Genomic DNA, 72089 nt, shown 5'->3' on the forward strand with positions numbered 1-72089 from the left:
ATGTTTCTTTCAGCAAACTTGTCATTCGGTGCAAACTGGGACGACAGATATAGAGGCACCCGATGAAGCTCAAAAAGGCGAACGGAAAACGGATGTGCCGGAGACATTTGCTAGTTTATTGGCAATCAATTGGGTGCACGTAGCGCTTGTGTAAGCAAAAACTTTGCAAGGCAGAGTAAAGTTGCAACCAATTTTTGAATCTTCATAGTGTGTACATCCGCTGGCATTAGTGAGGAGGAGATAAGTGAATAAGTGAATTTCATGTGCACTGGAATGTTAAGTTTGTAAATAGATTTATGTAGATTTATTGATCAAAGAATTTTTACAACACCACTTGTATGGCGTAATACGAATAAATAAAATATAAATAAATATTTAACAAGTAAAGGAAGTGCTAAATTCGTATGCAACCGAACATTTCAATTTAACCTTTGTATGGGGTATAATCCGATTTCATCCTTGTTCATACCACATAATGAAGTAACTAAATTAAATTACTTCAGAAAGTAGCTTTAGTAGTTAATGATATATATGTAAAAAATTAACGCAAATATGTGACTCCCGAGTGAGTTTACTAATGGCTTGGTTATATGATTTTAAATATTTTCGGTTATCGTCATTTTGGGGGCGTGGTGCGAAGGAACACATGTTCCAAGATATCTTAATTTTTACTCAAGTTATCTGTTGAACGGACAGTCGGTCAAACATCTCTACGCGTCACCACGATCCTTTATATATAACCACTCAATTAATTTTAGGACAAGCAACCGTATAAAAATCGTGGGAACATTTTCAGATAACTGAGTTCCAAAATGTAGGGTTTACTTTGTAAGTTTTGTTTGGAGAAGGAGGAGTTAATCTTACCTTGAGAGCGATGTTACACCTGGGAATAATTGAAAACAAATACTAATTTGCTGTTTCTCAAAACACGTATCAAAAATAAATTAAAAGGTTTTTTATGTATCATACCGAGATCACACTTATGCAGTAATGTTTAAATGTAATTCTCTACATATTACGATATTGTCATGTCCCTTACCATTTGCTTAAGGCTACGTTTATGACCGAGCGGATTCGCGTCGCGCGATGCGATGAAAATCGCTACTAGCGATCAAATACATAAATCCATATCGAAGTGTTTATCGTGCAGCGATTCAGCGAAAAGCGGTTTCAGCGAAAATGGAGCGACTGCTAGCGACGAAAATCAGCGATCAAAATTTTTGATTCAGTTGAGCGAATCGCGTTAAACACGATGGACAAATTTATTGAAAAAGTGCGAAATAAAGAATGTTTGTGGAATCTGCGTCATCCAGATTATCATAATAGAAACAAAATCAGAAAAGCTTGGGAAGAAGTTGAGAAAGAATGCGGTTTGGAAGGTAAGTAATAGTATTATTTTATTTTTATGTAATAAACAACCTATACTTAAGTGAATATAACATTTTTTTGAACAAAATATTCCTTAAAATTGTTTCGTATAGTCGTAGCAGCTTCAGAGCTTCTGTTATACTGCCTCTGCCTATTCATATTTATGGGAATAGTTTGCTGAACTTGCATTAAGGTTTGCATACAAACTCCCTCTTTATCAATTATAATATTGTGTAACAAACAAATAGTTTTAACAAATAGTTCTGCACCATAAATATCAGTTTCGATTGATTTGGTTAGTAAACGCCATTTGTTTGTAATAATACCAAAAGCACATTCAATGGATTTTCTGGATTTAGATAGCATTGTGTTGAATAGTTCAGAGTCATTGTTCAAATTTGTTTTAGAATATGGGCGCAATAAATATTTTCTGAGTGGATATGCTTCATCCCCAAGCATTACGAATGGTGCTGCAATTTCTGTGCCTGGTAGATTCCGCTCTTCTGGAATTTCATATTCTCCAGTTTCTATAAGCTTATGTAATGTTGAAGCTTCAAAAATGCCACCATCACTCTGTTTGCCATATGCTCCAACTTCAATGGCAGTAAACTTGTAGTCAGCAGAGGCAACGCCTTGTAAAACGATGGAAAAAAAGTGTTTGTAGTTGAAAAACATGCTGCCAGAATGCGGTGGCCTTTTGCAACGAATATGTTTGCCGTCGATACTTCCAATGCAATTCGGAAATCCCCATTTGGAGTAAAATTCGTCTGCTATTTTTATAAATTCTTCATTTGTTTTGCGATTCAAATGTTTGGAAACCAGAGACGTCCAAAGGGCGGCACATACTTCTCTAGTAATTTTGGCCACTGTGGCAATTCCTATGCGATAAGAAAAAGCCAAAGATCGGAATGAATTTCCCGTTGCTAAAAACCTGAAAATAAATATAAACGAAATTATTCTTTTTACATGTGTTTCAGCTGGCTCTGGTGCAAAAAAATGGAAAAACTTGAAAGACACCTATCGTAGAGAACTTCGTAAGGAAACTGTGGTTGCTTCAGGCAGCGCTGCAATGCCGCAATCAAAATGGACACATTTTAAGGATATGTGTTTTTTACAAGATACTATGGAATCGCGCTCCATGTCAGGTAACTTGATCAATGAAACAAGTTGTGATGAATTGGTGGAACTTGATGATGAAGATAAATCAGAAACTCCTGAATCCATAAAATTGATGCAGCCTACACCTAAAAAATTAAAGAAAAAACTTACAGAAAGCTCAGCGTTTTTGGAGTTGGAGGAAAAGAAGCTTAAGCTTCTAGAAAAAAGCAACGATGAGGAGGATGATGATTACCATTTTCTTATGAGTTTCAAAAAGTACATGAAAAATATGGGTGAAGAAAAAAAATTAAAATTTCGCATAAAAATGCAGGAGGTTCTGTACGACATTATGTACGGTAGAGATAATCAGGAATCGGCTACGCCAGTTTCTATTATTAGTTATGTAAGCAGCAGCCCAAATATTGAAACGCAGGATTCAAACAGCTTCATTTTTCCAAATGCGCAAAATTTTAATTAAGCTACTTAATATTAATGTGTGTAATATTATATTAAATAAATACATATGTAAGTAAGTGAACAAGTATAAATATTGAAATTGAATAAAAATTTATGGAATGGATACATAATATTGTATATTACTTACCTTATGGTCAGTGCGAGCCTTTCTACAGCATCAATTGGTGTTTTCTGATTTCTAGTATTTTTTTCTATATGTTTGGATATATTATTCAAGATATAATTAAATGTGTCAATTCTCATTCGGTAATACTCCATAAATTTCTCAGGATATTGTAGAAGGCGGCTGTGTAAATGATGGAACTCTCCATGGCTTTTGCGTTCTTTGCAAATTGGATGCACTTGGAATCTTTTCTGTTTACAAAACCTTAAAATCTGCTGACGCACTAAAAGACTACTTTCTGCAAGCAAAATTTTACGAACACGTGCACGCATGTCTTTTTTTAATGAAAAGTAAAAGAAACTACGAACGGATTTGACGTTATAAATTTTCAATCGCTTCTGATTTCGCTGTACTGTAAACACTCAATCGCTAGCGATTACGATGGCGAAACCGCTGGTAGCGATAAAGCGATTTTCATCGCATCGCGTGACGCGAATCCGCTCGGTCATAAACGTAGCCTAAGCCATGAAATTATCATTTTCAAGCATTCACTTTCCTTGAGGACGGTTCAAAGATGTTCTAATGAATCGCATTACTGCTATTTTAGTAAGTTAAGTAGATCCACCTGATACCTGAAATAAAGATAATAAAATTCCATTCATTCATGGACTTTAGCTAAAAGCAGCTGTTGTAGGTGTTCAGGTGTATGGAGAGAAGGGATAACAAATAAATGTTACGATGTTGACGAATGGGTCAGTTATATGGCTGCTTATGCTTCAAGAACATAACTATTGTGCAACCGTGCGTTATGTATACATACCAAATATTCATACTCTAGAACCGATTACGTTCATTTTATTGTACACTTTTGTCATATTGTACGTATTCAGCGTGGAAACAATGCAACGCAAAGAAATCTCAGTTTCAGCAATGTACAAGGACGCACTTGTGGGGATTAATCCAGTTTGTGCGTATGTCTCAACTTTCATTGGTGAAAGCAGCTGTACGCATCTTTTTGTTGGAACATTTTTAAGTGTTAGTAAAAAAACGAGAAATGTATGTATACCACTTTCTGCTGTGCATTTCGTATGGCAATGGCTCAATAAGTATTTGCAGACCATTTTGCAGTTTCCTTGCAAGACAATATTGTTGTAGTCGGCCGCATCCATTGTACCTACATATTTAGGTGTTTATTTGTATCTAGTCGTATTGTATTGATTCTTATTCTATTTGTTAACTGCAGTAAAAGGAATAGATAAATATGCAAATTAAAATAATATCTGTTTTTTATGTTGCTGGAGGATGCCAAATGTAATTTCATTACACTTATAACATTGATGGGTCAATTTGACCCACCTAGTATTTTGAAGCATTTTGCCGTTTATTATTACATCACTCGATCAAAAACGCCGACAAAGAAAGCTAGTTATCGGACTAATACTAACTTTATCTTCTAATATTTCTGCCAGAAATGAATCCACCAAAAAACGACAGCGATGTTTCTTCTGTCATCATACAAAAAATTCGAACAAATATTCAGCTGTTTGTAGTACGTGCCAAAAATTTGTTTGCAAGGAACACAGCAGCTTAGTTTGTGAAAATTGCCGTTAAAACATACATATCTCAACTGTTTTCTACAATTAACATACACTTAACTTGATTCAAATAAAAAAATATGAACTTTTTCAATAAAATAGTGTTATTAGTGGAGTTTTTATAAGTGGGTCAAATTGACCCAAAACACTATATGTGTAATTTTTTCCTAACATAGCAGAAGGGTTAAGATACATTAATTTTTACTCAATTTATTGCTTCTATGGACGGTGAGACAAACATCCCGAATTAAGTCGTCTCGCCATTCACATTATTTATGTATGTATTTATAACTCTATATCTATCGCAATGAGTTTTAGGTGTTACAAGCCAGTGTCAGAGCCAGTAGCGCAAATATTAATGAAGAGAGACTACCCGGGAAAAAACAATTGTAAGCAGTAGAATGAGGAATGAAAAGACAATGCATAGAAACACAGCAACAAAGTTTCCATACACCATACGGACGAAGGTAGGGCTGATGGTAATATTCCGCAGGAAGTGGGATTCTGAGGGAGTTGTGACTGCCTGGGTTACGTTCAACTTTAAAATACCATACAAAACATTCATAATGCAATTATATTCAATTTCGCATGCACTTTGTATGCTGCCAAGGTAAATTGCATGGCTCATAACAAAAGCCATAGAACGAAGACGATAGCTGACAACTAACGCTTGAAGTGGACTCCTGCCTTTCCGCCCATTCAAAGCTTGCATCCAATATCTGCAGCTTGCGCAATAATGTCTGAGCAGAGAGACGGAAAACTGTTTTATAAATAAATTCTAGACATCAATAAGTTTTTAGATTACTATGTAATTACGGATGACACAGCAGCAGTGTAATTGTATTTATAAAACATTAATACAGTGGAACTTCTCTAACTGGAATCACCATAATACACAAAAAACTTCATTTTCATTAAATATTAACAATTTTTCAAAAATGTATTTTGTAATTTTGTTTGTTGCAGTTTGCTATTTTTGGCTCTTTACGTCTGTATTCCATGCTTTTGTCACATGATTTATGCAATCCATAAGTGTTATGTCATAAGTTTTGTTCGCCTCCATACGATATAGACTCTTTTAAAATTCTGCCTCGATAGTAAAATTTAAAATTTTGTATTATTTTGTCTGGTCTAAAAGTTCGATTTATGGAAGGAAATTTGTATGAAATTTGAACTTCGAGTTATTGAAGTTCGAGTTATGGAAGCAAATTTGTATGAAATGTGATTTCTAAACGCTATCGCCAATTCAAAAGTTCGAATTATGGAGATCTTCGACTTAGAGAAGTTCGAGTTATGGAAGTTCCACTGTATATGAAATTTGTTTATGACAAATTTGTTTATATAATTTTAGAAATCCGTATATTGGTGGGTTACAGGAAGTACTGACTCTAATAGAAGGAGCACATATCCTTTTAATTTCTTTATAATATCTGAGAGATTTAAATATATTTTCAGTAAAAAATAGGTCGCATGTTTTAAGGTCCTCATCTGGGGTCTTAAAAAGTTAAAGTCCGATTTTGGCGATTTTTATACTGGCTATGTCACAATAGAAATACAGTATTTCGGCAAAGTTGTGTATCGATATATTCACCGATACTTTATTTATAGATTGCTAAGTAAACGAATCAGATGGGGTTCAAAATTGTGGTATATGGAAAGTAGTAGTGCTTGTAAACCGATTTCTCCAATTTTCAAACTATGCTATAGGAAATGCTTTGAACCAAATTTCGTTTAAATTGGTCGAGTAGTTTCTAAGATATGGTTTTTAACCAATAATTGGGCGGAGCCAGGCCCATTTCAAATCTTATATACAATTTGAATGCACCCCTTCTGTTCCATCTTTATCATGAAATTTAAGATTTCTGGTATTTATTCTTACAATCTAATATAACTATATTGTCTAAGTTTTCCATACAAAATAAGCTAATAGATTAATTTGCTGGTCAAAGAAAACAAGCCTTTAGGAAAATTTTTAGTAGTAACCATATATGTATATGTGACCTGGTCTACGAAAAGGGGGCTAACGTGCGAAAACTAGTTTTCTGGGAAATAGCTGTTAAAAATAAACAACATCTCATCTTCCATCCGAATCAACTAAAAAGTGAAAATTGATTTCTTGACACCTAAGCCCCCTTTCCGTAGACCAGGTCACATATATGTACATATTTGCCAGTACCATGACCGAGTAGAAAGCAAAGTTGTCTGAGATTTCGGTGTTTAGCCACTACAAAAGTCATTAGTGTCGCTTGCTGGAAAATTATTACATTCCATAATTTTCTGCTTGGCTGATCAAATATCCGACTTTACCCGGGAAATAGTCATCCAAGTTTACGTAAATTACGAATTATACGAGTATAACAATTGCTATAACCCTCAAAACCCTTTCAATGAGTTTAATGGACTAGATGCGCTTGTACGTTTGTGACGTAAGTAATCTTTCAGCAAAATTGTTTTTGTTTATAAAGTGAAAACAGGTGGTTCGTCGTTTTGCATTCGCAATTGGGGTAGTTATTTTGTGATTAATTTTGAATAAAGGTACTATATAAAACTGAGTAAATATATACATACACTAGCAGACCGCTCCGGCATAGCACGAGTTTAAACAAACATTTCAAAAGTTATAAGTTTTTACACACTCTCCCATATATACATATGTACTTTCCCGTTTGTTGCGTGGGTTCATATAAAAAAAAGTAAAATGAGGAAAATTCGAACATGAAACTATATTTAATTTGTAATGAGCTAAAACTTATTACGACCTTCTTCTGATTATGAAAGCGTTGGGAACGCTAGTGCGAGCTTGTATTTTTCTAATATTGTTCTTTAAGCCCCTGCAAACGCTCCATACTCCACTTCCAAGCGCGTACTATGATGGTTTTGCAAGCAGCTGCGAGCACTGGTTACTCGACTCTTTGCCTCGCGATTGCGATGCGAAGAGAATGACTTGCACGACGATTTTCAGTTTCAGATTAAGATTCTCCATCACGGAGTCTTTTTGATACCCTCACCTGCCAATATAGCCCATGTTACTCGGAGTGAATGTAGCTTTCCAATGGTGAAATAATTTGTGAAATTGGCACAGTAGTTTTTGAGTTTATTCAGTACATACAAATCTTTCCTCTTTATAATAGTAAGATAAATATGTATGTATTATCATATTATCCATTTATTCTACATTTGAGAATTGTAGTAACCATTTATTAAATAATTTTAGGCATATTCACTCATAGCAATTACACTTAAGATTACAAATACTTAATTATAACGTTTTAGGAAAGGTCTAGGATCCTGCGTTTCTTCATTTAGTGTGAGAGTAGTTTTAGGTGCATTCTTTATGAAATGGGCTTATGAATGATTACTTACGTTAACAGTTTTATAAAATCCAGAACCCTGAGAGTATATACATAGATTACCTACGCCATGTTTGCATGATGATGATTCCTTTTATTATGAAAATATTTCAGGGTGATGAAAAGATTTTTCTTCAATAAAGTAATATACACTTCATGGGAAGTTTTCTGTCATATGATTTGGATATCCGGGTAAGTAGTGCCCACCACCAATAAACTAAAAAGTGGATGTACATTTGTTATGTTTATTTAAAATCCAAGTAATACTACTATTTTTACACTTGCGGCGTTTTGTATTATTTTGAAACGCTTTAAATGTTTAATTTTTGCGGTAAGCCGGAAGTAATTTGTAAAATTACTCGCATAGCAACCATGTCTCCTCAAAGCTACAATGCATTACAGCATATAGCGTTTAACAGGGAACAGGTTATACACATACATCCTACGGTAAATGAACAGTTAAACGAGCAGTCAGTGCTTACAACAAAGACATGATAAAAACTTCAACCGCAGCTGAGCAACACTCAGCCATTCTCGATGTGTAAAACATTTACGTGATGTCACTAACAATGTCACTGCTATATAAGGATCCTAAACATATACGTAGACTAGTGTTTGTGTAAATGTTAGGAACATCATAGACCACCAAAATTATGGTGCACAGCGTGAGTAAGCATCTGTACGTTTAATGTGTGTGCAGGTATAATTTAAATGTGCTCCTGTACGTGCGAGTCAAAGGAACTTACCACCATACCATGTCAGTAACCGCTCGCGTACTTACATATCAACGTCTATACGGACATACTCTGTCCTAATACCAAGCAGGAAAATCACACAGTATATTGTGGACTAGAGACAAAAGTTTTCGCTCCACATTTAATATATTATACTGGATCTCGGATACTGATAAGCATATGTTGCGCTGGCATAATGGACTCAGGTATTGGAAATGTTTTTTATTCAGAACTCCAAGTTAAGTTTATTTTGAACTTTGGGCTCTTTGAGTAGCGTCGCTTTATTTAAAAAAAAAATTCTATGTACTGATGGTTTGAGAAAATTATTATTGTAAATTTCGAAAATTGTAAAATATATTTCTAGTCCAAATTATCTTCGTTGGGTAACTAATAGAACTTCCCTACCTTGCTGTGGTCGGATGAAAATTTGTAGTTTCTAGTTATTGCTATGTGGATTGTTAGCTATAGACGTATTTAGTATAATTGGGGAAATTGTACTCCGGGGATTTCAATTGCCCGACAGACACAACGATACTGCTTTAAATTTAAGAAAGAATTTAAAAGGCGAAAAGTCGGCATAACAAGAAATAAAAAATACATTATATATACATATATGTGTTATACAAAGTGATATAAAGTGGGATATAACTCTACAAAAGACACATTAATAAAATGGACGAAGCATTTAGCAGTGCTGGAATGTATTGGTTCAAACACAGAAAATTTCCATGTAAGCCAATTATTCTACAAAAAAAAAATTTAAGATCTAACAAGTTGTAAAAAAGGAAAGACGGTTTAAAAACAATTGGAGAAACATAGGCAAAGCTTATTTCTTAACACTTATTAAAGATGTTAAGCCATTTCTAATATGAAAGAACTCTTAGGGAATCCATAAACCATTTCTAAAGAACTTAAACTTTAATACGGGATAAAATATAGATCGCTTGTAGACTTGGTCATAACACAGAATTTGGAAGAAGCATGATACCAGTATTAAAATGTTTGCGGCAGTAAATCGGTGATTTAAAAACGTATACTATCTTTCGTATTTCCTTACTCTAAAAAGTCACTTTGGTTTACCGCCAGTTTCACAAAAAGTGGACAAAACTTCGACTAACATACAGCACAGAAAATGTCAAACGTTGCTGTTACTGTTGCTCGCATATGTTTTAAAGTGAATAGTTGGAAGGCATACGTGCCTTGACTGTTGCCTTATTCAGTGCACGTGCCCGCATAATAATGCACTATAGTAGTGAAATTGAAGATTAGCTAACACTTGGTAAGTAAAAGAAAATAAATTAACAGAAAATAAAATGGTAAGTTTAAACGATCAAGCATATGTGAACAACTTTGCGGTTTAAACCTACGTTCGCGCTTGTGTTTGGAAATAAATTTAAGCTCAGATTTTAGGAAGCTATGATATAATTAGGAAAATTCATAAAACTCGTGGGCTTTAGAATATTTGTTTATACAACATTGCTATCGTTAAACCACGTGCTAGTTGTGGAATTCCAGAAGAGAATCAATAGAGGTAATGACAATTATGATTATTATAACTACAAAAATTTGGGATATTAATCTCGACAATGGTGCTTTCCGTCGACCTTACAGACAAACCTATGCAAAAAATATATTCGATTTGATTAATCCACATATTGCTTTCAGGAGCGATAACTGAGTATCGAAGCCAATAGTACGATGGCCAATTTGAACAATACCATGGTCATTAAAGATCCATGTTTATGGCCATAAAATGGTGTTATATGAAGTAAACTGATTTATAAAATGCTTTCTTTTACAAATAATAAAGTAGAAAATAACATTTTTATAAAATAATATTACTATACCATTCCACCGCTTATTGTGCACCAGCTATATTTATGTGTTGCATAAGTCAAAGGTGTACAAAGAATGAATAACTTTTGGCAAGATGACAGGCGAAGTAATTGAAAAATAACTATCTCTTAATGCAGTGGCTCATTCAAAAACACCAAACCATAAGCCAACTAAAGCAATAACTCAAAGAGACAGCATTGAAATGCCACTAACGAAAAACACATAGTAAATTATAACCGAACTGTCACAATGGCCATTCCGAAAGCGCGCTTAATGGTAAAAGTAATATAAGTAGTTGGAGCGGTGTGCCACGCGTCGCAAAGAAGTAATACACTACACATCCGAAAATATAAAACGAAAGTATAAAATGTGAAGTAAAGTGAATTCTTTGCAACCGAAATGACAGCAGCACTCTGCTTTATTTAAGTGAATTGGCACCAAATAGTTTAAGGCACATTTAACCCTTGCACAGTAAAAGGGATTCTTGAATCGCCTGATTAAGAGATGATATTGTCAAACTCATGGACATTATATTTAATGGTGTAAAAGCGTAAAAAACTCTAATAATGAACTAAAAATTAATATTTTAAAGTATAATGAACTAAAACTAAATCTCAGAAATGCTTCTAGGTTTGCAATGTAGGTGTCCTTGCGGCGATAACCCTCTCATTCGACACAAATTTCTGATATACGAGTGACTTTTTCAAAATGGGAAACTGCTTCAGATATCGCTTAATTTGGAGCTGTGAAATGTTGCCACCTATAGTTGCAAGTACGAGCTCGTAGACTTTTGGCATGTTATCCACATTGAAACTCGTTACACCAATTTTTGACGATCGTTTTGAAGGGTTAATACTCATAATGTTATTTGTACATACATTCAATTTATACGTACTTGTGCATACAAAAAGCCATACACAAGTGTAGAATAGCGCATATATGTATATAATGTTTAATGTGACTCCTAAATTTGTTGTCATTACGATCCACTGCAATGACGCTGTATTTAAATTTAAAATTTACGTCTCCCCCCAACTGCATATTTCGAAAGGGCTTCCGTTGATTTCTGTGTTTATGCACATTTCAGTCGCCAAGCTGACGTATGTCTGTCTGCGACAGCATTGCTGCCAGTAAGTGTACTTCACTGCTATGAAAACTTTGAAAAATTGTTAATGTCACCACAGGCAGGCTGTGGCTACCAGTGCTAGAACAGTAGAGAGAACAGAAATATATGAAACTATAAATTTTCACACATACACATAACTTTGCCGGAGACAAATGCAGTGTAGAAGTACATAAATAAACTTATCAGCGACTCTGTAGTCTGATATTTAAGTGTCTAAGCGGGCATCCTAGGCAACCAATTAACTGTATGCATTACAGTGATTTAAATGGTTCTTAACTATGTGACTAAGGACTTTTATGTCATTTTAGAGTATACACTTAACTGGGGAATACCGATATTTTCAGTAAAAAAATTGTTATTGGCACTTAGGTCTCCATGTTCGATATCTTTGGAAAATAAGTTAGATCTCAGTAAGTAGTATTTAAAGGAACAAAAACATATACCATGCTAAAAGAAAAACGAACCAAATTAATAAAACTTCATTTTATACCATAGAAAATAGCTTCTTCTTCTTGACCGGCGGTTATAGCCGAGTCTACAACAGCGCGCCACGCATCTCTCCTTTTGGCAGTTTGGCGCCAATTGGTAATACCAAGTGAAGACAGGTCCTTCTCCACCTGGTCCTTCCATCTTCCTCGGCTTCCACCAGCGGATACTGCATCGAAAACTTTCAGAGCTGGGGCACTTTCGTCCATTCGAACAACATTACCCAGCCAGCGTAGCCGCTGTCGTTTTTAAGTCGCTGGACTATGTCTATCTCGTCGAACAAGACATACATCTCATCATTCCATCTTCAGCGGTATTCGCCGTTGCCAATGTTTAAGGGACCATAAATCGTCCGCAAAACCTTTCTCTCGAAAACTCCTAGTGCCGTCTCATCGGATGTTGACACCATCCACGCTTCTGCACCATAAAGTAGGACGGGAATGATGAATGTATATAAATAGTATGCTGGTATATATGAGAAATTCCGGTATTTCTAGGTGTAGTGCAATTAAACCTGATACATAAGCAACAAACCAAACGACGCTAGCATAAAGTTACAGAATTTGTATTCAATTGTGCTAATAAACTTTTAATTCAATTTCGGGCGTAAATTAAGTTTAGTTTGTTCACAGTGCTCCCCTCGAATGGTTTTTGGTTCCCTGTTTTCGATTTGGTTTGTTTTTGCTCTTGCATCTATGTGCTTTATATCAATGCTTTTCGTGAGCCAATGGATGTTGTTTGTTTCCACTTTTCCAGCATACTCCAACAGAAGCATACCTTTGGTCAATCCATAGTAGTTACAGATGTTATGCGCTTTTAATAAAAGAGTTTTCTATGGAAATATGGTGGAGAAGGAATAATTGAAGTTTATACAAGAGTTTAACATTTGAATTATATTTCAGCAATTATTCGCATACCTTGCTGAACCCTTATCGAAAGGATAACTATTTCTAGGTAGGTAGGTTGGTAGTATAGTTTATATTGTAAATATTGCTCACAATGTCCATCCTTCTGTCCAGTCGGTTATTTGTTTAAGCGATAGCTTAATCTAGATATCTTAATAAAACTTAACACACTTAATTCTCGGCACTATGAGAAGGTTGGTATTGTAAATGTTCAACGATTAAAAAATATAGTTAAACAGGAAATAAATATAACAAAGCTAAAAAATTAAGATATAATAACTGGAACAGAGGATGATGGTACGAAGGCATCTGTGTTTACAAAGCTGAGTGAAAATTGAGATTTTTTATAAAATCCACCAAAGCTGACGAAAAACGTCAACAGAATTTAATTGTTTAGATAATATTATTTTGGCAATATTTTCTTCCAATATAATATAACTTTAATTTCTATCAGCACCAATGAGAAGATACGTTTTGGCAAGGTTTTGCTACTACCGTGTGCTTTCCGACAAACTTTGCAGGTCATTATTCACTCTACTTTCGCCAATGCAATAACTGCCTTGGTTTATTGTTTTTTAGGAAGTTATATTTAACAACTTTTTAACTGAAAACATAAAATCAAGATTTAATTGCCGAGTGAAATGTACAGCTATTAAAATAGCCGTCCCTCGCAACCAATTACAACATGTATTCGAATAAGTGCGAACACAATGGAGTGTAACATTGCCCTTGCAACGGGAAATCAAAATTAAACAAAACAAGCAATAAATATTTGATTGCTACAATTTTATATTACCACAACTTAATTTTAGAACAGAAATATGCCTAGTACTCTTTGGATAAAAAATATAAAGTTATTGCGTTCTGTTTGTTCGAACCTATCATATAGAATAATAAATCTAAATGAAAGGACTCCAACGCGGACACTTTAGTTGCACTTTAATTTAAATACATTTTAAAAAATTTGCTGCCACATATATGTATTTATAAATACTTACTTTTTCTACGTTCGCGTGAGAGTATTAATCCTCCTGCGTGTTTACTCAATTTCATTACTTCACTTGCTGTATTAAGAAATTAGAAATGCTAATGAGCCTAATGACCTTACGCATTGCTAATTTCGAAACGTGCTCACAAAAACTAAAGATCAAGTATTCACTCTGCCGCTTATAAACACCAGAACATCACTTATTCATATGAACTTTTCAACATACTTAAATAAAAACATACTATTTGGCGCGCAGACTTAATGCAAGTGTAAAATTTTCGCTGCTTGTGTATGTCCCTTTTGTAATCATTGTACTACTATGAAGCCAATAAAAACACTTGAATATTATTTCAGTCCAAACTTTCAAACATTATTATATATAATAATACACCTAAATCAGAACATTTAGACGCCAAGGCTGGATTAAAAAAAAATATTTATTTCCTTTGCCAAGTTCTTGGAGACACCAAATGATTCCAAGTGGATGTTGAAACATGTATGGATATCAGCAATAAAGAAACTGGAAGATCATCCGGGTAGTTTCAATTATCGCCTCTAAGCTTTGAAACCTTACTAACTTTGCTTGCACAAGAAAAAAGAAGTAAGAACCATTTCTGATTTTAATTTATCACATATATTTACACAGAAGTAATCTTATAGCAATGCACTGGAGGCACGTTTTTCTACATATTTATGTATTTACGTCCATCATATGATGCTACTTTGCGCAGTTCAGAAAATATTGCAATTCATCTCAACGACATGAAATGTTGCACTGCCAGGCCGACATACATTCATCTACATTCCATATAAAGCATGGCAAGGCATTCTGACTGACATATTTGTGATGAAACCACGTAGAATATGGCAAGAATCATTGCGTGCCATAGTTTGGCAGATAGCGGCTATGAAGTGCACCGCGTATGCGAGGATATACGCCATCCATGCAATAACGAATCCAACTGGCCCTCAGGAAATGCGCCCTACTTCGGTGCATCCGCTTGCCGTTATAGCAGCACTTCTTTGTTGTCTTGCAGCATATCACATTCTTTTGCATGCAACGTTGTTAAATGTTTACAGAAATCAAATTCAATTTGCGAGCAGTAGAGTGCCATGGGAAGCACGCTTTCAAAAAAATAACAAATGAAGCAAATAAAAAGGATAAAGTAAATAGCTGCAGATGTCTATAATGAACGTAAATGTGTAAGCAGCGAAGTTTTAAATAATTCATAAGTCAATTTTAAAGTGGTAAATTTTTAACAGTTATACATTTTTCTTTATGCAGTTATCCTCAACTTTCTAGAGGCCATTGAGACAAATTCAGTTGACCTAAAACTTTCGTCGTTTCAATCTGTTCGTGCTCATTGTACACTTTAAAATGTTATTTTAGCGCTGAATGGCACAATCCAATCACTCTTTTACTAGTTCAAGTGGCGCTATCACACTGCTTTCCGTCAAAAGCACTTTCAAATACACGCACATCCCATCGTTGAAAGTTGTATGTGTGTGCGCGCATCTTTGACCGTAACTATATTTTAGTAATGATATCCTTTAACTGACTTTATTTTATACTTTTCGCTCGTTTTTTGGGCGCTTCCTTTGTGTAGCCGACAACGCTCGATGCTGTTATTATATTTTATTTAGTTTTTGTATTATATCGTATGTTCTCGATTTCCCTGCCCACTTTGTGTACAGTCACTACATTCGATCCGTGTATAATAAGTTGACATACATTCCCTCTTGCTTTACATACTCGTATGTATATACTTTATATGTACTCGTAGCTCAATGTGAGTTTTTATATGATGATGCACTGCTGCTAAAAGCAAAGGCAACGAAAGACGATCGAAAAACTTCCTGCAATTTATCTAATGTGAGTGAGTGCATTTCACTCCTTTCCGCATATTTTCTCTACACCCCACTTTCTGTGCAATTCTTAGACATTTATATAGTTCTTATTCTTGTTACCGCCGATGAAGTCTTTAGGTGCAGGGTTCTTTGATGAATTGGCGTTAATAATATTATTATTTCAAATTAAGCTTTGATTTATAGGGAACTTTGTGAGAGTGCGTTAAAGTTTGATGCAAACATATATTTTAACATTCCATATTATTGTTCTAGTACAGCTAAGAATGTGTTATAAGGACTTGAGAACCAGAGCCGCTTCAATATATTGACCAGTAAAGAAAATAATAATTTAAGTTAACAAAAAGGTACTGGTGAATTTCATAATTAAGAAAATTTGGAGGCATTGAGAAGAATTGATGTAATATCAGTAATGGAAAGTGACGCGATAAACTAAATGTCATTAATATATTTTAGTTGTTGATAAATATACTCAATATAAAGTCAACTAGAGGTAGAAATCAGTCAACCAATTTGTGATAAAAAATTATCCTAAAATTCATGAAATATCAAATTAATCAGATTGTTAGGCACACATATAGGCATCCGGAAATTATTTCAATCAGGTATTTGGTTATTCGAAAATTAATTACAAATTTATTAAATTAATTTGTATGCAATCATTTTAGGAGGTATAGTGTGTAAATGTAGCAAATAATGTAATAATTAATTATGAAATTATGCTAATTTTAATTAATCTCAATTTATTGTCCAATTTGAATGTTTGCATAACTGCGATAATAGAACTATTAAGTCCAAACCATTTCCTTATTCCCTCGAAACACAGTGCACAAAGCAAAAGCATGGAAATAAAAAAGTAATTTTAAATCAATTTATGTTTTTTTTTAATCTAATTTCTTTTCGCACTTTGCTAGGTCTTCAAGATCTTCTATCTCGCTACTCTACTTTGTAGTTTTGTCATCTGTGCTTTTCGGTGAAAACAATAAAATAGTTGCTGAATCGCAACTAAATCGATACATTTCAGAGTGGGATGGTTACTGTTGATGAGAAGTGGTACAGTGAGTATAAAACGAGAGTACTTGTATTCCATTATGACAATACCAGTCCACACATATCGATATTGACTCGACAGAAGCTCCGAAAGCGTGTTTAAGAGGCTTACACAATTCTAGGGCAAGCTGGCATAAAAACGAAGTCTCTTTTAAGTGAAAGAAATAAATAACATTGTCTATATTTCTTACATCCAATAAGCTGTCACATGATTAAGTCCTACGAAACTTAGCAACGAAATATATTAGTCTTGTAAACATTGAACATTGAATGTATATTGTTACGGTTAGTACTCCAAAACAGACATACTTTTTTCTGACGCTATCTCTCGATCAGACGAATAAAGTTCATGGAATTTATAGAAATTATACCAACAAAAGAAATACACTATTATAGATATACTTATACATCTAAGATAATAGTTATGTATACATAAAGTTGCTTCTTAAACACTCTATAAAAATGATAAACACATCAGCATTCAATTATTTTCGATGAACACTTGCTTAATTTGACCATTGTTACTGTGCCACAGCTGATTTTTTGGCGTGAATAAATAAAATGTTTCTTTTCTCATTTGCATAAAAATGCAATTTTATGGAACTGGTCTTGAGCATGGACTTATGTATATATGTATATATAAGTTAATCTAAACTTGCATGTGTTCGTAGAGCAAGAATCGTACGAAAATTTGTCTAGCATCGTTTTCGTGTATTCAATAACTTTCGTGTATTTAAATAACTGCATGATGAGTTTTTATTTCTCAAATTACATATATAAGTGTGTATATTAACGGGCAAGAAGTCAAACTAACGGGTCAGTTGGGAGAATGTTTTCCGTTTGCTCTGCATAAAATCACGCTAAAATTTGCAATAAATGGAAATTCGGCATTTTGCCAGTTCTGCTGTATACATCTAAAACGCCAAATTGCTCAGTCAAAGTTTATTCTAATATACATGTGCATATCGATTATGTTAGTATATTATAATAATAGAATGTATGTGTAACTTAAAATTTTTCTGAATATGTAATTGCATCTCTACCCCTAGTTGTGCAATTACAATTTCGTTGACATATTCGTTTCTCATTTGTTCAATTTTAACCATATAAAAATGTTGTTGTTGTTAATTTTATGGTGGCAGAATTAACTTTAAATTGTTGCAATCAAAGCAATGCTGTCAAACTTTCTTACTGGCAATTGCACATTTGCTCATGCGCTTAGAATATGGCTTCACAGACGCTTAAGTACATGCGTGATATATTACAAGTATCACTCAATAGAAATACTTATTTTTGCTCAACGGCTGAATTGTAAATTTTGACTATTTCTTATTTATTTATTTTTGCATTTCTATTGATGAGAACGTTTCATTTTTTATTTATTTATTTATAAACCCAAACGGTTACCCACCTCCCGACCAACCGACGCGTGGGGCGCAATCCGCAAACGAGCGGAATTTGCCGAATCATGAAAGGCACGAGTTTTTAAGCGTCGAGATCTCAAACTGCTCAGCTACAGAAAGAAAAATTTCAACAGCTAAGATTTAAAATTTACAAAAACAAAAGGTTAAAAAATGTTTAATGTTACTTATTAAGCGAAGACAAAATAGTTTTTTTTAATGATAAAGATCGAATTAGACAGATCAAATGTGCTGGAATGAGAATTAAAATCATAACGTATTTAGCGGAATGGTTCGTTTAACTCAAAATTTGTTCTCGAAGATTTTAAAAGTAATGGTATAAACAGCTTTTCAAATAAATGACAATATTTTTATTTCTTTTATAAATGTTAAATCTGAGTGTGAGCTTTCAAAGAGTACGGACGTGTTTAATGCGCTCCGTGAAAACTTTCATAATAAATTAATAATAAAAGCAAAACAAAAAAAATAAACAACCAATAACTTGTGTATTCGAAATTCGAAATCAAAACACAAAACATAAACAAAACAAATTAGTTTAAAATAACAATAAATAACAAACAACATATAAAAGTGAACAAAACAAACAAATAAAAAAAACAAATATGAGCGCTAGCGCTGCGCAGTCTCAACAGCAAGGTCGTAGGCATTCTCTGAACGCCTACTTCAGCTTTGTTGAGCCTGCAAAATCTGCTCTCTCAAATAAACAATCAAACGGTGAGAAAGATGAGTCATCGAAGCGCTCAGCCGAGCAGCAGAAGGGATCAGCAGAAACTGAAAAAAACAGCAAGTGCGCAACAACAAATCAGCAGGCAACATCAACCAAGCAGGTATCAGCAAACGAGCGGACAACAATGGAAAAAACAATGCAAGGTGAGCATGTACCGAAGAGAAAAGTACAATCTGTACAGACTGGCATTGACCGCTACGTCAACATAAAAAGGAAATCAAGTCCTATCAAGACAGAGGTTAATGCCAAAAAGTTTCAACCCGCCACGCTTAATACAAATAAGCCTGGAAATTTAAATGGCAACAGATTTGCCATACTAAGCAATGGTTTGGACGACGATGCGAAGGGTGCCACCACAGTCACGAATGCTAAGCCGCCGCCAATATATTTACGTGAGCGTAGCTCAAATGCACTTGTTGATAAACTCAGTGAAATTGTAGGTACCAACAATTTTCATATCGTGCCTTTGAAAAAAGGCAAGATTGATGAAACTAAAATACAATCCTACACTGAGAAAAGTTTTATGGATATAGTAAAATTTTTGTCAAATAACAACAAGAATTATTATTCTTATCAACTGAAGAGCTCTAAAGGCCTAGTTGTTGTTGTAAAAGGCATTGAGTCTTCGGTAGAATCTAATGATATCAAAGAAGCCCTTGAAGAATGCGGCTTTGGTATTAAAAATGTGGTAAATATCTTCAATAGAAATAAAGTACCACAACCAATGTTTAAAATTGAATTGTTGCCAAACTCTAATCCAATAAAAAAGAATGAAACACACCCAATATACAATTTAAAATATTTACTCCATCGTAGAATTACCGTTGAAGAACCTCATAAAAGAAGTGGTCCGGTACAATGCACTAACTGCCAAGAGTATGGCCATACCAAATCATATTGCACTCTACGCAGTGTTTGTGTGGTATGTGGTGATTTGCACCCAACATCAAAATGCACTCTTAAAAAAGAGGATACAAATAAAAAATGCAGTAACTGTGGAGGAAATCATACTGCTAACTACAGGGGCTGCCCTGTATATAAAGACTTGAAATCAAAATTGTCACTGGGAATTCAAGCTCGTCGTAACCAAATGTTGAATATCCCTCGTAACGAAAATGTAGTAATTACAGACCAAAGTTCGAAACCTGGTAATTCTAAGGATATCTTTGTCCAGGGAAGCTATGCAAATGTGGTAAAAGGCAACGCTGTGCAAATGCAACAACCGCAAAATCCACCAAGTGGAGGTATTGAAAATATGATTCTAAATCTGACTCAATGTATGACACAATTCATGTCTACGATGCAAAATATGATCCAAGATTTGATCAAATCTCAAAATCAAATGTTACAAACTTTATTATCTAAAAAATGAGTATACTAAATATTTGTATATGGAATGCCAACGGTGTAAACCAACACAAACTGGAGTTAATACGATTTCTGACTGAAAAAAACATAGATGTTATGCTGATATCAGAAACTCATTTAACAAATAAAAACAATTTCTTTATAGCGGGATATAGACTTCATGTTACAAATCATCCAGATGGAAAGGCGCACGGTGGAACAGCAGTATTGGTTAGAAATCGGCTAAACCACCATGCTTTAGAACCACATGCTACAGCGCAGCTACAAGCTACAACAATATCATTGAAAAATCGAGGCTCTGACCTCAATCTGACGGCTATATACTGTCCACCTCGTTTTAAAATTACAGACTGCGAATTTAAAGATTTTTTTGGAACGCTAGGTCCAAGATTTCTAGCTGGTGGTGATTATAATGCAAAACACATGTACTGGGGCTCACGTCTTATTAATCCGAAAGGACGACAGCTGTACTACACTATTATAAATAAGCACAATAACCTTGATATAATATCTCCTGGTAAGCCGACATACTGGCCCAGTGATAGAAACAAAATACCAGACTTAATAGATTTTGCTGTAGTCAAAAATATAGATAGATCGCTAATAACAGCAGATACATGTACAGACTTATCTTCAGATCATTCTCCTGTACTAATAAAGTTATTCGAACAGCCCATGATAGTTGAGCCAAAAGTATCTCTAACATCTTTTAAAACTAACTGGTTGAAATATAGAAAATATATCAGTAGCCACATTAATATCGATTTAAAAATAAGTACAGGAAGAGACATTGATGAAAGCGTAATGGAATTCAATGATGTAATAACAAATGCAGCTGTCTTGGCAACACCTAAAAGAAAAGTTAAGGTTTTTAGAAACATGACTAATAATGAAATAGAAAAGCTTGTAAATGAGAAAAGGCAAGCGAGACGTGAATGGCAGTTAAGTCGTTCCCCTTCTACTCTGCGTCAACTGAAATCGGCTGCACGTAAGTTAAAAAAAGCACTTAAACGCGATGAAGAATACAATACTGAAAATTATATAAAGCACCTGTGTCCAAATTCTAGCAAGAAAAACTCCCTTTGGAAAGCCCAAAAGTATTTTAAGCCTCCAGTAGATTCCAAGATGCCTATAAGACAGTCGAATGGTAATTGGGCGCGCAGTAATGAGGAAAAGGCAAATTGCTTTGCAAATCACCTTGAAAAGGTATTTCAACCCAATGTACCAAAAAACAACTTTAAGTTGCCAACTTTGCCCAATATTGCAAACGAGTCAAGCGTGTCTATTAGGACGTCTACTTATGAAATTATCAAGATCCTAAAAGAGCTAAATCCGAAAAAGTCTTCAGGACACGATAATATTACTCCAAAAATGTTAATTGAGTTGCCAAATATTGCTATATCAGTGCTCTCTTTGCTCTTTAATGCAATTCTTGGTTTCGGGTACTATCCAATTTCGTGGAAAAAGTCGCAGATCATCATGATAGATAAACCTGGAAAAGACTTAACACAACCATCTTCCTACAGACCAATAAGTCTCTTACCATGTCTTTCCAAAATATTCGAAAAAGTTGTACTATCAAAAATGTCTCCTTTCCTCCACGAAAATAATATAATACCAACCCATCAATTCGGGTTTCGTGCTAAACATGGCACAGTAGAGCAAGTGAATAGAATTACAAACGAAATCAGGAAAGCATTCGAGCACAGAGAGTACTGTTCAGCTATTTTTCTCGATGTAGCTCAGGCGTTCGATAAGGTCTGGCATGAAGGCCTTTTATGGAAAATCAAAAACGTTTTACCTTACGAATTGCATAAAACATTGGAGTCATATTTAAGAAATAGGAAATTTACGGTTAAAGTAGCAGATTTTATATCAGAAGAACGAGCAATAAGGGCCGGTGTACCTCAGGGCAGTGTATTAGGCCCCACTCTGTACATAATATATACAGCAGACCTTCCAATAGCTAACAACGTATTGACATCCACTTTTGCGGATGACACAGCCATAGTAAGCCGAAACAAATGCCCCATTAGAGCATCAAGAGTATTAGAGGAGCACTTAACTTGTGTCGAAGAATGGCTAGCCAACTGGCGTATAAAAATTAATGAGCAAAAATGCAAGCATGTTACATTTTCTCTAAGGCCAGAAACATGTCGGACAATTAAAATAAACAATGTGGGAGTACCCCAAGCGAATGAAGTAACTTATCTTGGGATTCACCTGGATCGAAGGCTTACGTGGCGGAAACATATAGCGAGTAGAGTAACTTGCATGAAGTTAAGAGCAGCAAATTTAAATTGGCTTCTAAACAAAAATTCTAAACTTAGCCTAGACAACAAAGTCTTGTTATACAATGCAATCATAAAACCGATTTGGATGTATGGTATTCAACTGTGGGGTACGACCTGTGCTACCAACATTGATATAATTCAGAGATTCCAATCTAAAATGCTTAGAACAATAACGGGTTCACCATGGTACATGCGTAATGAAAATATCCATAAGGATCTTGATATTCCTATGGTAAAGAAGGAAATAGAGGACAGCAGAAAGAAATATATTTCTAAACTTCGTGAACATCCAAACCCATTGGCAAACGCCTTGGTACATTCCAATCAAACTCGTTTAAAAAGAAGAGATCTACCTGCCTACTAAAGAGCAACGTTCTGCCAAAAAGCTCAAACACATTCTTGAGCTTACTTAGTTGTAAATAGATTTAAGATTTTTAATACTTATTGTTAGGCTTTAAACAAAGCAGATTCAATAAATAAAGAAATATTGAAAAAAAAAAAAAATATATATATTCACATAACTTATTTACATTTATTCATATGACACTTCATATGCAATGTATTTTACAATTTTAAATAGTGATCCTTGAATTGGACTATTTTTGAAAAACAAAAAAAAAATTCAAAATAATGTATTTTCTGATATTTTCAAATAACCAGGAATCGTAAACCCATCACTTACTATAATTCTCTTACTTCTTACTTTTAAAAATATTAATGTCGTCCTTCAAGAGCGGTTCTCAGTTTATCATACACTTTGGTATATTACGGAAACAACTTATCCCCTCTAAAAGGAGGAAGGCAGCTAAAGAAAAGCTAAAACCAAAGAATTATATCAGTAAGAAGAGTCCACATGCCATATACAAAACAAGGAAATTTTAACATCGAGATAGACAATTAATATCACTATGTCTTGGTTTAGCAGTAATCATTTAGATCTAAATCTTCAACTTCCAAATGCAAAAAATATGTTGCACATCGAATTGAAATAATAGTTTTCAGTAATTTAATTTAATTAAAATACTTGTAATTCAGTATGTAAAATAATGTCTCTACTCGAGAGTTGGAGTTTGATGGGTATATTACCTCCACACTTCGATCAGCGTTGCTCTAATGCATATTGTATGGTAAACTCTCTTTATTCAACGCTTTGATGTTCTGTTTTATGTGCAACAAGTTTGGTATGCAATCGTCTAGGGACTTCACTTTATTCAATATATATTTTATTTTCCCACCACTCAAAGCACATATGCTAATATGTACATATGTAGGTTCGTGTGAAAGCGTAAAAATGCACACTGAAATAAATCACGAGTCTCCGCTTTCATTCGTTTTAAATCAAACACTGCATAGGGGCAACCTTCACCTCAACACAATGAGCTCAACTATAAAAGCAGCAGCAACGGCATCAGCAGTGTTAGCGGCAGCGCTTGTGGAAGTGGTGCAACAGTCAATACCCCAAATGCTGGCGGGTAAATAGGAGTAGTTTGAAAGTTACAAAGTTACGTACATTCAATGGCTAAAGCAAGGTGTTAATGCGAATTCACACTGAGGCGGAGGTGGCTTAGAAATGACAAGTACAACTGCTGCTATAAGCACACATATGTATATACACTATTCTTGCGAACTGCCATTGCAAGTTTTGAGTAAGCAGACACACAGGAAACGGAAGCAGACAGAGATGAATGGCGAACACCGAATAACGTGTAAAGATTCTATGTTTCCGCTGCTCCAGCTATCTGAGTCAGCAAATATCAACTATAGTAGTGATCTACAGTGGTGGTCACACAACGCGTACCGTAATTTTTTTCTGATAATAAAGTAGATCACACTATATTTCTCTTAATAAATACCACATTAGGATTGTATTAAATAAATTTTAAATTTGTACAAAATATCGAAACAAATTTTTGTGCGCCATGGCGTATGAGTAATCAGCTTATTATACGATGTCGGCAATATTGCATCGGTAATTAGGTTTTAATTAATATGTATATTGGATTTCCACTTTCAATCTAGTCTTTTAGTAGTCTTATAGATGCCCAGTAAACCTGTAGTGTAACGTTATCAAGTTCTCAACGGATTGTGAGATGTTCGAATCCATTACTTTTCAAAATGATCTTATTTAAACGATCACAACTGTTCAATTTTAATATACATACCTACATATGTCTTCGTGCCAACCTTGACGCTTACACAAGCGTACACATGTATGCCGCTAAGCAAGTGTGAATGGCAAATAAAAGCTAGCGAAGCGTGTATGAGCACCAGTGACTAATGCGTATTGCAGTTCATCAATGAGTTTGCTCGTAAGTGTATAGCTGCACGTGTATGTGCATACGTATTTTTACAAATTAATCATAATGCTACCAAGTAGAAGGCAAGAACGGTGTAATTAATGAAACTATGTAATCATTATACAGACTCTATTGATCTTGTAGCAGCTGAAGGTATGAAAAGTCCAGGTGTAAATATAAGAAAGCTAAATCATCTTAATGGGTAATGGTCCACCACTTGGAATCAATAATTGGAGAAGAAGGATTTCTCTAAAGAAATTTCTATAAACACTCCAGTTTTTCTGTTTCAAGAATTTAGTTTAAAACACCTTACTCCGTTAAACGGAACATGAAGATCTTCAAAACTTCTAATTTCCTTTCGCGTTTGATATTTGATGTATTTTACAAGTAAACTCTCTAAAATTAACAATAGCAAATGGTACACAACACCGAAGTTCAACAAAGCATAAATTGACTGCACAACATGTCACAACTTTTCAAACAATGTACCACAAAATGTTTATACCAACGCGGGAATTAGTCAACCAGACTCATATATATGAATGTAGATATGTATGGGGAAATTATGTCACTTTTGGATGCGAGTGTTTTTCACACTATGTCGCAGGTGTGCTCACTGTTCGACCTTTGTATTAAAATTTTCTTGTTTCGTAACTTTTAGCCAATCTAGTATATAAACATTCCCGTTAGGATTTGTGTTACACTCACTTTTCATACTTTTTGTTGTTGTAAAATACCTAATGACACTTGATGGATTTGCGCTTTCAGTATTTATGTGCAAAAATATAGAGCTTGCGCTAAATCGAGCACCGCAAAGTGGCAAAAACGAACGACCTCCGGTGCGTCAAAAAGTTAATGCCAAACATTGCGCTGCCAAATTAAGTTAAAATTCAAAGTTGGTTACAAAGTAAAATGAAATACAATAAAACATAAAAGTCGGTATGCAACCATTTCGCGTGGAAGCATGTATGTACATATGTATATATGTAATATATGTTGCATTATGTAATATATTGACAACGCATGTGTGTGACATACTTTCGCTCTTCTGCATCAAACTGAATTTTCGTCATAAATACGTTAAATTGATTTTACCTTAAAAGTTTGTTTTCCAATGAACTGAAATGAAAACAAGTAAGGAAGGGCTAAGTTCGGGTGTAACCGAACATTTTATACTCTCGCAATTTATTGATGTAATTTTATAAAGATAACACAATTCGACCCATATATTCGGTATAAAGTTCAATAGAATAACGAAAATCATCATAAATAGTATATGGGGACTGAGGTAATTCCTAATCGATTTCACTCGTTTTCACCATCAAGATACAATGTATCGAAGACTATACGCTCACTTAATTTAATATTACTTATAATTAGGTACATGGGATCTGGGGGAAGTTATGACCCGATTTTTACCATTTCAGGTACAGAGAGAAACTGTTATAAGAAAAAAATTCAGAGGGAATGAATTACATAAAAATATCTGAGGATTTACCTGTATTTTCGGTGAAATTAGGCACTGAGTTCTTCATGTTCGATATCAGGGGCCATGAAAAGTCATGGTTCGATTTTGACTATTTTTCCACAAGTGTTGTCACAGCTCAAATACAGTATTTGTGTAATGTGTTATTCCGCTATCTTCATTTGTTCCTAATGTATATATGTATTATAAAGTGAACGAATCAAAAGAATTTAAAATTATATTCCACCCGTGTCATCAGGGTGACAAGGAAGTGTTATATACCGAATTTCATTAAAATCGATCGAATAGTTCTTGAGATATGGTTTTTGACCCATAAGTGGGCCACGCCCATTTTCCATTTTGTAAAAAAATCTCAGTGCAGCTTCCTTTTGCCATTTCTTATGTAAAATTTGGTGTTTCTGACGTTTTTCGTTAGTGAGTTAACACACTTTTAGTAAATTTCAACCTAAACTTTGTATGGGAGGTGGGCGTGGTTATTATCCGATTTATTTCATTGGACTGTATAAGGAAATGGCTAAAATAAACGACTGCAGAAAGTTTGGTTTATATAGCTTTATTGGTTCGCGAATTATATATAAAAAACCTATTTGGGAGCGGTTTACATCCAAATGTGCCCCTCCCTAATGGGATCCTATATTCCAAATTTCATTTTCATAACTTTATTTGTGGCTTAGTTATGACACTGTATAGGTTTTCGGTTTCCGCCATTTTGTGGGCGTGGCAGTGGACCGATTTTGCAACCTCCTCAGGGTGCCAAGGGACATGTGTTCCAAGTTTCATTAAGATATCTTAATTTTTACTCAAGTTATCGCTTGCACGGACAGACGGACGGATAGAGATCCGGATTTCAAATCCACTCGTCATCCTGATCATTTATGTATATATAACACCATATCTTACTCTTATATTTTTTGGTGACACAAACAACCGTTATGTAAACAAAACTATAATACTCTGTGCAACAGGTTGCGAGAGTATAAAAAAAACAACAAAATATTTCGAGTTTTGGCAAATTTCAGAAACAAATTTTTTGCAAAACCCTTGTTGTGAGTTAGGGCCGGTGTTAAACTTATTCGTTGCCTATAAATGAACCAAAATGAAATTTGAAACTGTCAAAAGGTTTCAAAAAAATGTTTTCCTTTTTGCCATTTTATTTCGAAAACGTTCTGTCAGGCAAAACAAACAAATGTGCATACGTATTTATTTTTCGCAAGTCCGCAAATTTAAAAAGTTCATTGGCAAGATTATTTTCGACTTATTTTCGTGACATATTTTATATTATTTATATAAAGGCAAAAAATTGCAATAATTGAGACGGTAAATAGAGAAAGTTAAAAAGTTTTTCTGTGACAAAATTCATGTATATAATTTTATTTGCATCCATTTATTGAATTAATACCCAAAATGCAAATTTATTCGAAATAAAGACTTTTAGTATATTGTTTCCCATTTTGACAAATAAATACAATTTAGCACATTTATAGTGTTTTGTTTGTTGTTGTTTCAGCGAATTAAATTAATTGTTGATTATGGTGATTCGAGTTAGAGAAGTTCCACAGTATTTTAACTCGACCACCTTCAAATATGTTTACATTTATTTATTTCATATGATTCAAACGAAATTCGTATGAATTAAATCAGATGTAAAGTACGAGTGCTAGAATTATTTTGACCATGACCTCACTTAAAAAGTCTTGGCCGAATAAATTATTTCATGAACTCACTCACATAAGCCATACTTTGAACAGAGTCGCAATCCATTTATATTTTGAATACTGTTCCAGCCTCTGAGCGTTTTAGTTATCTAACATATAATCTTTCTCCTTCATATGTTTTATTTATAGCAAGTTAATATTGAAATTATTGTTGCAATTAACATCGTCATGTTGACAAAACTATTGTTAACATTTGTAAGCTCAATCTTTCGAAAACTCAGTGACACATCTGTTAAAAACTTATGTTTTACAAATTTCTGTAAACTGTATAACAAAATACAGAAGTTTTGGTTCGACAATACCAGATAATATGAATTCAAATCACTAGTGAGATAATTTGAATAAACAGTACAGAAGTTATTTGATACTTAAATATTTCTAACAGCATTCTCATATTGAACGTTCGCGTATAGATTATAACATTTCTCCGCTGATATTCAAATAAACAGCATATTGCTGTGGAAACATCCCAATATTTTTTAGAGTCCACAGTGTGAAAAGTTAACATTCTGGGGTTGCAATCAAGTGCTGGAAAGAGAGGGAGTTTTTTATTATTATGCGATTAACATTGCCTCACGAAAAGATACAGAGCAGAATTACATAATGTTATAAGCCAACAGAATTTTAATAATAGAGATGCTCAAAATTTAATCTATGCACATAATGCAGTATCATCTTGAGGAACCCAGCACCATTCGAAAATGCGTTGAGCAGTATTCGATGGAGTTCCATTAATCTGTTCAAACAAAGAACAAAAACTAAATTTGTTACAAATTAAATAAACCGAAAAAATATGAACATTTTGACATTTTCTTCGTAAGAATATATCCGGAAAAGATGTTAAAACACTCAAACAAATATTATGCACACTACAAAGAGTTGCAAATTCTGGGAATTTTTCTGTTGGATATATGTCTAAAGTGAAAGATTTTCCAGTGAGGAAGGTGAGATCCTCCAATCCAATGCGCATATATCTATTTATTTAGAATAGTTGAATATTCGACTCTCCAATACAAGGGCCAGATATTTTTTGTGGTTTCTACAGGTTACTTCAGATGATTTAATAAGATTTATGAGCGGATAAGCGAAAAAAACCGAAATTAGTTTCACAACAACAGGTTTCCAGTTGACTTCTTGACTGGCATTTAGAACTCAGAGTTCTTGTGAAATATTAGAAATTGACTAAAATATCTGTTCTGGCACTCTTTAATGGAAATAACTGCTTTTTCAAAGATTCCGAAGATGTAAATGCTAAACGTTATTTTCCAGAATTCTGTGTAGAATAACTACAATGTACGACCTCACGATATTAGTGAACGATTTCAATGAGCTGGAAAATAGTTTTAGAGACCGATATCCCGTTGATGCTATTTCGTCGCTATTACTTACAGCATGGCGGAATGAATTTAATGAGCTAAAGGGTAAATAGCGTAAATTGACTTCCTGTGGATGTTCCGATTCTATGTAGGATAACTTCGCTCTATTTACAGTTTATTTAACTTATTGCATTGTAAAACACTTAGGTGCAAAAAGTTGGCTGTCGTAAATCACCATACTGTGGATGCTGTGCACCAACTTAAATGCCACACATCTATCATGCCCGTCCTTACCTTAATTCTAAGATAAATAATATTCATATATCCAATGTTCTAAAATGTAAATGTTCTAGGTTATCATAAGACAGATATGAAAGCTGCACTGTCTCTTTCTCAAGTAATGTTATTAAAAAGTTTATAGTTCTGAGCATATTTCAAGTGTGCTAAAGAGTATTAAAACTTCCACTTTTTACATAGCAAAACTCGGCCAACGCACTCTTTTGGAGGAATTCATTTGAGGAACGGGTTCAACGTGCTAAAAACCACACAACATTTGATGAACTTCCTGTGAATCTTGGGCAACTGAAGAGGTGAACTATAATCTACTTACTCGCGCTTTCTCTTATATTTCTCTCTCGATTTCCATCAAGTAATAACTGCACTAACACCTAATTAATTGCTATAACGTAGCATAGAAAGCGAGAACATTAAAAACAAATTCCACTACTTCGGTATTACACAGAGCGTAAACCGATTGGTTAATATCAAACAGACGATGCGAAATTTATTTTGCCTACCACACTGGAATGCATGTTGAGCTGAGAGAGTGTTAAAGTTCGTACTTACAAGATAGAAACAGGAAAATATACCGAGTGGTGCCGAATACAAGTATATGGCTCGTTAACACGACAGTATTGCAACGCTCAACAGCTGTTGGCACACTGGATCCTGATGTCACCAATATAACTGTTCAAACATAGCATCCAATAGACGAGCAAATATTGGCTAACAGGCACACACACTAAATCATTGTTAACTAGTAATCATTGTACGAAAGAAAGTTTTTCGGGGTCTAAGCTACGATAAGTTTTTAAGGTATTTTTAGTACCTATTAGAACGCTTACTATAACGGATGAGAAAGCGAAAGTAGACCGTGCGCGTAGTTAAAACCAACGGAAATTATTACAATTCAAAGTGGGTATTAATGCATTCACAATATCTATTTGGAATCGCACAGGAAAGTGTTCTGAAATGTGTTACGCAACGAAATGAATGGAAGGTGCTTAAATCCTAGTCTGTTTATAACGCCTATATTTTGTAAATCTCCTGCATGGTAAGCTAAAGAAAATACAATTAAAATAAAATCGTAATAGGATTGTGGGCAAGATTAATGATTAATTCATGCATATATTTATGTCTAAGTGTCGCCGCGAATACCAATAGCAGTAAAGTGAAATTGAGAAAATCTATGGGAATAACTAATTAAGTTGTCAATAATAAACACTAAAGTAAATATTAAAACAAAATTAAAAATTTTGTATAAAAATAAATAGCAAATAGCAAATTGTTAACTACATACTAACTTATGGAATATTTTGGAAGATTTAATTTAAAATACTATTAATCGGTAAAATATTTTGTAACATAATGTGGTACCTGTTTTTAAGGAAGAATTAGCTTTAGTTAAAATTAAAATTTCAATTTACAACTTTATTTGCGGATGTATACGATGAAATTATCAAAACCCACAGTCAAATATACTGTTCTTATTTCTTCTATATATAGCGACAAACACGCATCCAGAACGTGATTGCAACTGATCATAGTTGTGCATATATCAATCAATTTATATTTTATAAAAGAGGAAGGGCTAAGTTTGGTAGTAACTGAAATTTATTTAGTATTTAATGTTATTAAGATAACACACAATTCGTCCTGCATAGTCCACTAGAATAACAAAAATCATTATATATCGTAAAAATATTTTTTTTGTTAATTAAAAAAATATCTGTTATAAAAGTTTCAATTTCAGGCATCAAGTAGTCGGTTATCATGGCGCGATAACGGTTGTTGTTGTTGTTGTAACGATTATCTATCTCTGCCGGAACGGAAAGCATAAATCTATTTGTCCTCGATGTTATCTAACGGGAGGCCCAGGAAACATGCTGTTTCGACGGGGTCGGACTATTGGGAAGAGGTGTTACATGAGTAGGGTTCGTTGGGCATGCAAAAAGGTCGGGGCTCAGTCTGTATAAGTAGGAGTTTAACCTGCTACAATATCCAGATCGAAGTTGCGCAAGGGTCACTCTGGTTTCACGCGGCAACTCGAGCTCTTCGTCTGCTAAAGGTGGTGGTTTGGTTCCAAGGACACCATTCACTGGAAGGGAGGCAAGGAAGGTGTTAATAGCTCCACTGTGAATGGCGCTTAGAGCGTGTCTGAAACTGTCTGCGTCCGCAGTCTGGTCGGTGTATTGTTCAAGTTCGTCGACGTATTAGAGGAGTGACCTCTTGATGCACCTTGGGGCGGTTCTGCTTCCAGCAAGGGACTACATGGGGGATTTCTTCGAAAGCACCCTAGTAGAAACTGTTTGATAAGCTCCTTAATAGGCAGCATAGTGGCCTCATTGCGCAAATGTGCTTCTGGGGACATCAAGAGTCATCCTGATAGCTGTCCGGAGTGCGATGTTTTGACACGTCTGTATCTTCCTCTGCTGCACGCCGCTGCATCCAGCCGATAGCCTTGTAAATGAGCAGCAATGTTTCTTTGTCCTTTCCCCAAGTTCTACTGGCTAGCGACTTGAGTCTCTGTACTTTAGAGATTATCTCGGTCGTGTGTGGAGCGAAAGAGTGTAGACTGTCAAATGTAACACCCAAAATCTTGGGATTATTCACAGTCGGTAATGGTGTGTCATCGACGTGAATATTGAGATTTAGTCTTTACTCCTTCGTCCAGTTGGTTAAGAGGGTCGCCGTGGATTTAGCGGGTGTGAGTGCCAAGCTCCTCACAGAGAAGAAGCGAGAAAGTTCGTTCGTAAACGGTCGCCATTGACGGTTACGTTTTCACCGGCATAATTTTTTAAGAAATGTAAATGATTCCAACAGACCACAAAGCACACCAAACCGTTGTATTTTCTGGATGAATGGCAGCTATTAAATCTCTTCAGGTTGCTCTTCGCAAAATTATGTGAATGGATAGACTTGGGCATACGGTAGTTTGGTGGCAAAAATGGTTGAAATCGGTTCAGGAATACACACAGTACATACTATACAATGCGAGTACCACTCTATTAGCCGCCTAAATGACGAATATAAAAACATGTTCAAACCAAAGATCCAAAAATTAACACCTACATAAATAACCGCAATTACGTGCTGCGCATGCAACTTTAAAATCTTTGGCCATTATTTGGTGGGTCTAAAATGAGTGTACCTAAACACAATGGCATGATATAAATGACGGGAAGAAAAAATATATACATATATACGATATTTGGTATATATATTGGTTATATGATATTTGGTAGCTATCACTATACACCCGGATCCAAATAGAGCAACCATACTTTATTATTATGAATTTAATATAAACATTCACATCTTTCATAGAAATTCATAGAAAATTGCCATAAATAACTCCCACAAACCTTTTTACTTGCCAATCCTTTGAACTTGCCAACATTATCTGACCCACACATTTTTCTCAATGCTCAACATTCAAGTAACTTGAGATTGTCGCATCTTATCAAGGTCACGTCTTTAGAAACTGTGCACAACGTCAACTGTGCCTGCTCTTTACTTTGTGCATTCTGAACATAAAACTCTCAAGGCATTGAGAATACGCACAAGAAGGAATCTTTAGAAAAAGTATGAAAAAAATTTCGAAGAAAAGAAAAAGCGAAAGACTAGGGAAACATTTCAGTATGAAGCAAGGAAATCCTATTAAATGCTGGTAGTTTATTTTCAACGGTGGAGCAATGATGATAGCATAATGCCCTGCGTCGCTCTGTCAACGCTCATTAACGCCTACCAACACAGAGTGTCAAGAGCTTCATTGTCCATCAGAGGTGATTGTGGGCGCCAACAGGCCAACGGCCAATGAATTGTTTCTTGGTTTCCCTTCACTGTACAGCACCAGTTTCTTGTCTTGCTGCTGGAGGTTTGTTTTCCTTCTTCTTTGTTCGTATTATACCATTGTTTCTATTCTTCTTCTCTCATAGTTATTTGCGCATTAGTATTGGTTTCATGGGTTTCGGTCTGAAAATCACTTTTTTCCGTGCAAAATTTTATAAACTACTAATTTAATGAAGAAATAAAGCATAAAAGAAATAAACTACCTCATCGCTTCATCTCTATGTTATGGACAGCGGGAAATGCACTACCTCAACTGAACGTAAACTTTGTGCACTCTTAAACCTTTGCATTCTAAACTTAATTCGTCTGCCTCGCCTTTGCACTCACAAACTTCTGCACTTTTTCACTCTGGCAACATTAAGTTGCCAAGTACTTCTTTGCTGGCATCCGCCCCTTTACTTCGTTACTCCAATGAGAACCGTCTGCCTTGTCAAAGAGATCGCTGCTATAGCAGGGAACATTAACGGCGTTCAGTCATTTGCATTGGATTCGCTATAAGCGAGTTCAATTTTAAATTAATTAAAAGGAGGTCTCCTTTAAACTCAGAAGACTTTATATTAAGCGCCGGGTATTAGCCGGATATTAGCTGGGTGTTTAATGGTTTATAGTTCGAATGTCTATTTATGTACAATAGCAGATTTAAGAGGAAGAAGGAGGAAAGTTTATATTAATGTGTATGTATTCCTTATCAAAAGTACATAGTAGTAAATAAATTAGAATTTGTTTGTTGACGAAAAAGTAATCAAAATAGCACACCTAGTGCTAATTGAGCCCATAAACTACATATATGGCTGCACTCCTACCTACCTACTGACGAAGAAGTAATTAATTCGTTTAATATCGACAAAGAAGGTTTAATAATATTTTAAACTATAAAAATTATTATAAGGTTTTCAAAACATTGAAATTATATGTGAGTTCAAAAAGCCAGCATCGCAGGCTTAGCTTTCTTTTGAACTACTTACAACATGAGTTCGAAGATTTCATCATCTAGGGTTTCTTTCATTCTTTTTTCGTAGGATTTTATTTATTAATTTTTTTTTATATTTTTTTTGCCATTGTTACTAGTTAATATAATACAAACTAACGAACAATTTGTTTTGCTTATTGTTTCATATAAATAAGTTAAGGATTCTGTGCTTGTATATAGCGGAGAGTCTGGCTACTGCATGAGGTGGTGCGGCTTTTTGTGTTTTAGTCTTTCTTTCCATTCGCTTTGAGCGACAAGAGCAGAGGCTTCAGTGTTCACATGATGTGAAAGTCTTTCCATGTGAGATTTGGCATATTTATGGATTGCTACGGCAACTGAATCAATTCCGAGATCGCGTTCAAGGTCACGGCTGCGAATGTACCATGGTGCATTGACGGCGCATCTTAGGATTTTGTTTTGAAATCGTTGGACTTGTGCAACTGTGTTGGGACTTGAGCAGCCCCAAAGTTGAATACCATAAGTCCATACTGGTTTGAGTATTTGCTTTGTAAAGCAGGACTTTATTAAATATGGATAGAGCAGAGTTTCTACCCAATAGCTAATACATGTTTCTGTATTTTATTTCTACTTCTTCTTTTTTCTTTTTAAAATGTGCGCTCCATCTAAGTTTTGTATCTAATGTCATACCCAAATATTTCGCAGTATTGTGATATGGTATTTGTACACCATTTATGTATAGTGGCATATATCTAATATTATTGTAAGTGAAATCCACATGTACTGACTTATTTTCTTTTAATTTTATTCGCCATTTGGATGTCCATTCATATATTTTGTTTAAATGTTGTTGCAAGCTGACAATTGATGCAGTTTGCGTTCTTCCGAGAGACAAAACAGCAGTGTCATCTGCAAATGTTGCTGTAGTGCAATTGCCATCGTTAGGTAGATCACACGTAAAAAGTAGGAAGAGGATGGGACCTAACACGCTACCCTGAGGAACATCGGCTTTAATTTCCTTTAAGTCAGAGTACATATCTCCATGTTTAATTCGAAAAAATCGGTCCGAAAGATATGATTTTAAAATATTATAATATGCTGTTGGAAAAACACCTTAATTTTGTTTAGGAGTCCGCCATGGCAGACTTTATCAAACGCTTTGGAAACGTCGAGGAAGACAGCTGAGCATACTTTTCTATCTTCAAAAGCATTTTCGATAACTCGTGTGATTCTATGCACTTGGTCAATAGTGGAGTGATTTTTTCGAAATCCGAATTGGTGCGCCGGTATCAGCTTCCTCTCTTCGATTATTTTGTTAAGACGAATAGCAAATAATTTTTCCATAAGCTTTGAAAGCATTGGTAGTAGAGATATAGATAGGCTTTCCAGGTTTGGTATCAGCTTCCTCTCTTCGATTATTTTGTTAAGACGAATAGCAAATAATTTTTCCATAAGCTTTGAAAGCATTGGTAGTAGAGATATAGATAGGCTTTCCAGGTTTGTTGAACATAATCACCTCTGCGGTTTTCCAGTAAATAGAAACGTATTGTAGATTAAAAGTTGCGTTCATTATATCAGTAATTTTACTTATAATATTTTGTGGTAGCTGTTTTAACATTTCACTGGTAATAAGGTCAAACCCAGGTGATTTTTTTGGCTTCAATTTTTTTATTTCCGAAGACACATCATCGTCAGTTACGAGAGGGATTTCTGTGTGGTTGATATAATTATAAGGTTCCATTTCATCTGCATTGGTTGTATTATCTGGTTTAAAAACACTTTCAAGGTATTCTGAAAAACGTTTGCTTTCTCTATATCGCGAAAAGTTTTTTGTACACTTCCAGAATGAATAATCATTCCACTCATCATTTGATAAACCTTTCAGATAATTGCTAAGAGTTAAATTTTTAAATGACTTTATCTTATTGGTAAATTTTTTAGTTATTTTGTTAAGACAACTTTTGTCAGATGGAGATCTTGTTTGTTGCCACTTCCGGCGTAATCGGCGTTTTTCTGCAACCATTTCTTTAATCTCTTTGGTATACTTGTGGTCTGCTTCTTTTAATCGGTGTACTACTCCAGGCTGCATATTGTATTGTGTTTGTTAAAATTTCGTTATCTAACTCCGAACTACAACTTATTTTGAGTTGATTATCAACATCGGACATCCTTAAAGTATTCCCAGTCCGTGTTTCTATTAGTTAGTGTAAATGGTGGTTCCTTAATAACAACACTTTCATGTAGTGTTAAATATATGTATAGGCGAATGATCAATGTCATATCCAATCCGTTTTCTATGCACATATAGTTTTGTGAGATATGTTTGATGATAAAGAAATCAATAAGATCTGGTGTTTTAAATGGATCTGTTGGCCAGTAAGTTGGTGTCCCCGTAGACATAGTACTACACCCAGTCATTTGAATAGCTTTGAATAACTCTCTACCTTTTGTGGTTATAAGTCTCGAGCCCCAATGGGTATGTTTCGCATTAAAGTCACCGCCCATTATAAATCGGTTTTTGTTGCTGCAGATCAGGTCTATATACTTATCGCATTTTATTTGATGTCTTGGAGGACTGTAAACCGCTGTAAAGGGAATGTTGTAGCCACTAACTATCGTTACAGTTGTTGCTTGGAATTCATTTGTAGATATGCAGTTTTCTTGGTAGTGTTTAATATTGTTTCTTATTATAATTGCAGCTCCTCCTCGCGCACAATTATCTGGGTGTATTGCGTGATATGTTTCAAATTTTCTGAATTTAATATGGGTTTCCTTGCTGAAATGGGTCTCCGATATTAAACATACGTCAATTTGTTCAGTGTTGAGTATTCGTTCTAGCTTTGTGTTTCATTTTGCATTCCATAGCATAATTTTTAAGAATTTAGTCATATTTATTTTCTTTTTTCTACTGCTTTTTCGAGCTTACAAAGCCTCTTTTCGATTGAAACGGTAAACTCATTCTGCTTTGTAAGCTTTTCTAATATTTGTTGAAGAATGCTAGCGTCATTTGAGCAAGTGTTATCTTTCACAGCTTGCGAGTAACTAATTCCGTTTGATGATGTAATTTTATTTGCTGCAATTAATTGGCGTGTTGTGTTTATTGAGAGATCTTTTGCATCTTTTTCAACCAGATTTTTAGCGCGAGGGTCGTTTTTCTTTGTACCAGTCCTTTGGTCCCGAATCTTTTGCAATTCTTTTGCAACTACGCATTCTCTATAGTTTGCAGGGTGAGCCTCACCACAGTTGCAACATTTTGGTTGATGTTGAGCAGGTTTCTGACACTCAATGGTTTTATGTTTTCCTGCACATTTCACACATCTTGGTTGTTTGCCACAGTAATTGTGAGTATGTCCATAAGATTGGCACAACTTACATTGTGGTATGAGCTTTGACTGCTTTACAACCTCAATAACGACAACAGAATGTAATATTGTTTTTATTCCATATATGTTGTTTATGTTTTCAGTTGCTTCGAAGGTAAGAAGAAACATATCTAGAGGCTCCTTCGTTTTCCATTTCAATTTGTTAACTGCGTTTATAGCTTTGAATCCTTTTTCATGAAGATCAATTAATATTGCCTCTGGCTTATTTGAATGATGTAAATTTTTTACCATTACTTTAATTGGCGATTCGCGATTGCTTGTTTTCGTAAGAATACCATGGTAAACTCTCTTTGGATAATATCTTTGTTATCTTTCTATAATCATCAGCGTCTGATGTACTGATTTTATAGATATTATTATTTAGAAGTTTAATAAAAAATCCTTGTTTAGCTTCATTATTAGCAATATTATAAATTTTTTGGTATTCTCATTCCCCCGATATCATTATTGGTGGAGGCCGAAAGATTTTCTTTTCTTTTTTGTCAATTACGCCTGCTTTTGCGGTATTTGACGTAGTTGGCTCAATAAGGTACTAGGTCTTTTTTTCAAGATCCAATCTGTTTCACGGGAAAGCTCTTCCTCATCCGTTTCAAATCTTTTAGCATTTTGATCTGTATTTGACGAATATATTATATTTTTTGTTTTAAGGTACTGGTTTTCAGCTTTGAGCAAGGCTATCTCTTTTTTTAATTCAGCACACAATTGCTCTATTGATTCCAACTGCCTGGATTGTTGGTTTATTATGGTTTCATAATGATTTGCTTTGTAAACTGTAGTTTCCGGGTTTTTGGGTAGTTGACCCCCCCCCAGGTAGAGGTGTTTGGAGATTTTCCATAATAAGCCACTAACTAGTTGGTAAAAATAATTATATGGCAACGTTGTATACAGATTTCGGTGTATACTTTTAGGCTAATCTTAATCGAGTAAAGCAAAAAGCTTACTACTTAGTACAGTATTACAATTGGGTTTTTGTATTAGATATATAAATAGTATAAGATAAAAATAAAGCTTATACTACGGATTTCCAGATTCCCTTTTCGTGGTCAAGGTCCAGTGAAAAATGAAAACAGGTTGTCTTACATCTAGAAACTTTTAGCAGGTGCAGCAGCCTTCCTATTCGATTATTTCACCTCACTTCAACTTACAGGTGATCTCCGTAATAATCACTTCCGTGTAGAAACAAGCTCTTTTTATTTTAGCTTTTATAACTTCTAATTTGTTCTAATTTATTTAAGTTTATTTCTATTACACTTTAATTCACTTCACTTCGCTCCAGGGTTGCCAGAACATTTTTAGGATTTTATGAAACAATTTTTGTCACGGATTAAGATAAACTGAACTTGACATTTAAAAATTTTCTTTTAAGTCACAATTTGCTGAAAAGAAAGTGGAACAGACATTAATTCATACGTATATGGAAACTCTTTAAATTTGCACTATAAAAGGTCAAATCATACACAACTTGAAAGTTAATAAAAATAGAAAAAAATATTCCTTGTTGTCTTCTGAATTCTTAATTATTTCTCTTTTATAAAATTGTACTACTTTTAATTCTACATTCAGCAGATAATTAATTAAAATCGTCCTAGTCGAAAGTTAATGGTGCAAGCGACTTGAGAACAAAAGGACCCTAATTTACATAATAGGATTTACTAATACCACAAATGCTAAGGGTAGGTTTTGTAATCCAATAAATATGTGTCAATGTTTTGCTAATAGACCAAGAACTTCCTGGCTTTAAACTTCGCTTTGTGCTGTCCGCCGTTATTCACTGTCATTCCATTATAGAAAGTGCTTTCATTTCGAAATATATAGATCAGCTAATGCACATATAAATATTTGTGAAAATGGGCTTTGGTTTGCCAACACATCTACAACAAATGTTTATGCACCACTAAACCGATAGTCGTTAGCCAGCAGCAACAGCAGCAGTAGTTTTAAGCATCTCTGCTCTCTGATATGGACCTTTGACACTGCTGGAACGCTGTCCCATAACATGTGTAGCATTACCACTTTTTAAGCAAGCGACTTCACCTGAATAATGGTAGCATTGGTATGATCTGTGGAGCGAAATTTAATGGTATGCTGTCCCTGCGTATCTAAGCATCTGGGAAGAGCGGTGTGGTGTAGTAAATCTACAGCATGCATAACGCGCACACCTGTCGTCTGTGCAGATTATCTGCATTTCAGTGGTCAAAATTTGTGGTATAAAATTCTAAACTCAGTTGCCGTCGATGGGGCCTTCACTATTATTCAGCTTAAAAATTGTAAAAAGGACTAGAACAGCTCATACACAATATTTATAGATATTTGATTATTGTGCGTGAGTATATGCGGCCACACATGTACACTCGACATTTTCTAGGAACAAATTTCTTATTTACTTTCAACTCATTACGTCTGACATTATTCGGTTTGTGTTATTCTTTGCTCTCCCGATTTTATATTTTTATTTCCTGAAATTTAATACAAATGACACACATTTCTTTGTTTTTCTTTGAATTGTTTGTTTGTGTTGCTGCTCGTTTTGTTTTGTTATCGGCTGACAAATGCTGCATCATTGCCATTTACAGCCACGGTATGACTGCAAGCGCAGCAGGCAGATTTCACTAAATTGTTTTCTGTTTTCTTCATTTCACTGCTTTGCAATCACAAACTATTTTCCAACCACGACAGGCGTTGCCACTGTTATGCCACTCCTGTGCACTACCGGTTTGAACGAATGCTACGTGAATATACGTGCATTTGTGTACGAAACAGGTTTATGGAGAATCTTAGAATTTAAATGGTCTGCTGTTGTCATTAAATAACCCATTTTTATGCTAAACAAGTTCTTTAAATTTTCATACTATGCGGAAGTATGCACAAGAGTAGGCTTTGCAAAATATAAATTAATAATGTAAATTCACTTGGTTGAGATGTGCAAATTTAAATTTTTCCCATAAGAATTGAAATTTTTTTTTAATTTTTATTTTGCAACTTTATGTACTCCTGAATGTTAATTTTAACCACATGCACAAACTGGGGTATTAATGCCATGTAATATTTTATTTTTACGACTGACATAAATGATAATTTAATTTTACCCACTTACAACTATCGGCGCATAAAAAAGTTAAGAGTCAAGAGTTTTGTTGCGTTAAAAGTTCATAAAAATTAACTTATACAACTTATTTGTAATGTGGATTTGTTTTTTTTTTCAACATTTAAAAACTCAAAATGTTCATCATACGCAGAGTACGTCTTTTAGTTAATGCGATGGTAAAATATGTGTAAGGGTTATTAATTTTTTTATGGTATCTAAATTTATTATCGGTCCTAAATCGATTCGCACGTGTATGCGACACACAGTATGCAATAAATTTTCTCATGGCTTGTTGGGCACTGTATCAACGAATTACTATGACACATTGCAATCGTCCAGTAATAACTTTTCAAATGCCATTCGTGATGAAACGATTTCCAGAGAAAGTAAACCAGAATTCTACACTAGTTATAAGCATATAAAAAATGAAAGAAAAACGCTGAAAAAATAAAAAAACACATAAATATATAACCACAACATATACGCAAAGCAAGAAAGAATGTGCGAGCGAGCGAGCGAATATTTGAAATGTCTAAAAGTGTGACAGCACTGAGCACAACTAACTTTTTAACACTTAAACAAACACTCACTCGTATTTGCCTACAGAGAAATATTTTTGTGAAAATATCAATAGTCAAGCACTACCTCTACCGCTGTGCCATTTTACCAACGCACTTGACTTACTGCAGCTGATTTTTGTTTCGTTTTACACTTTTCGAGTTGCTTTGTATTGAGGGCATTGCATTTGTTGCTGTTTTATCTGCGATTTTTTTTTGCGGTATATTATATCTAACGAAATGTATTAAGTCTGTAGTAGCTCGAGGGGTAAAGCAAAACAAAAAGTAGTATCAGGAACATTCGCCATATGATACGAATATAAAATATTCGAAAGTATACTGCAAAACCCGAATTTTCCAGTCATTTCGATGAAATGTTAAATGCTTTTACTATTTAGATTTAAAATATCTTTCTCATTCTGTTGAACTTAACTTGAGTGAAAATTAAGATATCTTAACAAAACTTGGTACACGTATTTCTTGGCCCCATGAGAGGGGTCGAAATCGGTACCCTGTCAGGCTCACAAAATGCGTAAAACGAAAACACATAAAGTGTCTAACTAAGCCATAAATAAATTGAATAAAGTAAAATTTGGTATAAAGGATCGCACTATGCAGGGACAAATTTGGATGCAATTTTTTTGGGGAAGTGGACGTGGCCCCGCCCCCAAATAGGTTTTTTGTACATTTCTCTCAAACCAAGGAAACTATATAAACCAAACTTTCTGCAGTCGGTTCTCCAACGTACCCCATCACACACCATGAAAAGAGCTGAAATCTGATAATAACCACGCCTTCCTCCCATGCAAAGGTTAGGCCGGAAATTACTAAAAGTGCGTCAATTCACTTAAGAAAAACATAAGAAACAAAAAAAAAACACATATCCTAATTTCAACAAGTAAGGAAGGGCTAAGTTCGGGTGTAACCGAACATTTTATACTCTCGCAATTTATTTAACTTTATTAAAATTATATAATACACAATTTGACCCACATATTCGTCATAAATATTGTTGACGGTTGGAAACCCTAATATTAGGGTAGAAGCACCGAGGTCCTTATGTTCGATATATAGGTAAAGTAAATGATATATTGTAAAGTAAACGATTCAAATCGTCTTCAAAGTTTTGGTATATAGGAAGTAGGCATGGTTGTGCACCGATTTGGCCTATTTTCACAACATATCATTGGGAACAAAGTTTCATTGAAATCGGTCGAGAAGTTCCTGAGATATGGTTTTTGACCCATAAGTGGGCGATGCCACGCCCATTTTCCATTTTGTAAAAAAATCTCAGTGCAGCTTCTATCTGCCATTGCTTATGTGAAATTTAGTGTTTCTGACGTGTTTTCTTAGCGAGTTAACCCACTTTTAGTAATTTTCAACCTAACCTTTGTATGGGAGCTGGTCGTGGTTATTATCCGATTTCAACTATGTTCATGGCGTGTGGTGGGGTATAAATCTGGGGTGGGCCATAAATCTTCCGCAAAACCTTTCTCTCGAAAACTCCTAGTGCCGTCTCATCGGATGTTGACATCGTCCACGCTTCTGCACCGTAAAGTAGGACGGGAATGATGAGAGACTTGTAGAGTTTGGTTTTTGTTCGTCGAGAGAGGACTTTACTTTTTGCCTACTTAGTCCATAGTAGCACCTGTTGGCAAGAGTGATTCTGCGTTGGATTTCCCGGCTGACATTGTTATTGCTGTTAATGCTGGTTCCCAAGTAGACGAAATTATCTACAACTTCAAAGTTCTGACTGTCAACAGTGCAGCCAAGACGCGAATGCGCTGACTATTTGTTTGACGACAGGAGATATTTCGTCTTGTCCTCGTTCACCACCAGACCCATACGCTTCGCTTCCTTATCCAGTCTGGAGAAAGCAGAACTAACGGCGCGGGTGTTGTTTCCAATGATATCGATATCATCGGCGTACGCCAGTAGCTGTACACTCTTGTAGAAGATTGTACCTTCTCTATTTAGCTCTGCAGCTCTTATAATTTTCTCCAGCATCAAGTTAAAGAAGTCGCACGATAGTGAGTCACCTTGTCTGAAACCTCGTCTGGTATCGAACGGCTCGGAGAGGTCCTTCCCGATCCTGACGGAGCTTTTGGTGTTGCTCAGCTTACACAGCCGTATAGAATAATTTTATGTAATTCAGAGAAAATTATTTTCTTCTAATAGTGTTCTGTTCCAAAAATTATTAAAATCGGGTCATAACATCTTCTAGCTCCCATATACCTAATTATGTATAGGTTTTTCAAAAATACGGTGGGCTTTATTCCGCATATATGTATTGGTTAATATGTGAGATATCTTAGCAAAATTAAGTGAGCGTATAGTCATGGATATAGTGTACCCTGCTGGTGAAAATGAAAGAATTACCTCAGCCCTCATGTAGTATATATTATATTACGCTTTTCGTTATGCTATTAAATTTTATGCCGAATTTATGGGTAAATTTTGTATGTTTGTAAGTTTCTGCAATAAATTGCGAGAGTATAAAATGTTCGGTTGCACCCGAACTTAGCCTTTCCTTACTTGTTTTCATTCACAATAGTTTGGTTTTTTCCAAAAAAATGTAGTTGGCAATGGCGAGATACCCCGTTTTGACAAATAAAAATGTAAACAGACCAAAATTTTAAATTCTATGGAAATTTATCCATATTTATTTTGACCATCCCGGATCTAATAATGATTGTAGTTTTCTAAAAAAGATCAGAATATTATAGAAAAGCAGAAAATAAAAGGAAATCTGATTAATATTTAAATGGCAAAGCGAGATCATTTAAATAAAAATTAAGTCAAATGGTGAAACTGAAATAGGCAATTTTTCACTTATCACTTTTGTGAAACCGGCTGTAAAAATAAAAAAAAAGTTATAATATGGTTCCCTAACATGTACATTAAGTGCAAATTTTATTTTTTCCTACATAATTAAAATAAAATCTGGAGCAACGTGACGTAACTTCTCCGTGGCTTAATTTTATGGCAGACTCGGGTAAATCATAAAATCGTTAAATAAAAATATGTTTACTTTCCAGCAAATCCAACATTTTACGTTCATTTAAATTTGCTAAAATATTTCACATACTTATGGTGGTCATATATTGTGGGCGAGTCAATCTGTCGATTTCGCCTATCCAATATATTAACCTTCTCATGGTGCCTGCGAACACGTTCACCAAGTTTCATAAAGATAATCACTTTGGTACTCATACAAACAACCTTTAGGTGAACAAAACTGTTATACTAGCAAAACATACTACAAAGCATGCATTTTTACAGATATAACCACTCAACCGTTTACGTCCGACTATTTGTATATTTTCACGGTTCGGCTTGACTGCTCACAACTGCATGTGACTTATTTGAATGCTGCTACTGTTGTCCTATATTTATATAAGTGCTTTAAGGAATTTTGGCTGGGTATGTGCTTGCAGAAGTGTATTTTTATGAGTGTTGCTGCACATTTCAACCAGCTTTAACTACAATCACAAAGTGCAGTCGTTACTTCTAATGAATGCAAGCGGAAATACCAACCATATTTCAGTCAGCTGACTGGTTCACTGCTTAGTTGTATAGCTGGTTGGCTTCCTGCATGTGTCAATTGCGTCAAGCGTAAGAGTTTATACTGTTTTCTGATTATCACGAAAACAATACAGGTCTTCATACATATGCTGTACCTCAGCCTGGTAAATTCATGAAAACGCGTTGGTTTTATAGCAGTGACAGACGAGCGAATTAATGCGCCTTTAGAAACTGTAATGCGCATTGGAATTTTATAGTGACAGGCGACAATTTAAACAGCTGATTTAGAAATTCATTAAAAAAAAAGAAAACAAACCTCTTAGGACATTGGCTGTAATTGAGTTGAAACTGTTCACAGTTTGCTTTCTGCCATCTAAAAACATTAAAATTAGTTATTGATAATATATTTGCACATAATTTACAATTATCTTCACAAATCAAAAATCGGCCATTTTTCAGCAGCAATGCCAACTCAAATTTGGTAAATTCAGCTAACTGCACGAAAATTTGCGCATTACAAATTGCATTACAATGGATCAAATACGCAAGGTAAAGCAAATTATGCCCACTAATGCAGATTAGCGCTGCCGTCTGTCAAGACTATTATTTTCTCTGCTTGCGATATCATATTTTAGGCTTTGAATTGCTTCCCCATCCATTTTAATTTCCATATTTGGTCCTATCTGTCATCTATTTGTTTCCTACTTCGCTGGACAGAACCATGAATCAAATGAGGAGAATAAACTTTCCATCCTGAAGAGGTTAAAGAAATTTTTTAATACAGTAACTCGATAATTACAAACTTACTAGTTTTTTTTTACTTGAACAACTTTCTCCTTTCAATTGAATACCTCTAAATGCACTTGTAATTTGTTTTATAATGTATTGTGAAGATGGTGAACCCGATTCCTCAATCAATGATGATGAAACTGATGTTTCATGGCCCAATTATGACAAAATTTTAATCGCAATTACCCGCTTAAAGCACAACAAAGCGACGGGGAAAGTGTTCGATGCAGTACCTCCTTGTGGAAGAGGAAGACCTCCACTCCGTTGGAACGATCAGGTGGAGAGTGGACTGTTTTCACTCGGTATTTCCAACTGGCTGATTTTATTGATATTTATTGATTTAGCTATAATCGCTTAAGCAGTTACATATATACAACAATTACATACATACATACCCAAATATGCGCACATCTAGCGAAGTTGAGCTTGAGCCATTTGGCAAATGAAACAAAGTTGCTGTTTCGTTATAGGACGTATTTTTTAGCGTGAATACCTGTATTTAAATGCAAATTTCAACGTCTCGTAAGCTGCATTACTCCCACTGGGTGTAGCAGCAAGCGCGAATTGAACAGCAAAAGTGTTGAAATATCAACCGAAACATGGCAGACACAATACTTACACGCATATACGCACACACATACACGTTTATAGTTCGTGGTTGCAATGCAAAAGCTAACCTCTACATATCTGTGTACAAAGTGTATTTGTTTGTATTGCGTCTGCCGCTCATTACGCCGGAATTAACGTTAAATTTCTCATTGGTACTGGTTGAGTCATTTTTAATACTGGGTTGCATAGTATTTAAAATATATGCTTTCCCTCCAAATGAGTGTTTGTGTGTGTATAAGAGTTTGAGTGTTGTTAGTGATCTCACATTATAGTTTTATGTGTGAAATTTTATGGAGTTTGTATTAAATCTTTACAAGTAGCACTATTAAACTTTTTATTGGTGTTAGCGTTCAGCTTATGTGACATAAGTAATTCTGCTTACGTCTTAACCTTCTTTTTTGGTTTCAGTTAATTTCTGGAAGTGTTCAAATTTTATTTTTCGATATTTACGGCATTTTAGACATCCAGACTTGTACATGCCAAATTGTATTAGTTATTACGGAAGTAAAATTTATTTATACTCATAGTTATGTGTATATAATATTTTGATATCATAGTACAGGGTTTAATGTCTTGCATTCTTCTAATGTATTTTCAACTCGATAATGTGTGGTAGGAGCGCCTCCAATATTCTGTCTACCCATATAGTTAACTTTCGTCGTCACATATTCAATTATAATATATATATACAGTATACTCTCGAAAAGTAAATTCTCAGAAAGTAAATAATCGCGGAAAAGTTAATCACCTTTAAAATTACACATGCACCTCGAAAAAGTAAATTTTTTAATTTACTTCTCAGAGAGTGTGATAAAAACGAAACGAAGCAAGCAGCGTTTTTTACGATGTTGCAAAAACACTTACTCTCTTGTTTATCGCGTCTTTTTAGTAAATAAACTCTCCTACTCGATCCACTGGTTTAAAAATGAAAACGATGCAAATCAGGTGTCAGACTTTTTGAATTGTCGTACAAAAATGGTCAGAAAATATATTGCAAAAGAAAAAAAAGAATATTCAAGATTTTTTCTCTTCGTAGTAAATACATATGTATATATGTAAATGTGAATATGTTTTTCATGTAAATCCATATGTTTTATTGAAGCTAATAAATGAATGAATTTTTTAAGTTTAAAAATGCACTTCATATTATAAAAACAGATAATTTGTGTATATATTTGGAAAAGTAAATTATTCAAAAATGTAAATTACCCAAAATACCAATCGATTTACTTTTCGAGAGTATACTGTGTATGTATGCCGATCTATGTACTGATATTTGATAATGTTGGCATCGTACTTTCAATAGCGTAGTTAAGTAGATGGACGGTTAGACTGGATGTTTTAATTTTTTACTTAAACTGCATACTAAAATATTTAAATTTATGATTTATCACTCACGAATTGTTAACTCCTTCAGTAACAGTATTGCCTTAAATTATATTGTGTATATCTCCCATTAGCTGCGCTTTGTTTAAGTCATTATTATTATCATTCAAAAACTTCCTGCTTGTTATAAACTTCATTAATTATCGCTATTGTTTATTTCTTCGTTAATGAATATACCTGAAATTAGTCAAAATTAGTATCACATCACCATTCAACGCACACCCACGCATTCATGGATTTTCAACAAAAATACGACGTGACAACAATTAACTACAACCAGTAGAAACGGTACGTCAGTACGTATGAGTAACACTTGTAGAATAAATTTCAGCATCAAGTCATGTTGTAATGAATTAATTGCGATTATTTGGCAACAAATCTAACATATAATCTCATGAGCATATGTCATTATACATTATTTGACAAGCGCTTCCAACATAAAACTTTTACATACAAATATTACGTATACGCCACGAACGTGCAATGTAAAGTAAGGTAATTTGCAAGTATAAACAGCGACCATCACTTCCAACACCCAAACATGCGCATATATTGATGAATTCGATCGTTGGTCACGGCAACAATTTCACCTGCATACTGTTTATCCCATTTCAGATGGCTTCAATTATAATATACCACTCAAACAGTTTAAGCACATCAACAACGCCACCGAAAGCAACCCGATAATTGGGAGCCATGCGCGTGATCCGATCACGACAGCAATTACTTTGCATTGTCATATATTGAATGCACTATGGTAAGTACGCAGGTCGCGCACACCCCTTGACTGCAACATAACAGTGTACTAATTTCATATTGTTTTTCCCTTGTACTACTCTCTCTCTCTCACCACAAAATAGATTAGTGAAGAACGGGATGCCACGTTAAGAGGATAAACTATCGTCCGTCTGTTGGCCGATATCTTTGAGTGCACTAACTACTGCCATTGAACGGAAACAACGGAGGGACGGGGTGAGGTTGATGATGATGGCAGTAATACTTATACTTACTCATACATGGAGCCGCCGCGCCAGAGCTATACTGAATGGTAATTCTAATTATACACCGTGTACCACACCGAACTAGGGGAATTGGAACAATTTAGATATTTATTTCATATAAATTTAATTGGTTATTTGCACAAGTATGTTTTATAATAAAAGTATATATTATTTTAATTAAACTATACATAATTATGAATACGTAAAAAACTGCATTGTAAGCATAATTGATGAAATTTATAGCAAACGAGTAAGGAAAAGCTAAGTTCGGGTGCAACCGAATATACATTTTATACTGTCGATATAGTTTTATTAAGATAACACACTATTTGACCCATATATTCGGCATAAAGTCTAATAGAATAACGAAAATCATCATATATAGTATATGAGAGCAGAGGTAATTCCTGAACCGATTTCACTCATTTTCATCACCAACATACATTATATCTAAGATTATATGCTCACTTAATTTGGCTCAGATATTTCACATATTATCCGATTTATAAGGTACTAGCAGACCCGGCCACACGTTTTTGTGGCTAAGGCATACATTAAATTAAGTTGGTCCAATCTTGGCTTCGGCGACGATATTGATCACTCGTGGTTAATTTATGTTACGCAGCATGATTACAACTCACACTACTTTTAATTGCAAAGTACAGGCAATTTTAAATAGTTTGGGATAATTGACTACGTTATCCTGGTTTGTAGCTGTGTCAACTCTCTTGGACCGAAATTCTAAATTGTCACATTAAGATCATCGATATCTTTTTTTTTACCACCAATATAGGTCATTGAATCAGTCATTTATGGCTATCATGTTGAGGTTTCATGTCAGGAAAATTTCTCTTTCGAGTCAATGAAGTGACAAAAAACTGTTGGAAATGTTATTAATCCATCGAGGTGTCAACTGCCAACTACTTCTACAATCGCATTTTAATATTGTTGCAAAAACACTCATATGTTAGTTGTTAATTGGCGATTCTTTCAACACATAATTAAATGACTTTAGGCATGCGATTAGCCCGTCGGTAACAGTTGATCCAGGAATAATTGGAAGAGTCTGGCGTAAATCACCTGCTAACAGAATCCTGGCTTCACCAAAAATGTTCATCGACAATCAAGATCTTTTAAAGTCCTGTGCAGTACCTCCAGCGACTTCTTGAATATTTGGAAAATCTTAGTTATAGCGCTGTTTTTGACGATTTTGCCGACTGTTGTTTCGTTCATTTGCAATTTGGGAGTAATTTCAAGGCCGAATGTGCCGTTTGTTTGCCTACTAACAGGTGCCAAGTTGTCCCTATTCCCGTTAATCTTGGTGGAGAAAATGAATGAAATTGGTTCTGGAATTACATCAGCCCTTATTGTGTGTTATTTTAATAAAATTACATCAATAAATTGCGAGAGTATAAAATGTTCAGTTGGACCCGAACTTAGCCTTTCCTTATTTGTTACAAATTGTTTTGGGCTATCGACACAACCTTTTACAATTGAACTATAACAAAACTATTTTAACAAAGCAACAATGATAACCTTCAAAATATTATTGTTTTGTTTTCTCTTTTTATATTTTTCTTGCCAACTCGAATAAAATTCTCTTATTATTATCTTCCTCGCAATTTTTCCATATTTACTCACTTTCTAATCTTTTTCTGGCCTTCCACGAATATTTCAAGACTAAGATTAGCCGTTCTCGTTTTTTTGCGGCACAAACGAACAGAAATTCATTTTTATATTATATTATTATCAAGCGACAATTTTTTTTTTAATTCCGCACAGGACCATTCAGTAGGGAATCGACCGCGCGAGTGATCTTAACCCCCCTCCCGTACCTCCGTGCCCGAGTGACGCCTACAACTCTACAACGCATAGTTAGCCGCCGAAAAATTTCAAAATTTTTAACTCGTGATAATGGAATGTCAGAATCTAATAATTCAAAAAGTTATATAAAGGTTTTGAAGCGATCTTAAATAATAAATCATTTATTTCGATAAGGATTAATACTAAGGTATAAATAGAGAGTCTTTTCAAGTAGTGGTATTTTAATTAATTTTTTTATATAAAACCGCTTATTGTGACAAAACTATAATTGAAGAGTTTTTGTAGATAATGATAAGTTCTACAAAATTGTAGTACATCACTTTGTTATATCTTCAATCGTTTTCGCAGCATTCGCGATTAAAGAAAGTTTTTTTTTGGTCTTTTTTTACATTATCGGAGTTTTGGTAAGGAACCCTATTTTTTTTTTTTTAAACTAAATATAGCCTATGTCACTCAGGGATATTAAAGCTTTCCAACGGTGAAATAATTTTTCAAATCGGTTCAGTAGTTTCGGAGCCTATTCGAGACAAACAAACAAAAAAACAAGTAAGGAAGGGCTAAGCTCGGGTGCAACCGAACATTTTATACTCTCGCAATTTATATATTTAACTTTATTTATATTATATAATACACAATTTGACCCACATATTCGTATAAAATCCATTGAAAGTTGGAAACCATAAGATTAGGTTAGAAGCACCGAGGTCCTCGTGTTCGATATATGGGGCCTTAAAAACCTATGGTCCGATTTCAGCGATTTTTAGAATGGGGCTGCCACACGATTAACATAGTATTTGTGCAAAGTTCTGCACCGATGTCTTCACTAGTACTTACTTTATATATTGTAAAGTAAACGATTCAGATTGTCTTCAAAGTTCCGGTATATAGGAAGTAGGCGTGGTTGTGAAGCGAGTTGGCCTATTTTCACAACATATCATTGGGATGCAAGGAAACTATTACAAACCAAGTTTCATTGAAATTGGTCGAGTAGTTCCTGAGATATGGTTTTTGACCCATAAGTGGGCGACGCCACGCCCATTTTCCATTTTGTAAAAAATTCTGATTGCAGCTTTCATCTGCGATTTCTTGTGTGAAATTTAGTGTTTCTGACGTTTTTCATTAGTGAGTTAACCCACTTTTAGTAATTTTCAACCTAACTTTTGTATGGGAGGTGGGCGTGGTTATGATCTGATTTCTTTCGTTTTTGGACTGTATTAGGAAATGGCTAAAAAAAAACGACTGCAGAAAGGTTGGTTTATATAGCTCTATTGGTTTGCGAGATATGTACAAAAATCTTAGTAGGGGGCGGGGCCACGCCCACTTTTCCAAAAAAATTACATCCAAATATACCCCTTCATAGTGCGATCCTTCATACCAAATTTTATTTCCTTAGCTTTATTTATGGCTTAGTTATGGCACTTTATGTGTTTTCGGGTTTCGCCATTTTGTGGCCGTGGCAGTAGTCCGATTTTGCTCATTTTCGAAAGCAACCTTCCTATGGTGCCAAGAAATAAGTGTGCCAAGTTTTATCAAGATATCTTAATTTTTACTCAATTTACAGCTTGCACAGACGGACGGACAGACAGACATTCGGATTTGAACTCCACTCTTCACCCTGATCACTTTGGTATATATAACCCTATGTCTAACTCGTTTAGTTTTGGGTGTTACAAACAACCGTTATGTGAACGAAACTATAATACTCTCTTTAGCAACATTTGTTGCGAAAGTATAACAAACATTTCCTCTTTATAATATTAGTATAGATTAAGCCCATCGTAAGATCGTAAAAAGATTCTCTCTGAATTAAATTAAGATATCTGAGAGATTTAACAAAATTTGCGGTGAAAAATTACTCTAAGGCACTGAGTTCTTCATGTTCGATATCCGGGGCATTGAAAAGTTATATCCGATTTCGACAATTTTTCTACAAGGGAAGCCACAGATTTTGATTATACAGTATTTGTGTAGTCATCGTGGTTGTGAACCGACTGAGACTCTTCCAATTATTCCTGGATCAACTGTTACTGACGGGTTAATCGCATGCCTAAAGTCATTTAATTTGTGGCAACACATAAAGAATCGCCAATTAACAACTAACATATGAGTGTTTTTGCAACAATATTAAAATGCGATTGTAGAAGTAGTTGGCAGTTGACACCTCGATGGATTAATAACATTTCCAACAGTTTTCTGTCACTTCATTGACTCGAAAGAGAAATTTTCCTGACATGAAACCTCAATATGATAGCCATAAATGACTGATTCAATGACCTATATTGGTGGTAAAAAAAAAAGATATCGATGATCTTAATGTGACAATTTAGAATTTCGGTCCAAGAGAGTTGACACAGCTACAAACCAGGATGACGTAGTCAATTATCCCAAACTATTTAAAATTGCCTGTACTTTGCAATTAAAAGTAGTGTGAGTTGTAATCATGCTGCGTAACATAAATCTACCTCGAGTAATCAATATCGTCGCCGAAGCCAAGATTGGACCAACTTAATTCAATGTATGCCTTAGCCACAAAAACGTGTGGCAGGGTCTACTAGTATAATATATATGACGAATATATGGGTCAAATTGTGTATTATATAATATTAATTAAGTTAAATAATAAATTGCGAGAGTATAAAATGTCCGGTTACACCCGAACTTAGCCCTTCCTTACTTGTTACTTAAGTTAACGTTGCATGGACGGACGAACGGACGGACAGACAGACATCCGGATTTAAACTCGTCTCGTCAACCTGATAATTTTGATATACATAACCCTATATCTAACTCGTTTAGTTTTATGACTTACAAGCAACCGTAATGTGAACAAAACTATAATACTCCCGTTGTTGCGAGAGTATAAAAAAGAGCAATTTTGTACGTTATTATGATATGTGAATATTTGCTGGCCAGAAAAAGAGGATAAGTTCGGGTGTAAATAAACATTTTATACTCTCACACTTTATGGGTCTTATTGGAGTGGACGCTATGGTTAGTATATTGGGACTAGGGGATGGTCTATACTTAAGAACATGTTTGCATTAAGATAACGAAATTTGTTTTATAGTATTATATTTGATATTATTAGTGAACCGATTTCACTTTTCTTCGCCACCAATCTATATTACTTCTAAGAATATAATCACTCAATATACTAAAATATCTCACATATTAAACTATATAAAGCCCTCCGGATATTAGAAAAATATTAAAAAGATTTTAATGTTTTATTTTTTCATATAGACTTCTTTTACCGGCTATAAGTATTTTTACAAAAATAACTATGGACTCTCTATGAAAGTATGAATGAATAATTAATGGAATGCTGACTAGTGAAACAATTAATTTCATAGAGGAGAGTTGCACTCAGATTGAATGACGTCGCTCACTTTTGGGTCATACACCATATCTCAAAATATATCTGAGGAGATGTAAAACTATAACGTATGAATTCACCGTATTCACCTATATCTTTTTTGGTACCAAATCCTTCTATGTTAAGAGCATTTAAGTCATACACAGTTTTATTAAGTAAGCTTGCCTGGTAATATCAAATAAAAACTTTACGGTAAACTCTGGATCCTTTAGATTAATTATGATATGAAAATAAGCTATACACTGCTTATCTGCTTTAAGGAAGCTTAAAAACGGGTTTCCTTATTTCCCCGTTCAAATACCCATTTTATGTATGTTAATCCATAGTCTGTAGTGGACAGTATACATATTTTTAAGATGTTGTCTTAACACGCGTCTTGGGAATTTGACAACGTATTTGAATCTTTCTTTATGAAGCACTTTCTATCCATTTTACAAACTGAGTTATTAAATTGAGGTAAGTTACCAAATATTGGGTAAATATATGAGTTAATTACATAATAACTATACTCTTGACCATATTTTATATTTTTAAAGAATATCAGATATTTATTTTAATATTATTATATATCAGATATAATTTAACGTGGCTTCTCTTATCGCTCCTTTTCACACTTCGTAAATCGTCGGCAATGAAATCACAAAACATTATTTCATGTAATCTCCCACTGTGTATGAGTAACATTATTTTGCCCTGGAGCATTTTCCTTTTTTTGTAGAAAGTGTCAGTAAATGAAATGTTCCATCTACCAGCAAAACTTTTTCTAAAAACAATTAACAGATCAGCACTTCATTTTTAATCTGATAAAACTGGTTTCCATTACGCAGCTTATCAGTGTCAGCAATAAAACCGCAACAAAAACAGTACAAGCAAAGAAGCTAAGGTAAAAAGAACGTAAGATAAAAAAGAAACGTCGAAAAGTTGTAAAATATAATAAACTACCATAAAGATATAAAGAAAGTTTTTAAAATAACGCAGCAAACAGGCGATGGAAAAATTGTCAGCAATTCAGAAATTCACTTCATACCTTATTGCACCGTTGAACGCCGCACTACCTGCATTAAAGCCCAAAACAAACAGTAATAAAATTAAAAACAGCAAAAACAGCAAAACACCAAAGTACTAACTATCGTATTTAACGCTGCTACTTACTTTCAGATGGCAACCACTTTTATCTATCTTCGACCATTATTACAAAAATCCCTTTTTCGTTCCGGCCAACAATAGCGATCAAACAACAAAAACAATGCTAATGAGGACAAGTAATAAAGGAAGGAGTACAGAAAGATACGTTAGGCAGACTCGCTACCATCGGTAAAAGGCAATCGAAGGCGAACAACAGTTATACGGTTATTATTTGCGCAAGTAGACAAGGTGGGCAGCTGTCACAATGAAGCAACACCAACAAATCAAATGAGTTTTCCAGCGCAATTGTATCGTAATAATTCGTAGAGCATCATGCCCCAGTCGTTTGCTTGACTGCCCTGTAGCATTCGGCGAACACTAAGTTACACAATTTTCTACTAATAAAATTTTATTGCACATTTTTCCAGAACGTATGAAACAAGTAAACATTTATTAAAAGGAAGCCAGGCAAACGAATGGCAACTAAATGAGGCAATTTCATAGTTCTGGAAGTTCATCAATTTAACGAAAACGGTTTCCTTAACTTTAAGCTATTTCGCCATCTCAATTTCTCAATATAGACGTAATATGTAATATTTGTAGTATTTCCCTTGCATCCCAATTATATGTTGTGAAAAATGTCAAAATCTATTCACAACCACGCCCATTTCCCATATACGAGACCTTTGAACTATGAGAGTCAAATTGTGTGTTATATTATAATAATAAAATTAAAAAAATACATTGCGAGAGTATAAAATGTTCGATGACACCTGAACTTAGCCCTTCAATACTTATTTTTATAAACTACTAAACTCTGGAAAAGCTTAGCAATTTTGAGAACTAATAATATCCCGAAGAAAAAATTAGGCCGATGGTTCATATGATAATTCTTGCGTTGAGTAATCAATAGATATTTGTGATTTCATTTAAGTATGTAAATAGATATGTGTTGTAGACCGCAAAAGAGTACACAAGTAATATCATTTACGTTGATGTCTCTGTTAATGCGAGATACGGTATTACTTAGACGCACTTGCATCTGGTTTCCTGAACGCACTAAGCAACAAGCAAATATATTATGCATGCTGTAAATTTTTGGGTAACCTTCAGCATCTAAATCAACACCGTTTCACGGCCAAAGGCAAGGTTTTCTTTCATCGCCATTTAACACTTGGGCCAACGACCCACCATACCCAACCATAAGTGGAAAGAGTCAAATTGTATTTTACAATACAGAAATACGCCTTAACACACACATTCAATAAATTATTTTTGCTATTTTCTAATGTCACACTTCATCATTCAGATAAATGGTTTGGAAGTAATTACATTTACATATGCGTATAAGTCAATATCCATGCAAAAGGATCTCGCTCTTCGTATGTCACCTTTGATCAATTCAATTGCGCTAGTAAATATGCTTAGCGCATTCCACTTCACTGATAACATGTTTTCATGGGGGTATGTATATGCCGTTAACTTTTAATATATCATCAATTTGTTATCAGCATTCCACGCTTCATTCTTCTAAATAATGTCAGTTGACATGATTTATTTGGTCTTGCAGGTTGCAGAATGTTCGATTTGCTTTGCGTGTACCGTCTAAAGCTATTCAAGATAAATATTAAATTATGTAAATTAAAATGCTAAAAATGATTTCTGTCCGTCCAGATTGATGAATAATGTTTAAAAAATGAGCTGCAAAAAAAAATTAAAACGAATATATTTTAGTAGTTTTTCAGGCAGCAGAATTGCCACATTCCCATAAGCGGAGTTGTGTTACAGCATCTAGAGAATAATTTTCATCACGAATTGGAAATAATTTTAACGCCAGCCATAGATGGCTGACACCTTGTAAATAATAAGACACTCAGCTCATAAAACAAAGTGGAGAGAGACCTTCACCAAATATGATGCTTATTGAATTAAAAAAAATTGTTGATGAAAGGTTTTACACAAAATAACCTTATAACTAAGCTATAAATAAAGTTATAAAGAGTAAAATTTAAAAAGTGGGCGTGGACTCGTCCCCAAATAAGTTTTTTGTATAAATCTCTCAAACCAATAAAGCTATATAGACCAAATTGTCTGCAGTCCTTTACGTACCCAACATACACCATGAAAATAGTTGAAATCGAATTAAAATTACTAAAAGTGCGTTAACTCACTAACGAAAAACGTCAGAAACACTAAATTTACAGAAGAAATAGCAGAAGGAAGCTGCACTCAGAATTTTTTACAAAATGAAACATAGGCGTGGCATTGTCAACTTATGGGTCAAAAACCATATCTCAAGAACTACTCGACAGATTTTATTGAAATTCGGTATAAAATATTTTCTTGACACCCTGATGAAACGTGTGGAAAATGGATGAAATCGGTTCAAACCACGACAACTTCCAGATAACTAAATTTTGAATTCCATCTTATTCCTTCACTTTGTTATATATACATAAGGATCCAATGAAGTTAGCAAAATAAAACTTTGCACAAATACTGTATATGATCTGTGGCATCACTTGTAAAAAAATTGTCGAAGTCGGACTACAACTTTTCAATGCCCGGATATCGTATACGAAGAACTCAGTGCCTTCGGTAAATCTCTCAGATATCTTAATTTAATTCATTGGAAATCTTTTTCTTCTAATAGTGTGTCTCTGTACGAGAAATGCTTAAAATCGGGTCATAACTTCCCCTAGCTCTCATATAGCTAATTATGGACTTAATAGCTTATAAGCCGGTTAATATGTCAAATATCTTAGCCAAATTAAGTGAACATGTAATCTTAGATTTAATGTATGTATGTTGGCGATGAAAATGAGTAAAATCGGTTCAAGAATTACCTCAGCATATATACTATATATGATGATTTTCGTTTTTCTATAGGACTTTATGCCGAATATATGGGTCAAATTGTCTGTTATCTTAATAAAACTATATCAATAAATTGCGATAGTGTAAAATGTTCGGTTGCAACCGAAACCTTACCTTACTTGTTTACTACTACTGTTGGTGCATAGGTGCGTACAGTGTAAGTTTATTTCTCAACTTAATTTCAATGTGTTCGGAACATAACTATCTATTGTCATCCATATTATAAAAATAAATTACATCCATATAAAAAAATTAAATCTACTTTCCATAAGATCGATTCCATTAGATGCGTAATTAAAGCAATCGAAATAAAACTTTTCAGCGTGTAATACGTCTGAAATATAAACCAAATTAAATTATTTTATTTACTTAGGTTTGTTGCTGAGAGTAATGAAATCTGTTTATGAATTAACTCTGGAATTTAACTTTGACATGATTTCATGCTTCTTTGGAAGAGTTTTTTTCATTTAATTTAATTTAAATTAATGTTTCCTTGCAAGTTTTCGAACTGTATTTCATGATGTCAAATTGTCACTGACATTAATTTTGACGCTGACCTTACTTTGTATGATGATACTTATTTGAAGAAAAGAAAATAATACGGAACATATTAATTTCGGAGGAGAATACTTAAGCGCCACTTTAATATATTATTTCCATGCGATACGAAATAAATTCGAATTAGTACTTTTTGTGTTTGATTTACACTCTGGTAAGTAATTGTGTGCGAGCGAGTATTTGTACAATTAATTAAATTTGGTGGGGCTTACACAATAAATATGCGAGCAAACAATAGAAGTGCAAACAAAACGAAACCACGAGCTACAAACAAAACTGCATTGTCTATAATACTTATTAATGCTCATTGACCATCATATTTAGCGAAATAAAGAGATTTTAATTGGCGAAGGCCGCGGGAACAAGGCAATAGCCGCGTACGGTCCTTTGTTGCGATATACACCCATACATATGAGAGGTCCTTGTACCATATGTATGAATGTATTACTTGTATACACATGGGTTTGAATAAATGACTGCATGCAATTTCGTTGCAATATTGAGTATTCATCAACAGCAGAACAACAGAAAATACAAAAGCGCCGCCATGATTGTTTACACCCAATCACCATATATGCATACAACGCCAGTTATATAAGAATTCCCATTAAAGCGCAAACATACAAGCGAAGTAATATAACTGCATATGCAGTATGTTATCCAAGGCCGCCACATTTTAATTACATTTGATTGAAAATTTAGTATGATAACTTTTATCAAATAAATTAATGATAGATCCGAAGTTTAATTCACTAAGTTTTCTTTTTTAAGTGACCAAAGTTTTTATAACTCTGAAGATTTTCTGACTAATTCGACGTTAGATGCCCTCCTCCTTATTTGCGCAGAACTCGGACAGCAACTTTTCATAAGCCTCTTTTGAGTTCAACTTTACACGACCAAGGGCGTACGCCATGGTCAGGAACAGGTGATAATCACTTGGCGCTTGGCGCCGAGCTCCCGTAGCTTCTGACAAGTCACCAACGAAGTGTGTGGTCTGGCGTTATACTGGTGGAACACTACACTCTTACTTTTGGCCAATTCTGGACGCTTCTGGTCGATCGCCTGCTTCAAGCGGTCCAGTTGTTCGCAGTAGATGGTAGAATTAAGCGTCTGGCCATATGGGAGCAGCTCATAGTGGATGATTCCTTTCCAATCCCACCAAACACACAGCAAAACCTTCCTGGCCGTCAATCCAGGCTTGGCCACTGTTTGGAACGACTCACGGGCCTTTGACCACGACCGTTTTCGCTTGATATTTTCGTATGCGATCCATTTTTCGTTGCCAGTCACCATCCGCTTCAAAAATGGGTCGAGTTCGTTCCGTTTCTGCAGTATATCGCAGGCGTTGATTCGGTCCAGAAGGTTTTTTGCATCAAATCATGCGGCACCCAAACATCAAGCTTTTTTGTGTATCCAGCCTTCTGCAGATAGTTTAAAATGGTTTGGTGACTAACTCCCATCTCCAACCCTTAACAATTTTCAATTTTATTTTCATCTATATTAAATGTGTGTTACCATATATCCATATAAATATTAGTATTTATCCTATACTATAAACTCTTGTTGGCTCTACTAATAATATAATATTTTTTCAGTGAATTTCACATTACTTTATTTAGAGGTCATATTGTTCTATTTGCTATAAAGAAAAGCCTTAACTTATTTAACAGGTTGTTTGTTTAATTGTGACACACGAATTGCTCCAGCCACCGCAAAGCAAAAAGTACAAGTGAGCTTTAAGCACTAACTAAAGGGTGATTTTTTAAGAGCTTGATAACTTTAAAAAAAAAAAAAACGCAAAAAATTGACATTTACTTTTTGAAGATAATTTCATTTAAATGTTGACCGCGGCTGCGTCTTAGGTGGTCCATTCGGAAAGTCCAATTTTGGGCAACTTTTTCGAGCATTTCGGCCGGAATAGCCCGAATTTCTTCGGAAATGTTGTCTTCCAAAGCTGGAATAGTTGCTGGCTTATTTCTGTAGACTTTAGACTTGACGTAGCCCCACAAAAAATAGTCTAAAGGCGTTAAATCGCATGATCTTGGTGGCCAACTTACGGGTCCATTTCTTGAGATGAATTGTTCTCCGAAGTTTTCCCTCAAAATGGCCATAGAATCGCGAGCTGTGTGGCATGTAGCGCCATCTTGTTGAAACCACATGTCAACCAAGTTCAGTTCTTCCATTTTTGGCAACAAAAAGTTTGTTAGCATCGAACGATAGCGATCGCCATTCACCGTAACGTTGCGTCCAACAGCATCTTTGAAAAAATACGGTCCAATGATTCCACCAGCGTACAAACCACACCAAACAGTGCATTTTTCGGGATGCATGGGCAGTTCTTGAACGGCTTCTGGTTGCTCTTCACCCCAAATGCGGCAATTTTGCTTATTTACGTAGCCATTCAACCAGAAATGAGCCTCATCGCTGAACAAAATTTGTCGATAAACACATTTCGAACCGAACACTGATTTTGGTAATAAAATTCAATGATTTGCAAGCGTTGCTCGTTAGTAAGTCTATTCATGATGAAATGTCAAAGCATACTGAGCATCTTTCTCTTTGACACCATGTCTGAAATCCCACGTGATCTGTCAAATACTAATGCATGAAAATCCTAACCTCAAAAAAATCACCCGTTACATGCAAATTGTTTGACAATTGCTTGCCACTGTTAGGCAACAACAAATTGGAATTGAGATTGTGTGGCTTGTTGCTTATTTAAGCTTTACAAAGAAATCTAACAACCCTGTAGTTCGGTACCATTGGGGAAGAGCTAACGATATGACTAATTCCTAATCATTAGAACCAGTTCCATCCCGATTACTCGCAATGTTATTTGACTAACGATTTTTACATTGCAATGTCCTACGAGAGTAATCGAGCGGTGCGACGCTGCATTACCAGTCATTGGTGAAATGACTAGTTCCAAAATCGTTAGTGAATCGCTAATACAGAATCGCTAGCGTTTTCATTACTTCAAAATGGCTAGTGATTTGACTGACTCCAAATCGTTAGTGAGTTCGTTAATTCGAAATTACAAGTGGTTTGACTAACTCAAAATCGTTAGCGATTTCATTAATTCAAACTCGCTAGCGATTCTACTGGTTCAATTTTACGATAATTAAAGAAATTTTTATGAAATTCAAAGCAATAGATTTATTAAATTCAATTATACATATGCATTTTTTTATTTATTTTCTTACTTAGTAGTTTTGTTTTCACCATTAGTTCAAACTAATTTATTAAACAAAGATAATGTTTTAACGTGTTTTAAAATATATACTATCTTACATTATATTGTTATTTATTAAATATTTTTTTCCTTATTTACTAAATGATTTCTTTTATTACGTGTTTTTTTTTTACGCTGAAGGGCTTGGCGCGGTTGATTCTCTGGCGATCCAGCGTCTATCCCGGTAGGAATGGACTCTAAAATAAATTAAAATATATTATCTGTATATATTTACTGTTTTAATTAACAAGCTTGTCCTGTTCTTACCAATAAGGGCGTCGAAAAAAATTTTAAAGCTTTTGAGCGAATTTTTGCCCAACACTCCATCAATATGGCCAATTCGTCCGTTATAATATTCTTCAGGTTTTTCACCACCCCAGAACCCTGGACAATTTGAGTCATACATTTGATCTGCAAGAAAGTAAAGGGGTTGAAACGGTAAAAATAAAAAAAATCGAAATTTACTGAAACGTATTTTTAATAAGGAAATCGAAAGAAAAAATATCACTTACGTAGTTCTTCTTTCCGATAAAATCCTGCAAAGTAGCACTTCTAAACTTTTAACGACGCAGATGTCTCTTACCTAAAATTTTTTTTGTTACCTTCATTTGTCTTTATTTTTTATTATTATAACTTCTTTATTATTATTATTTGTTTTATTTCACTTGCAACCTTTTTTAACGTTAATATTATATTGATTGATTATTATAGTATTAATGTATCTTTGATAATTTACTTTACACTTCACTTTTTTAATTTTTTATTCGACTTTAATTTTTTCACAATAACACTAAACTAATTTTTTTTTATTTAAGGAATGTCTGTTCTTTATTGACCTTTTTCGACTGTTCTTCAACTACAATTGACACTAAAGATCTAAACAATTTAGTGTAAAAATAACAAAGGCAGACTGAGCGATCGATCGAACTACAATTCCTGCGAATTTCTGCAGGAATAGTACGGGACACTATATTTCTGTTGAATTTTGATCTGCTCGCACATTGTTGCGGGCAATTGCAAAATTTCTTGTAAATTTGAAAATTAAGAAATTTAGTCGTCCACTTGTACAGTAATCCCCGCTTAAGTGCACCTTCTTAACATGCAAGATCTTTGAGACACTTAAAACGAAAGGCACTTAAATGAATCCCGCTTAAGTGCCTCGAGGTACTTACCAAGCTTTTTCTCAAATACTTCGATCTAATATTTTTTCTTTTAGAATGAAAGTCACATTTATTTCTTATTAATAACAAAAATACTTATTAATAACAATAAAAATGAAAAAAAAATATTACACAACTATGTAAATATATATTTTCCCTTTGACAATACTCACCGCATTCAATAAATATTACATTATTATTAATTAATAAATATTACAGGCATTTAACCGGGGATATACTGTATATTATCAGTAAGTCGCACACTTTTCGTTCAATCGGAATAATGTTGTTATTGCAATTTCATATACGCATTGAGTTTCGTTTTTTAGGGGTGGGTTTTTTCAGATTCGATGCCTCGTTGTATTACAAATCATTAGCGAAAAGACTAACTACCGGTAATGCATGAAATCGCTAGTAGAATTCGCGCTCTGAGCAGTGTTCTGAGATAGTCGTTATTGTATATACAAGGAAGGGACTACGAATCGACAACATCGCCCTGGTAAATATAAATTTTTTTAAGATAATTTGACTATTGCTAACATCAGCAGGTTAAGCATGTACATATTCGAATTTCGAGTATATAGTAATGTTCGCAGTACAATACAGTAACTAATTATTCACAGACGTATTAGATGAGGAAACAATGGGGGAAGCTTTTCTACAGTACAGTTATCAAAACATGTCTATTAAACCACATACATTTTAAGCGTTGTTAGTTTTTGTTGAATTGTCAAAAATGTATACAAATATTCGGGCAGATTACGACTGAAAAGCCCACTCACTCGAATCTTTCAATTGGCATTAGCGTTTAGAAATAAAATTTCATACAAATTTCCTTCCATAACTCGAACTTCCTTAACTCGAAGTTCTCCATAACTTAAACTCTTGAAATGGCAATAGAAGTAAACTTTCACATAAGTTTTCTTCCATAAATCGAAGTATCGACCAGGGCATAATGCAAATTCTAAAATTTTATAATACTATCGAGGCACAATTTTAAAAGAACTACTAAATCGTATGTAGGTTAACAAAAAATATTATATTATACTTATGGAACGCATAAATCGTGTAACAAAGGCAACAAGACAAAGGCGTCAAGAGCTAAGCAACAGCAAACTGCAACAGGCATAATTACAGAATACATGTTTTAATATATTTAAATAAAACTTTATGCGAAGTAAATAAATAAGACCATGTATAAATCTACATTTTACAGCTTTTTCAAGAATTGTATGTTTTAATGAAAATTTCTATAACTCGAAGTTTCTCTAACTTTCATTTCAACTGAACGTATAATCGTGTTAAACGTATGTGACTAGGAGAACTAGAACTAGAACTGTGAGAAAAAAAAATAAACTTAATTCGCCGCGGTCGCACTTTTTCATTATGAGCCATATTCTTTATAAATATTTTGTATGTCATTACTTATTTAATTTATTTTTGACTGTTCATATGACTAAACTTTTCACAAGAAATAATTTCACAACACTCTAACGACACTATTTTTAAACTTGAATCCCACGCGGGTGCTTTATTTTTCTCTGTAATTCAAGTAAACTAATTACAACACTGATATAAGTTTCTAGCAATTTCAAAACAAATTCAAGTTAATTTTTAATATTTCCTGTGCAGTAATATGCACTTACATTAGCATAAAGTTAACTTGAGCCATTTAAAGTTAAGAAATTTTAAAACTTATTCAAATAACTTGCTCTATAGCCGTATATAATTTCTAATTACTCCCACAATTCCAATTCGACTTTGCATGAAAAACGTTGAATTTATATTACAGTAATTTTCATTTTCCTAAGTACTTTAAGTGCATATAATCAGTTGGTCTTAAATAGTGAATTCCCATGTTGCTAAAGTTTCTCTTAGTGTATGAGATTCTGTATTTTGACCACCAAAAGTCATACTCGTTATCTAAGTTTTGAGCGTCATATTGGCAAATGAGAGTATTTGTTTTTCAGAAAGATTGTATATTATTTTGCTGTAACTGTTCCATACTTATTTACATTACATTTATTTATTTATCTTCCTCCTGATTTAGGTTCGAATAGTGAGGCAAGCATTTTTTCTAGAATTTTTAACACAAACGTAGCTGTTACCATTTCCACTTTTATTCGTAAAATGTTCATCCATTATTTGCAAAATCTTTATTTTCTTTATTTCCGCCTTAATTAGTGGCGTGCTTTATATATAAGAACTTGTCCGAACTCACATTTAAGTTACGTATTCCAAACCATGCCAATAAGCTGCTGAGGGCTCACAGCTGAGTTACGATTGAAAATATTGTTGTACCGTTACAACTGCGATGCATTACAAGCACGTTAATGTGGGTACTATGTTTCTATAAAAGCTATTGGCATATACCCGTAAAGCTGCTGCTGGTTCTGGTTCTATTACAGCGCTTGTCAGAGCACGGTGACGCATCGATTTGTCAATGCCGCAATTGCAATGTCGCAAAATTGTGAACATTTTCAAAACTGGTCAGGCAGGTGAAATTTCACGCACGTTCCACCTATAACGTCCATTATAATGTAAGCATATACACTCTATATGAAGAACTACCCAATAAAAAAATGTGAGGGGTTTTAAAATAGTCTCAGAGGTCATGCAATTTGTTGAAAAATAATTTCTTACAAAATCTTTAGGCATTTCTATTCTATACATGATGTGTTTTTCGAAGGCAATGGAGCGACAACTATAGGAATCAAATATGTAAATAAACAAATTTCATATACTAATACATACAGTTTTTACATAAACAAAATCAAATGCCACGTCCATGGCCTACATTTGGTTAGACCATTAATTTGGCAAATGGAATGTTTTTCCAATAGGAAGAGAATGCAACTATATTATTTTATTGTTTGAATTTATTGACTTTGAACTTTACTTGAATATTATTATATGTACATACGTCCATGAAGTTTTTATACGCTCGCAGCAAAGTTGCTAAGAGAGTATAATAGTTTTGTTCGCATGACGGTTGTTTGAAACACCCAAAAATAAACTAGTTAGATATAGGGTTATATATACCAAAGTGATCAGGGTGAAGAGTGGAGTTCAAATGCAGATGTCTGTCTGTCTGTAACTGGGTATCAGAATACTTTTATGCTAGCGTGTGGTTGTTAATATATTACGGGATAAATTATATTCTCTATCATTAGCCGGCCAAAATGTTTATTTTTAAAACGATAATGCAAGTGAAATTATCACTGATTTACACAAAAACGCTAACAAAACCCTACAAAACGCATTTTACTCGTACTCGTATTTGTAAATTTACCTGGTGTTGCTGCGCTAACCTATAAAAATGGTGTTGACAAAAATGTGCAGATAATGGTGATTACGAAAACGATATAACTGCGGTTGTGCTGTTATTCCTGACTATTAAATGGTTTCATTAGCAGTTTATTGGACTGGCATTGTATTCTAATCACATATATTGCAGCTCAGCTGGAATGCAGGTGAATTACATTTGTTTGGTATTTTGCTAGCGAAACCGAATAAACGCATAACGCAATAACGAAATCTATTATATAATAATAATATAATAATGTTATACTTTAGAAAGGCAATGTATATAAGTAAATAAAGAAGTAATATTAAGTTTTTCGCAAATATTGATTGTCCGAGAACTAATTCACTTTTGCACCTTTTGAATACTGAATAATAAATAATCGAAAATTAAAGCGTTTGCACATTAGTGCATTTTAATGCTCCTTCCATACATGTTACCATGTACCAGAATCTAGGCTTAAGTGCACGCGTGTGTGCCTCATGTAACATGTACCTCATAAACAAGAAATAAACTATGAGCAAAACTATGGAATAATAAATCTTTATTGGAAACTCGTTTGTAAGTTCAACAAAGTGAAGCAAACAATGCTATCCTCAGTAGATGCTTGCACAAGGAGCCCCGAGAAAAGATGAACAACTGAAACTATTAGATGGAAGTGAATGTGATACGAATAGCACTCGTATAGCATGCAATAAAACACAAACAAATAAGGAAAGGATAACTCAATATTTTAAAAGTATTTTTAAGTAATATGGCATTGGCACAGCAGTTACCACAGCGAAGCATGCAAAGGTTAAACTCAAGCAGTACAGCACAGTGAAAAAAATAAAAATTTGTATGTAAAGGAGTTAGACACGAATTATAAGTTTATTGCGAATATAACAAAAACAACAATATGCCATAACACCAAAAACATACGTATTAATAACTGAAGCATTGTAATGGAATAGTCGATAGGTATAGAGTAGTAGTAATAAATGAGATGATTTAAAATGACGGCGAACACGTCATAAAAATACTCTTACTACTAACTAACAAATTACCAGATTAACAGGATCGGTCTGAATACCTTTATTGTCGTTTTCCTATCCCTAAATAGAATAAGATTGCTAACTTACTGTATTTACTCAAGACACAGATTACTCATACGCCTTGGTGCACTATAAAGGAGCAGTTGGCTGACAGCTTTTGTAATTTAACCTGGTATGTCCGCAGATGTGTTGTCATAGAATAAACAAAAAATTGAAACTCGAAAAAACTAATGTTAAACTTTGATTAATGGAAAATTTTAGAACGCAAATGATGGAAAAGAACCAAATAAATGCATAGCTAAAAGAGAAAACGGGAAGTTAAAAGTGACTCAAATGTCCTCAGCCACAAACTACTTAAAAATAAGAAAACAATACTGAAATCGCATGAACTTTCCAAAATATTTCTGAGCCGTGAGGTCCACATAACTATTGATAATTATTACTATTACCTGCATTTCGGTCTATAGAACTGAAAAGGCTTCCAAACTTGTCTAATCACATCGAAGCTTCCCTTGCCAAGACATTTACGACTTTTACTTCCGAGAATATTGATCAAAATTCGAACTTTTCCATCTCAACTGCATTCATTTACATACCTTTACATTACCACATATTATATCGAATAATAGAGCAATATTCTCATAATCACTTGCATGAAATATTTTCTGAAATTTTATTTGTTATAACTGTACCTTTGTGGTCTGGTCAAACTATGTCTTATTTTCTTGTCTATGTATGGAAAAAGAATTAACTGCGTGTCATCCCAAAGAGCGTTCGTTCTCTTTGCTTTATCTAAAATAGGATATGTGTTGCATAATCGAAATATGTATTCACATATTTCCGAACAATTGAAAGGGCAAAAATAAAGTATGCAGCCCTAGGACAAAGCCGAAAAAGTCTTCTTCTTCTTGACTGGCGTAGACACCGCTTACGCGGTTATAGCCGAGTCCAAAACAGCGCGCCACGTATCCCTCCTTCTGGCAGTTTGGCGCCAATTGGTTATACCAAGCGAAGCCAGGTCCCTCTCCACCTGGTCCTTCCATCGGAGTTGAGGTCTCCCTCTTCCTCGGCTTCCACCAGCGGATACTGCATCGAATACTTTCAGAGCTGGAGCACTTTCATCCATTCGAACAACATGACCTAGCCAGCGTAGCCGCTCTTTTTTTATTCGCTGGACTATGTCTATGTCGTCGAATAACACATACAGCTCATCGTTCCATCATCTACGGTATTCGCCGTTGCCAATTCTTAAGGGACCATAAATCTTCCGCAAAACCTTTCTCTCGAAAACTCCTAGTGCCGTCTCATCGGATGTTGACATCGTCCACGCTTCTGCACCGCAAAGTAGGACGGGAATGATGAGGGACTTGTAGAGTTTGGTTTTTGTTCGTCGAGAGAGGACTTTACTTTTCAATTGCCTACTTAGTCCCTAGTAGCACCTGTTGGCAAGAGTGATTCTCCGTTGGATTTCTAGGCTGACATTATTATTGCTGTTAATGCTTTTCCCAGGTAGACGAAATTATTTACAACTTCAAAGTTATGACTGTCAACAGTGACGTGGGAGCCAAGACGCGAGTGCGCCGACTGTTTGTTTGATGACAGGAGATATTTCGTCTTGTCCTCATTCACCTCCAGACCCATACGCTTCGCTTCCTTATCCAGTCTGGAAGAAGCAGAACTAACGGCGCGGGTGTTGTTTCCAATGATATCGATATCATCGGCGTACGCCAGTAGCTGTACACTCTTGTAGAAGATTGTACCTTCTCTATTTAGTTCTGCAGCTCTTATAATTTTTTCCAGCATCAAGTTACAGAAGTCGGACGATAGTGAGTCACCTTGTCTGAAACCTTGTCTGAAACCTCGTCTGGTATCGAACGGCTCGGAGAGGTCCTTCCCGATCCTGACGGAGCTTTTGGTGTTGCTCAACGTCAGCTTACACAGCCGTATTAGTTTTGCGGGGATACCAAATTCAGACATCGCGGCATAAAGGCAGCTCCTTTTCGTGCTATCGAAGGCAGCTTTAAAATCGATAAAAAGATGGTGAGTATCGATTCTTCTCTCTCGGGTCTTTTCCAAGATTTGGCGCATGGTGAATATCTGGTCCATTATAGATTTTCCAGGTCTAAAGCCACACTGATAAGGTCCAATCAGTTCGTTGACTTATACCACGGTAGTTGGCGCAGAATGTGGGGTCTCCCTTCTTATGGATTGGTTAGAGCACACTAAGATTCCAATCGTCAGGCATGCTTTCTTCCGACCATATTCTACAAAGAAGCTGATGCATGCACCTTATCAGTTCTTCGCCGCCGTATTTGAATAGCTCGGCCGGTAATCCATCGGCCCCCGCCGCTTTGTTGTTCTTCAAGCGGGTAATTGCTATTCGAATTTCTTCATGGTCGGGTAATGGAACATCTATTCCATCGTCATCGATTGGGGAATCGGGTTCGCCATCTCCTGGTGTTGTACTTTCACTGCCATTGAGCAGGTCGGAGAAGTGTTCCCTCCATAATCACAGTATGCTCTGGACATCCGTTACCAGATTACCTCCTCGGTCCCTACATGATAATGCTCCGGTCTTGAAACCTTCTGTGAATCGCCTCATCTTTTCATAAAATTTTCGAGCAGTACCCATGTCGGCCAGCTTTTCAAGCTTTTCATACTCACGCATTTCGGCCTCTTTCTTTTTACGTCTGCAAATGCGTCTCGCTTCCCTCTTCAGTTCTCGATATCTATCCCACCCCGAACGTGCTGTGGTCTTTCGCAACATTGCGAGGTAGGCAGTCTGTTTTCTCTCCACTGCGAGACGACAATCCTCATCATACCAGCTGTTTTTTTGGCTTTTCCGAAAACCAATGGTTTCGGTTGCAGCTGTACGTCAGGAGTTTGATATGCCGTCCCAAAGCTCCCTTATACCGAGATGCTGATGAGTGCTCTCAGAGAGCAGGAGCCGAAGAAGTAAGTCCGCCAATATTGAATGTTAATCGGAAAAGAACTGTAAGTTGGAATATTTTATTACTTTCTCTATACACTCTAGTTACAGCTAATTGCACTTCCACGTTATTTTTAGTACTGGGCCTTAGTTTAATGTATATTACATTTCTTTTGCTTGCTCCGCTCATTCGCACAGTTTTAATTTTGTTTTCCAGAACTCGGTTGATCCCCAAGCTTTCTTTGTAATATTTTTTTATTTTTTATTTAACTTTAGATGACACCGGTTTGTGACAACATGGTACCATACACAATCTAAACTTTGTATCTGAATAATTTTTCTACTTCTCACAATTTGCATATGACAGTTACATAATACCTAGGTATTTGTATAATAGCATGGTTTTCGGTATTTAAGACAATAATTGCCGTTTTTTGATTTATAAGTTCAACTTTTAGCATTCTAAAAAGCAGCGGTTGTGTTGTCATTTCCACTTGCTTTTCTTGTATATTTTGCAATGTACAAATTATACATTTAAGGGTTGGGCTTTGCGGCAAGAGGTTGACGGAAACAACTTTTCGCACGTAATTAAAAACAATTTCACAATCTTTCCTGTCCACAGTAAATTTAATTACATCCTAATGAAAATCTATGCCATTTGTTGTCAAACGATGCGCAGCAGGCGCAATTTGAGTTAGAAGCATCATGAATTACTTTGTTGCCCAGCGTCGCGGCATGCCAATTGTTGGTAATGAATTATTTGCGTAGGAAAAAGTGGCGAGCGTTGGCTTAATAAGTGACAAAGTTCAAATAGGCAGAATAATTGTGTATGTTAGCAACGACTGCTCTCGAACAATAGTCCTAATAACGAAACACATGCACATTTAAATAAAAATAACTTTGAATTTGTTTCAAAATTTTGTGGTTGCGTTGTGTCGTCGTTTGGATCTTGCATCTTTCTTGTTGGAACAAAAATTTTGATATGGATAGCAAAAATGTGTAAACTATGGCGTTATGTAAACATCGATCAATTTTGATATTTACAAACGATAGAGTTCGTTAAACATGCATGCATGACTAAAAACATGCAATGTTTTTTGAGTTATTCCATGTTTACACAACCACATAAAACATGTGTCACCCTGAATCTATATCCAATTTTATTAACACATGTAAAGTAATATGACATGGCAATAATATATAATACAAAAGGAAATTTGAAATTTACGCTAATACATATTAGGTTCAAACTATGAGGATAGAGAATATGAAGTCAGCCAATTTCTACAAATGAAAATGAAGAAAAGTTATTTCCGTAGCCTTTGAATATTTTATGAAATGCATTGGCAAACAGTTGCGTTATCATTCGAAGCTTATTAATTTAATATATATTTGGATATTAAAAATTTTCAACACACAAAATCATCATTAACACATGTCAGCAAAAAAAATTGACATAAATGTATATATGAATGTGTCCTATATATTGTAAATTCATATCCAACAAAACACATTTGGTGCGCGTTGATCAGTAATTCAAGTTGTGCTACTGTGAATGTTTGTAATTTTATTGCGTTTGTTTTATGTTTTATGAAATTGTAGTTTTTCAGTGCAGCTGCAAAATTTAGTAAAAACCAATAGAATACAAATTTATAAAAGCATGTGTGCGT

General features: G+C 34.7%; 2 protein-coding genes and 1 long non-coding RNA gene across 5 annotated transcripts; 2 read left to right on the forward strand and 1 right to left on the reverse strand.

Annotated features, from left to right (window-relative positions):
- The first annotated feature begins 1242 nt into the window (after positions 1–1242).
- LOC105218617 (uncharacterized) lies at positions 1243–2944 on the forward strand. Its single transcript, XM_011194316.3, has 2 exons — positions 1243–1379; positions 2346–2944. The coding sequence occupies exons 1-2, from the start codon at positions 1253–1255 to the stop codon at positions 2942–2944; spliced, it is 726 nt and encodes a 241-aa protein (XP_011192618.2). The 5' UTR covers positions 1243–1252.
- Positions 1373–3378, reverse strand: LOC128921535 (uncharacterized). 3 transcript variants are annotated; one of them, XR_008470974.1, is made up of 2 exons: positions 2386–2524; positions 1373–2299 (listed from the first exon to the last, which is right to left on the reverse strand). XR_008470974.1 is itself a non-coding variant. In XM_054229434.1 (2 exons), exons 1-2 carry the CDS (start codon positions 3376–3378, stop codon positions 1426–1428), a joined length of 1182 nt encoding a protein of 393 aa, XP_054085409.1. In that variant the 3' UTR covers positions 1373–1425. The 3 variants fall into 3 exon arrangements, 1 of the variants encoding a protein (XP_054085409.1); XM_054229434.1 differs by lacking the exon at positions 2386–2524 and adding an exon at positions 3071–3378; XR_008470973.1 differs by lacking the exon at positions 1373–2299 and adding an exon at positions 3071–3210 and having other exon boundaries at positions 2473–2612.
- A 27343-nt stretch (positions 3379–30721) lies between these two features.
- Positions 30722–56840, forward strand: LOC105218616 (uncharacterized). The gene is made up of 4 exons (XR_852094.3): positions 30722–30939; positions 48615–48756; positions 48860–49047; positions 55359–56840. It is a non-coding gene; the product is annotated as an uncharacterized LOC105218616 (long non-coding RNA).
- Positions 56841–72089: the final 15249 nt, after the last annotated feature.

This window comes from Zeugodacus cucurbitae, chromosome 4 (assembly GCF_028554725.1).
Source record: "Zeugodacus cucurbitae isolate PBARC_wt_2022May chromosome 4, idZeuCucr1.2, whole genome shotgun sequence".
Classification (NCBI taxonomy): Eukaryota; Metazoa; Arthropoda; class Insecta; order Diptera; family Tephritidae; genus Zeugodacus; species Zeugodacus cucurbitae.

Bases quoted from the DNA above. Each gene is read 5' to 3' on its own strand.
- LOC105218617 (XM_011194316.3), top strand. From the start codon at position 1,253: ATGGACAAATTTATTGAAAAAGTGCGAAATAAAGAATGTTTGTGGAAT. The intron at 1,380-2,345 runs GTAAGTAATAGT...CATGTGTTTCAG, and splicing joins GAAAGAATGCGGTTTGGAAG to CTGGCTCTGGTGCAAAAAAA.
- LOC128921535 (XM_054229434.1), bottom strand. From the start codon at position 3,378: ATGCGTGCACGTGTTCGTAAAATTTTGCTTGCAGAAAGTAGTCTTTTA. The intron at 2,300-3,070 runs GTAAGTAATATA...ATTTATTTTCAG, and splicing joins AGGCTCGCACTGACCATAAG to GTTTTTAGCAACGGGAAATT.